This window comes from Castanea sativa, chromosome 1 (genome assembly GCF_040712315.1).
Source record: "Castanea sativa cultivar Marrone di Chiusa Pesio chromosome 1, ASM4071231v1".
Taxonomy (NCBI): Eukaryota; Viridiplantae; Streptophyta; class Magnoliopsida; order Fagales; family Fagaceae; genus Castanea; species Castanea sativa.
In genome coordinates this window covers 71,604,170-71,670,000 of record NC_134013.1, presented here as the reverse complement: position 1 = coordinate 71,670,000, position 65,831 = coordinate 71,604,170, and the positions used below count along the sequence as shown (strand labels likewise).

Genomic DNA, 65,831 nt, shown 5'->3' with positions numbered 1-65,831 from the left:
ACAAATGGATATATTTTTAGCCAATTTCTCTTTGTTTAATCACGTTCTCTTTATGTTGACACTTACAAATGCTTTCCTTAATTTTATTGAGATAATGAATTGGGTGTTTGAGATTAGGGTCTGCATATTTGGTTGTGAGAATGGAGTGGTTGAGGAAGTGTTTGGTAGGCTACTTAAATTTATATAATTTTACAATTTTTTTAAGGAAATATATAATTTTAGGATATAAAAATATTTTATACTTTAAACTCTTATTTATAGATTTCAAAATCATTTAATTAGTTTAAAAAATAAAGTCTACTTTTAATCATAAATATTATAATATATTATAGTCTTATAGTGTTAATAATTTGATTCTGTATTCTTGGCACATATTAATATTGAATCTTGCTAAATTTGGAGGCCCACTTCTAAAGACATTCATAATAAGACATCAACCTTTCTTTTTTGGTCTTCCATTTATTTAGAATCTAGGAGATTATCAAGGCTGAGTCACCATACACCTCTAACTCTTTCACTTCTAGGCCTAGGGTTGCTCGTAACCCCATGATACAAGCTTCATAAAATTGTAAAGTATCTACGTATCGCATAGGATACCAACTAGTTGTTTATAAATCATAAAACCCAAATTGACTAAGTATGTATGCCCGATGTGGGACTCGGTCACTCAGCACATGCAAGCAACTAATTTCATTCAAAGTTCCAATCACTTTAGAACATCACAATTTCACATCTAGATCTGGCTATTAAATACTATTCATTTTTTTGTAAACATCACAATATTCAACAAATTTAAATACTATTCAATTTTTGTAAAACATTACAATGGTCAACAAGTTTAGGGAGCACTATAGCTTTTGTAAACTTCTACTCTCTCTCTCTCTCTATGAAAAAATTTATGAAAGCTCGGATTTGTGCAAAAACTCAAGAACTTGTTCAAACCCCCAATTAAAAATTACAGCTACATAGCTTTTACTCTAACTTATACTAAGTGTGGAACTAGAGTAAATAAACGCAAAAAACCGTTATCACTACCCTAAGCCATATTTATCCATTATCAACAATAAAAGGAGAGCTTAAAGAGTAGGAAAGAGAGATGCAAACACAAGATAATATTGAGACATGGTATTAAAGAGGAAACTAAAAAACTAGGCGAAAAACCTCTCTGCAACCCTCCAAGTCGAAATCGATCCACTAGAGAATAAAGTTGGAGTACACGAATAACAAAAGAACCTCCAAGCCTAGTTTGCCCCATATACTTGAGCCTTCCAAGCTCCTGCTACCAATTGACTTATCAGAGCCTTGTCTTCTCTAACTTTTCGGATCTTGCAATTCAGCCCTATTCTATTGCATCTGCGAATGAATGGCTCCCTCCAATACTTCCCAGTAGCACCAAAATCTCACTTTACACTCAAAATAAATGTGGTAAGTGTTTAGGCTAGCAACCTCTCAAAGATATAGAAATGGAGAGGTAGGAGTTGAGGAAAATCATAAGGAAATGTGTAGATGATTGTGGGTATAACAATCTCTAACTCTCAAGTGTATATTCTAGGGTTTTTTCTCTAGAAAGCACTCTTTACAATTTGATGACATCCTGTGCGCTCCTTTGGATTTTCTAAGCCTTCGAATGCAAGGGAGTGCAGAGGATGTCAAACTCAAAATGAAATCATTTAGCAATCCACAGTGAAATCCAAAGGAATCACACAACAAATTTGATGAATGTTTTTATTTCCTAGAGGATATAAAACTCAATGTGCCATTAAGTACACGTTATGTTATTTATTCCTTTTTCACAAAGCAAATACATACTATTTAGTTAAGCATAGAGGGTTTCAACTTGCTATCTTTGATCGATCGCTAGAGGATCAAGCCCTATGGCCATTATCTCTTGCTAACATTAAGCATCTTGTGTGTAAAACTTTTGAAGCCTACTTTTTTTTGGTAATAGAATATGTGCTTTCATGGGCACATGTCTCTCCGACCAGTCTTGTATATGAAGACGACGTTTGTTGGTGTATGAAGCACCAAACTTCGATGTTAAGCACAAGCTTTTCTAAATTGTCCCCCAAAGAATAGACCTCACAACCTTAGAATCTATTTGGAGGTGCACTCAAGCAGACAATGTGTATCTCTGTTATGAAAAATTATCTTATGAAACAACTTCACGTGGTCCTTTTCTCGCAACATGTTGGGATCAAATCAATTAAGACTTAGTTGTTGGTGGAGTTGCTGTTTAACGGAATAAGAAATTCGATAATAGAAAGAAACAAGCAGACCAAGTTGCCAGCAGCCACAAGATTGGCACTTTGATCAATTACAAAAATTCTAAGCCCATCTAAAACAATTTATAAACCAAAAAAAAAAAATTCGAGGTAACTGAGAATGGTCTATGTAATTGCAACTTCCTTCCTTATCATTTTATTATCAAACACTAAGAATATCAGCTTGATGCAACTCTACTATTTTTTATTCTGATCTTGCAAAAAAAAATTAGTTTAAAGGGCCGGGGGTTGAGTTATCAGACAAAAGTTTGTCCATTGTTTGCAATTTGTAACAATATAACACCTTAATTCTACTTTCTTCAAAATGACCTTTCCCTCTCAAAATCGTTAAAAGCCTCACAAACTTTGTGTTAATTAAAATATCCGATCTGAAAACTTAAACTAATGAGTTGTGTTATATCAACATTATTCTAACAAATCACTCACTTTGTTACTATTAGTATTATCCAATATGTGACTTATAAGCCCCTCCATTATGGGTATATTTATTAGTTGGACCTTTTTTCTTATTAGCTTCATTTTTTTTTTTTCATTTCTTTTGGTAAAGCTAGCTTAATTTTCTTAGTAAGATGCTTTGACGCTACGAACAATCAAAAATAGAAAGCTTCGAAATCTAGTTCCCACCTGAGAGACACGTATTGGAAAAGTACATAACGCTAGCATTTTCATGGGGTGGGAAAGGAATGTTGTGTCGAGCTTATTACTACAATTAAAATAAAGATGGGAGAGGAAAGGCTTTCAGATCAAGAAGCTGAGCTAGTCAATCTCGTGCAATGTCATGTAGCAATAAAGTATATATATTAAATAGCCTTTCTATTTCATCAAAAGTGTACCAAAACATTCTTTTCTTCAATTTACAGAACTGTGGTAGAAAAGAGAGTCTAGATGTTCTTGTAGAGTTGTAGGCATGCATGATTCCATGCTTTTTTAGTAAAGGAGTTTTAGAATTCAATATATTTTAACTGATAACAACATAATTATAGGTGTTTTGACCCATAATTAAGCTCTGAAGCCCTCCCTAAAATTTGCAAATAGTTGAGTACTTGAAAGAATGGTTTAAGATTCATATGGAGCATTGGATTATGCATGGACCAGGATGACAAATTAGTTTAGACCCTCTAGGGTATAAAAAATTTTCACAACTACTAGCATGGTGTGTTGTGATTAGTGTGTAATAAAAAAAAATTTTTTATGGTGACTCCATGTGAAATTGATATTGTTCCAGTCATGACTTACCACCTTATTACATAGGCAGTAGCATCCAATTTGCTTGGACAAGCATATGCTGGCTCAAATTTGGAAAACTTGGAACAAATTCCTTTCTCATGAATACACAAGTAGCTAGGAAGATGCCCATCAAAAGTAAGAATAGGCTCAAAAATAATATTGACCTGGAAAAAAAATATTCAATGCAATGATAATACAATCAATATTTAAGATAATTTGGGTCACATTACATTTGTTGATCTTCCCTCGCAATATAAGCTCTTGTTGTGATCAGAATCAATCAATCTTAACAAAATCATACCCCATGGTAATTTCCAGTAGCACAAGTCTTCCATATATATGCCTCAGAATGGTTATTGGATGCCAAAGAAGTGAGGTTAAAACCTTTTAAAGTTACATTAAAGCTGGCTTTGGTTGCAGCCCTGCAAGAATTCTGTTAAAGCCACATGGCTTAGCAAGCGGTACAGACACTTTTCAGGAACATATATACTTGAGCTTGAAATTGTGGCTTCTGAAACTTTAAGTGGTGTGAGCCTAACATGCATTTCTATACTCTATAGACTAGAAGAATGATATATCATCTATTATTGAACATTAATGCTTATATTGAGTAGCTACTATGGTCACTCCATAACTAGTCTCCCCCTCTCTCCTCGCCTTTTTTATGAGGGAGAAAAAAAGTTCATATTGAACTTCCCTGGCACCATAGCATCAGTAAACTAACATCGGAATAGTTCAGTTTCATGTGTACAGTTCTTGGCTAAGTCACTAGCAGTGATATTGAGATTTGAGACTAAAAGGATTTATGATTTTCCCTGATAAAACAGTGATGAATTTTGTTAATCTTATGATGCTGATTGATATTGAATACATTTGATGAATTTTATTTTTGGTCTTACAGAACACAAGTTAAAGAAAGGAAAACACTAGGTTTTTATTTTTGGAAAAAATTGTAAAAAGCAAATTCCATTGAACACTTATTCTCACACTTTTGACCATATGTGGAAAAAAAAAAAGACTTCCTTAGCACTGTTATAAACTTTGATTACTTCTCTAGCAATTCACTCTTTATTCCTCTTTACTACTGAAAAAAACCTCAAAAGAAGGATCCAAAAACAATCAAAATCTTAAGTTTAAATACCGGAGTACACACAAACTTTTCAATATAATCAAGAAAGGGTGTATCGGTCATTTACACTTTATTCTTCGGACAAGGAATTGCGCAGTCAGACTATATAATCAAAGCAAAAATAAAATGCAATTCTTTTATGATCTAAACAAACATACAAAATATATTCAGCTTGAATGCTTAAAAATACAAGAATTTTGCACGCTTATAAAAGAATAATAGTAAGGAACAGAGGTATGCACTATGCATGGTCAAAAATCAAAATAAGGGAAGCCAAAGATAAAGAAAAAGTTAAATATATGCTGTATTGTAGGCTTATAGCCTAAGAGGCAAAAGGTTTAGATTTACCGTGTCAGCCTATAGTCTATAGATTTCTCTTTTGCCTAAAGAAAAACCACTCAGCCAAAAGAACAAGAACACATGAACATGGAATCAATCTTTTCAACTCATGATGACAAAAATACCCCGATATTTAGATTCGAAACCGTCCATCACTGACACTTAACAATCACAACAGGCAAAGAAATATATGTTAAAAGTAGATTAGTATGCATCAAAAAAACGTATATGCAACAATTAAAGACACCTATTAAAAAGGCAATAACTATGCTTACATCCTGACACAAATAATGACAGCATAAGGGCATTCTGGGAAACAAGAAAACCTTTAAGGAGGCTTCTGCTAAAACTGGAATTCCCACCTTAACTTTTCATGGTTTATCAAAGCAACTAAGAGTGCATAAAACAGCTACATTATCAAGAACTCATTCGCAACAGATATCTTTTCAGTCCTACAACCACCAAGCATCATGATTTCCCTAGCTGAAGTCTATCATGTTGTGGCAGCCACAGTTCCATTATACGTTGTGATGATAATAGCCTATATCTCTGTGAAATGGTGGAAGCTTTTCACACCAGATCAATGTTCAGGGATAAACAAGTTCGTGGCACAATTCTCAGTTCCACTATTGTCATTCCAAATAATCTCTGGAAACAACCCCTACAAAATGAACCTTAGACTCATATTGGCCGACTTTTTGCAGAAACTACTTGCCTTTTTGTTATTGACAGCAATTAGTAAAGTCAGCCCTGGAGGAAACTTAAATTGGATCATAACTGGTCTGTCTCTGGCAACACTGCCTAACACTTTATTTCTGGGACGTCCACTATTGAAGGCCATGTATGGGGATCAAGCAATTGTTCTCCTTGACCAAATAATTGTCTTACAAAGCCTAATTTGGTACAATCTATTGTTGTTTCTGTTTGAGCTCAATGCCACAAGGGCAGCCCCCATGGCACCACCATTAGAAGACCCAGGTAGGCGTTCAGAATTTGCACTTAATTCAAAGCATCACCTATATACAAAATTTAAATGACATTAGTGGCAAGAAACCCTCTAGCCTGAATTCCAATTTAAACTCCCTGAACATGAATAGTTGAACCATTTCAATTCCTGTACATTCAACTTTGGTTACCAAAGATAGACCACACCAGTCCTCTACACAACCAAATTTATCTCTTTCTTCTCTTGACTTCAATTGCATGTGTATCAATTAGAATCTTCCCCCAAATGTTTTTTGTTAAGCATTAACAAATTTATGTCAAGGTACTAGAATAGAGTAGGTTGTAAGTGAATTATTGTTCTGATATTGTCTATGCATCAGATTAGTATATTACATACCTCCACATGAAATTTATCATGTAACATAATAATGCATATAATATACGTCTTGGTTTGTGCTTTTGTTTATATAAATTCATATTAATAAAACTTGTGCTATGATTGTTTTAAAGTAGGGGTAGAAGCCCCCCAAGAAACTCAAACAAAAGAGGAAGAGGAGGAAGTGAGAAATGAATCCAGAACAACAAGGAAAGTCAAAACCATGAGCATTCTCTTAAAGGTGGGGAAGAAGCTTATAAGAAACCCCAATACTCATGCGACTTTAATGGGTCTTATTTGGGGGAGTATACACTTCAAGTAAGCCTGCAGGACCACTAAAAATAATTTTCTTTCTCTAATTGTAGATTCTACTTGAGACAGATTGTTGAAAAGTTTCATGATCTCAGCAACAGAGATTTGGTTGAATCTCTTTCAGGTGGAAAGTAAAAATGCCAGGAATTGTTAATCAATCAATAACAATAATTTCAAATGGAGGAGTTGGTATGGCAATGTTCAGCTTAGGTATGAGTAAACTTTTTATAATTAAGAACCGAGAAATTTTAAAATGAACCTTTTTTTAACTTCTTCAATTGAATTACTTAACAGGTCTTTTTATGGCATCACGGCCAAACATAATAGCATGTGGAACCCGAATGGCAATCGTAGCCATGGGAATGAAGTTCCTACTGGGACCTGCTTTAATGGCTGCATCCTCCACAGCCACTGGACTAAGGGGCATGGTCTTTAGAACAGCTATTGTGCAGGTGCATGTACTTTCTTTACTTTAGTGTATAATCAGATATAAGGTTAACCAATCTTTTCTACACTGCAGGCAGCCCTTCCTCAAGGAATTGTTCCATTTGTTTTTGCCAGAGAGTACAATGTACATCCAGACATATTGAGCACCGGGTAAAAAGAAATGCTTCAACGTATCTTGAATTTAACTGTGCATATGGTTCAACTATAATCTGAAAACTGTTCTTGTTTTGGATACAGGGTAATTTTTGGCATGCTCATTGCCCTGCCGATAGCATTAGCCTACTACTTCCTGCTAGCAATGTAATCTAACTCCATGACCAGGAATCTGTGAGACAAAATTCATACTAGCAAAGTGTAAATTGTCAAATATAGTCCACAGAAATATCATCCAATTTATTTAAGTTTCTTTGACATGTGACATGACTGATTTTCTACCAAGCATACAAATGTGTTTATCAAGAAAATTAGCAGGCCAATTGATGAATGGTGAAATAACAGTTACATGTAATTTTACATCATCTTTTATTTTTTACAGCCTCAGTTGGGATTAATATATTATGAGATTTTCTGGAACAGAAGGTAGTGGATGGATAAGTTACCTTTTAAGCGCTCAGCTCAGAAAATGCTATTAGCCTCGAAGTATTCATGCAATCCATTTGATGGTGTCACTTGGCTCAACATAGCGCGTGCGGCGTGCCATTCCCTAAAAAAATGAATAATCCAAATATTCCATGGAACCTACACTGAAACTCAAACAAAGCATACCAAATAGAAAAGTTCAACACATAATCAATTTGAAATGTTGACAGTCACAACCATTTGCATAGACCAATCATTCTAACGTGAAAAATGAGCTGTCACCAAATATCATACACTTCTTTATATATATCAAGGGTATCCAGATGAGCAGTAATTGGACTTTCTTACATGACTTTGGTGCTAGCCATCACCTGTAGAACCCCTTGGATAAACCATTAGAATTGTCAAGTAATCCAACATGACTAAAATTTCATCCTTTTTTTTTTTAGACCAGCCCCTCAGTAGGAAAGAATTGAGAAAAGGGAACTGTAATCTTTTACTCTCTCCCACTGGCGATCCCCACTGACCATGCTATTACTCGTAAAGATGTTCAATAGGCTGGCACTCAGCAAAATTTTATGCACTTCTGCACTCTCAGGAGATCAAGACTAGCACATTTTGCGCCATACGGCATTGCTGTAGGAAGTAGATCTTTAACTGTGGAGCTTTTGTGATAAAAAGCTTTTGACTAAAAATCTCTTTAACATTTGCCAGTGTTTGGCAAATTATAGTGAATAGCGTTTTAATGTTTTGGATTTATAAGAATGAATTGTAAATTGTACAGGTTTTTTTTTTTTTTTTCCTAATAGCTTTTAATTTTAGCTGTAGCCTTAAATTTGAAACAGCTTTAAGGACCCTCTTAAAGTTCTTTACATTTGGCAATTTCTGCTAAAACAAATTCAAGCTCTTAAAGAACTTTTTTTCTGGTAGTGCTTTAGACACTACCTAATACTGAATCTGATCTCCACACACACACATATATAGCAAACCCATTTCCAATGGTGCAAGACAATCCTAAATTATGAACTGCAAACATTAGCTCTGCCCAAATAACCATGATTGAGCCTAAATTCTTTACGTCACTCAAGCTACTTCAATTATAATAACCCACCCAAATTTCAAAAACTCTAGATCAAACAATCATATAATAAAAGCAATTCAAAAATTCAATATAATTTGTACACATTTTGAAACTCAAGGGTTACTTCCTTAAAGGCTTGCCAATCAAATAATTAATAGTTCAATTTCTAAGTAACTAGTTCCATTGGTTATTTATTATCAAGCCACTAACTCATTAGCACAAAAGAAAATCATTCAACTTGAACTGGAAAAATAAAACAAGAAAGAGATAGGGTCAATCCAAATTCTTGTCAACCTTAATCCCCATAAAATTGGCTGTCCCAAGGACATGTACTAGCAATAAGGGTCAGACTGCTTGTCCTTGGTGATCTTGTAGACGTGCCTTATGTCCTCTACGGTGGACAGTGCCAAAATTATTGTAGATGCCCCAAAAAACAAACTTGACATCAACAATCCAATTGGCCCAAAGAGGTAAAATCCTCATGTTAGCGGCATTGTCAATTCCAATCCACTCTGGTGGCAATTTGTGTCGGTTTAAGCTGCTGATAAACGCAATCTAGGGATTTTAATCCCAATTTGTGTCGATTTTGGGACTTTAATCGAGTGCCCTTAGGATTATATTTAGAACAATGATTAATAAATTATTTTAATAAATTGAAAAAAAATATAATAAAAAAAAAAACTTTCGAAATAGTTAATTATTTTCTTATAAAAAGTTTTTAAAAAAATATTTTTAAAACTAATGTGCTTAAGACAATCTTTTACATTTTCATTATTATTATTAGTAGTATTATATTATTTTAAAGTTTAAACAATAGTTTTTCAACCTTTTCTTTAGGCCAAAGAAATTTTTGTGGTTTTTTTTTTTTTTTTAACTCACGTATTGATCATATTCAAACGAATTTGCCTTGGCTCTCAAGTCATCAAACACCCTGTTTCCCAAGTCATGAAAGAAAAAACCCCCCAAATCACAGAAAATCGTAAATGGACGGTCCAAAACATCCCCAAATACCTTTATACCCGGATCCAACGGCCCCTGTAAATCTTGCCGGAAATAATAAAATCTGAATAAATTAGGGCTCCCCATTTTTATTCCCCATATATAAATAGTCCCCCACCTCCATTGCCTCCCCCTCACAGCTTACACACAGTGTAGAAAGAAAGAAAGAGAGAGCGATTCCCTTTTCCACTTCATCGTTGTTTTTGTGCTTTTCGGATCTCCATTTTCGCTTAGCCATGGCCAAGGGTCCTGGTCTCTACACTGAAATCGGCAAGAAAACCCGAGGTCTCTCTCTCTCTCTCTAAATTTCATGTATGAGTTAGGGTTTTTGTGGTTTTGATTGAGATTGTTCTGATTTTGATTTTGAATTTGGAACATTTTGGTTTGATTTAGATCTTCTCTACAAGGATTACCAGACCGACCACAAGTTCACCATCACTACCTACTCTCCCACTGGAGTTGTAAGTTCCTCTCGTTCTCTCTCTCTAGGAAGATAGATAACTCTGCAATTAGGGCTATGTGTGTTGATAAGTTAGGGTTTTATATACATAGATAAAATATGTAAGTGGTGTTGGTTTTGAATCCATTTTGTGAAGATTTTTAACTGAATGTAAGGTTAGGTTCGGTTTTAGATTCAAATTCTATTTGTAGTTTGAGTTAGTAGAATGCCCAGGCCAAAGATCCATACTTTATACTTTGTTTGTGTGTGAGGAATGGTTTTGTTCATGTTTGTTGAGCTATATAGTTGTTCTGATGAGTCCAAGTGCATTGTAGGAATACAATGAGCTTTGTTTTTATTTTAGCTATACAGTTAGGGCTATGTTTTTGTGTGTGTGTGTATTGATTGGTTAGGGTTAGATGATTTATAAATATATACTTGCAAGAATATAGGTGTTGTTATTTTGGAATCTAATTTTTGAAGATTTATTGGCGAATGTAAATTTGAACTTGTGATTTTCTAAAAAAATTCAAATTATATGTGTATTTTGAATTTATAGAATGCTCAGTGCAAAGATCTATTCTTTACACTGTTAGTGAGTGGGAAAAGTTTGTTCATGTTTTTGGAGTTATACAGCTGTTCTGATGAATCCAACTGCATTGTAGGGATATAGTGAACTTTATTTTATTTTTTTTAACTATATAATTGGGGCTGTATTTGTGTGTGGTTTCTGTGTATTGATAGGTAATAGTCAAATTAATATACATGCAGAGATATATGTTTTGTTACTTTTGAATCCAGTCTTTGAAGATTTTATTGATGAATGTATGGTTTGGCTTGCAATTTTAGATTTAATGTGTAGTTTGGATTAGTAGAATGCTCAGTCCAAAGATCTATGCTTTATAATGTGTTAGTTAGTGAGAAATGATTTTTTTTTCATGTTTTTGGAGTTATGTAGTTGTTCTGTTGAATCCAAGTGCATTATAGGGGGTCAGTGAACTTTGTTTTTATTTTAAATCTGAATTTTTTTTTAAGTGGGTTTTTAAGCACGTAGCTGTATGATTTTCTTTGCCTTTACTCACATATATTTAAGATGATTTTTGGGGCATTTGATAAATTAATAAACTTTATTGAAAAAGAAAATCACTAACCAGTTCGCAGGATGTTAACTTAAATGGCATCAATGTCAAGAAAAAGTACAACAACCAATAAACTTGTCACAATTTAGAGCTAGAAAGGTCTGTTAAATCAGACATCCATTCAAACAAGGACCTTAAAATCATTTTCCTAAGATCTGTTGTGCCCTCTCCAAATAGTCCACATAATGCACAGTGGTATTGCATGCCAAATATCACCGTTAAGAGGTTTAGCAAACCTCTACTTCCAACATTCCAGCAAATCAAACGATAATGTATTATTGAGGGAATGGTCCTCTTAATCTGGGTTATCATGATATTTGCATGTCTGTTTAGTTTGAGCATTCTGGCTTCAATACTATGAAGTTATTATGTTTCTAATGTTTCATGGAATTTATTATTGTAGGCTATCACTTCATCAGGAACAAAGAAAGGTGAGCTCTTTCTGGCTGATGTTAACACCCAACTGAAGAACAAAAACATCACAACTGATGTCAAAGTGGACACAAACTCCAATGTAAGCTCTGCCTAATCTGGTTCAGTTGTATTTTCTCGGACCAATGGGGTGGTTATGATCGGTAACTTTAAGGTGTTTATAATCTTGTGGATTATAACTCCCCCCTCTTCTATTTTACTGCATAATTGTTTCTAACATTCTGTATGGTTATCAGCTTTTCACAACTATTACAATTGATGAACCTGCTCCTGGGCTGAAGACAATCTTTAGCTTCAGAGTTCCTGATCAAAGGTCTGGCAAGGTAAGCTATATAATGTCCATTTTTGTATGATGAAATAGTATAAACAAAAGTGGAGTTTGTATTAATTGATACTGAAATTCTTGAGTCTTGGTATTACTTAATAGTTGAAGAATATACTCAAACATGGATATTGGCAGTAATAATTGTTTGGTTCATTTATGGTTTGTTGAACAGGTGGAACTCCAGTACTTACATGACTATGCAGCGATAAGCACCAGTGTTGGTTTGACTGCAAACCCTGTTGTTAACTTCTCTGGTGTTATAGGAACTAATCTTGTTGGACTTGGCACTGATCTCTCTTTTGATACAAAGACTGGGAATTTCACTAAAGTCAATACTGGATTGAGCTTCTCCAATGCAGACCTAATTGCTGCCTTGACCGTGTAAGTAATTTTTGGAATGGTGTGAAGTGTATGCATTTCTTTTTCTTTTTGTTTTTAGACATTTGATACATAATTTTGCATCTATGTCTCATTCCAAACATCATCAACTGTTGTGATCATTACCATCATCATTATTGTTAGTTTCAAGGGCTCAATTGTCACATGTTAATGTGGAAGAACTTACATGCTTGTAAGTTTTTACCCTTTTTTCGTGGGCTTTTGGAGAGGGTGGGTTCTTTTCAAATTTTTAGAGTACTTATTTTAAAAATGATCCTTGGTTGTCATGGTTGTGGACACGACCTAAGGTAACATTTTTTAGGAATATTCAACTCCTTAGATGATCCACTTTATTGATGACATTTGTTGTTTGTAAACTGACTGTTGTTGCTGCTTGTTCCGTCTAATATGATGAACCCCTTTAAAATGGTGCATTATTTGACATCTATTGATGATACAGGAATGACAAAGGTGATACCTTGAATGCGTCCTATTACCACACAGTGAACCCTTTGACGAAGACAGCTGTTGGTGCTGAGGTATCCCATAGTTTTTCAACCAATGAGAATACCATCACTGTTGGCACCCAGCATGCGTTAGATCCATTGACCACAGTGAAGGCACGAGTCAACAACTTTGGCAAGGCTAGTGCTCTCATCCAGCATGAGTGGCGTCCTAAGTCATTGTTCACCATTTCTGGAGAGGTAGACACCAGAGCCATTGAGAAGAGTGCTAAGATTGGACTGGCTTTGGCTCTCAAGCCATGAGTATCCTTCCCTTTATGTTGCGGAGCATTAAGGTAGGTATTAGGAGCTTAGTTTAGTTGTCTTTTTGGAAAAAGAGTGCTTATGATGGTGACATCGACTTTATATTTTGGTGGTTTGTAAAATAAATTTTAGATGATTCATAAACCCATGTTACGACTTTATTGAGTTCCCACATTCTCGCCACGCTCTTGTTAAAACAGGGGATGAATAGCCCATGAAGAGGTGGACTTCTGAGATTTTGTTCTAATTCCTTGATGGCTTTTTCTTGGTTATTTCCTTTTTTCCTTTACGGTATTTCTGGCTCTTATGGATGTCTTGGTAATTGAAGTTTGTTTCAATTTTCATGGGCTTCGTCTCATCTTGTCTATTTTGTTATTTCTCTGTATTAAAACGTGCAGTGGCTAGTCAATAGTTTCTTATTGACATACTATATGTCGTTAGGAGAAGTATAATGTGGGATTTAGGGCTTGTTTGGATTGTTCATTACTCATAACTCAAACTCATAACTCAAACCTCACTTTTTCTCAAAAACATCTGTTTGGTTTAAATACCCAATTACATATCTCACCTTTTAAACTCAGTTTTTTGCCAAAACTGTAGACCTCACCCACTTGACACTACATAGTAGTTCACTAAGAGCACTTGCAGCAGTGGAGCTAAATAGCTATTTTAGCTCCACTAAAATACCAAAAAGAAGCATGCAGCAGTGGAGCTAAATCTATATTTTTTTAGCTCATTGCTACAGTGCACATCTATAGATAGATGTGCACTGTTCATGAGAGCTAAAAAAAAATTAATTTTTTATTTTGTGTTCACATTACCTTTTTATTGTGGTATTTTTATTGTGGTATTTTTATTGTAGTGAGATGTATTATTTTATTGTGGTAGATATATTATTTTATTGTGATATTTATATTATTTTATTGTGTTAAAAGCTAAAATAGATCTACTGCTGCAGCATGTGTATAGGTAAAATAAATAAAGTAACTTTTGGTGGAGCTAAATTGTTAAATTTTTAACTCCACTGCTGTGGATGCTCTAACAGCTACCCGTGTCCCTTTCTTCTATACTACAGTGGTTCATTTTATCCCATCAATGAACCCATTTAACACATCTAACAATACCCATTCATCTTTTACTCAAAAACAAAAACAAAAACAAAAGCAAACAAACAAACAATACCCATTCATCCAAGGTTCTTCCCTCACCTCCCACATCATAGCATGCGCAGATCATCCAAGGTTCTCTTCTTCGTTTTAATCTTCTTTCCTTTTTCAATTTCACTTTCCTTTTTCAATTTCACAATACATATCTGCTGAAAACAGAGAGACCCATCTCCTCATCTAGATCGCAGACCTGTCTTTCAGCAAAGTTCGAAGCTTCTATTCTTCAATAGCCCTCAACACAATCACAACCTCCACCAAAAAACCCATAAACATAGAAAATCCAAACCCAAGAATCCTTAGATCAAAAACCAAAATCACAAAAATGAGGTGTGGGTTTTTGTTTCTGGGTATGAATTTATGCATGTATGAAAATGGTGGAGTGGGCCTAAAGAAGAAAGAAAAAGAAGAACAACAACAACAACAACAACAAAAAAGAACGTTGGAGTGGGTCTGAAGAAAAAAAGAAAAAAAACAAAACGTTGGAGTGGGTCTGAAGAAGAAAGAAAAATAAAGAAGAAGATGAGGGAAAAAAAAGCCTTGGAGTGGGTTTGAAGAAGAAGAAAGAAGGAGAAAATGCCGTTGGTGATGAGTGGGTCTGACTTGACAACACATAAGTCATGGACTCCACAATCTCATCTTATTTACGGACTTGCCACTGAATTTCAGTTTTCAAGTTTTGAAAACAGCTTAAACTTGTTTTCATTTTTCATCACTCACATTCATTTTTTTGAGTCATTAAATCATGAAAACAGTCACTCAAAACTCCTCCAAACAGATGCTCATTTGTGGGTCCCATTGGTCCCACTCAGTTTGGATGATAGATCATGAAAATTGAGTGATATCATTCCGTTTTCATCCCATCCAAACAAGCTCTTAGATTCCTAGTCAATAGTCATCCATTCCTGCTGGAATTCTGAAAATCCTATTGTGCTCTCTCTATGCTAGCTAGATTTCAAATTTCAAGACGTGAAATCCTAATTTGGGTGGGGCTGTTGAGGTAGGGGCAATAGACAATTAGAGAGGTTGTCATGAAATCTTGATACACCTTTTCCCACTGCTGCTCTAATGTTCTAGGTGCTATGGCCTGCCTCTTGTCTTGTAATTGGTTTTTCTGGTTCAGTTTGGTTGAATATTTGGCATTATCCTAATTGTTTGGTTGATGCCATTATAGTGAGTTATCGGTTTGCTACAGATCCCTTTGATTCAGGGCTGGGGTTGAATCCCTTTAGGCTGTGTTATATATGTTGCGACTTTGTGAACAATTTATGCATACGTTTTATTGATATCGTGGTTAGGATCGAAAAATCAAGTACAATGAGGACTAGTACCAATATTTTCAATAAGGTCTGATGGGGATTCTTTTTTCGATACAGTCTGATGGGGATTCTAAAGTATATTTTTAGTTGGTTTTCTGACATTTAGCTGTGGCTAATGCAGTTCAGTGAGAGAAGCCCCAATTAAGAGTACACCCTATGAATTCCTTTGTTTATTTTATATAAATTACCTTGTCCTCTGTCAATTCTTGTATGAGCACATCCTTTACCAAGTCATTAATTCAGCTACTTAACGTCTAAAGTGACCTCAAGCCCGGGGTTTTGATTTGGTTTATGAAATTGCTAGTAGCCCCCAGAGGATGTCATAAATGAGATATAAGGGTGACGATGGTTTCAATTCAAATTATAGCCTTTTACTCTCCAATGATGCAGCATATAACGGTTTAATACGAGTTCATTTAAGGGCAAACAACCAAACTCTAGATTGGAACTCCGAGGATCTGGAATATGCATCCCAACCTGGGTCCTGGGCCAAGCAGAATAAAAACTGCTGAGCCCATTCATTGGTTGCCGTTCAATATTTCTCTGTAAGGTAGGACCATTTAGGTGCGATTTTGGTTGTTTTTCCTCAGAAAATTGGGAATTTGGGATGGGTTGGGATTAACTACCCCAACCTGCTGAAAGGTTCTCTGCCTCTATAACTATTGGTGCATTTCCTGGTTGCAGAGAAACGAAGCAGTTGCATCATTTCACCCTATCCTTCACCCTGCAACTTCTTGTTTTAGAAGTAAAAAATCAAATCTTCAGAATTAAGAATGCTGCTGGCTACTTCTAAAATCGCTCCACCATGTATATTTCTTAGCATAATCAGTTAATATACATCAGATAACGGAATAACATAGAACTTCTATTTACAAGCTTAGATTTGTGAAATTTCAAATTTGCATTACCAACAAAGCAAACTCCTGAATAATGCTTTAAAGTTTAAACACACAACCAACTACAGACTAGAAAGCGCTGAAGAGAGCACACTTACACACAATATCTGCTTCAGATCCCTGAGGAAAACCTCCATGAGACTTTTATGATTGTTGGTGAGAGGCCTGAAGCAGCCCATCTCGAATCTGTGTGGCAACGTCATGCACGGTACCTGGTCCATGTGGGATGAACACTGCTGAGGATTTAGAGGAAGCACCAATTTCCTTCATGGTGTCAAAGTACTGTGTGATAAGGACCATGTCCAATACATCCTTAGCCGTAGTCCCTGGCACATTGACTGAGAAGCCGATGACACTCTCTCTAAGACCATCCACAATTGCCTGGCGTTGCCGGGCAATTCCCACTCCTGAGAGATACTTGGATTCGGCCTCACCCTCTGCTCGCTTAATCTGTATAATTTTCTCTGCTTCTGCTTTCTCGTTAGTTGCTAACCTCATCCTTGCAGCTGCAAATAGGTGGTGATTCATAAGGACCTTGGCGTTGTACAATGAGGCCTTAAAAACAAACTATTGAAGCATAGAAACATAAAGGTTATATAGAATCATGGATAGGTTAACGAATAGTGAATGATGAGATATGTGGTGAGGATCTTGTTTGCAGTTAGATGTTTTTTTAAATAAAAAAATTGCAGCCACAACCACTAGTCCAGGGATGCATATTTTGAGTACATAATGCTTCTGAGCAATCACTCACCAGTCACAATGACACTCTCATCATGCACATTTGTGTATGGATAGAAAAATCTTAAACTCATGAGCTTTTTTACAATTAGATTATTCAATGAAATCATCTAAAGCAATAGCACAAGGAATTTTTAGAGTGGAAGGCTTTAGCCTTCCTATAGTATTGAAAATGGAAAATGCTATGGATATATCACCAGCATTAATTTCATTCATGGATCGCTTCACGTGCTCATCTGGTTCTATATCAACAATGAGCGTCTGAACAATCTCATATCCGTAAGCAGACATAGCCTGTGGATCATTTCAAAGTAATTTGTTAGTCAAGTGTACATGGACTACAAGAGATTGTGCAACTGCTTCTTGACTTAGCTTCTGACCTTTTCAAGCTCATCCTCAACAGCTTTCGCAATGCCATTTTTTTGCTCAAAGACATCATCTAACTCTAGCTTTGGAACTGCACCTCTGATCACTGATAATTGGGAAAAAAAAGGTCAAGTCCCTGAAGTACTTGATGCACTGGTGGACAGCAAAATATGATAGGATTATATGATTAGTTTAGGACATTTTGGGATCATACCATCAAATACATAGGCTTGGATTTGGGTTCTAGGATTACTGAGTTTGTAGAAAGCATCATAAGCCTTATTAGCCAGAACACGGTATTGAACAGATGCAACAACATTAACAAATACATTGTCCTGCAAAAGAAAGATAAAAAAAAATAAAAAATAAATAAATAAAGGTTTATTGATCATATATATTATCCAGTTAGATTTGATGTAAATATTATCCTTTCTATTATTTAAGACACCATTTATGAAGACATTATCCATTGAAGCTATTCCTAACTTGATACTGATATGGCCATTCATTCTTTTACTTCAATACAACTTTCTTTAAAGAGTGTGATTTCCTCTTTTTTTAAACAAGAAATGTCTTCTCTTGACTATTGACTTGGTTGGAAAGTGATATATGTTTGTTGAAAATATTAATGTCTACATCATTCAATGAGCTTAGCCATAAACTTAAGGTTTATGGTCAAGTGAAACATTAACCATGATTTTTTAAGGTCACTGACATTAGTTTTCAGAAGATTGTATTCGATTTGTTCATAGATTGATGTTTCTTGCAGGACCTTCTTAGTTGGGCCAAGAAATAGCTTTGAAACTCCTTGAACCACCAACTAATTAGACAAATAGAAAATTGCTTCAACCTTAGGCAGAAAAATTGATCAGGTTGGCCTCATATCTCAACAGTGTTGCATTCAAGAGTCTCAAATTACAAATAAGTTAAATGGTTCAAGTCAGAACCCCAGAGACAAGGCAAATTATTTAGATGGGACCTCAAAGCTTTGAAATGAAAAACTACCTATGTTACCATGCAAATCACAAAGTGAGAACTATTCAGATGATAATTGTAGGACTTTAAAGTTGTTCCCCTCCTTTCATTAATGGTATATCCCATTACCATGTACTGGCAAAACAGGGCATAAGCAATATATTATTTTGGAGTTTGGACTGAGAGGTAAAGAAATTTCTTTAGAAAAAAATTGTGTACAATTATGAAACAAACCTTTGTCTTTGTCTCACAGCGAACATCCAACTGCTGCAACCGAAGTGAGACAAGGCCAGCAAGCTTACTTCCAGTAACCCAAGGTACACAACGGCATCCTGGCTCAAGTATATCATCATACTTTCCAAATCTCTCCCTTACAGCAACTGTGGATTGGTTGATTTTCACACAACAAAATAGGTTACCCATATCTAACTTTTAATGCTCCTCACTGAAATAGGAAAAAAGAAGCAAAAAGGGAAACAATATCCCATGTGACCTACAGTAAAAGGGATTAGGAAATTGAAAGGAATTCATCTATCTTAATATCTGAACTATATTGAAATATTGTATGGTTTACATCCTTAGTTGTTTCAAGTAGATTGATCTTTGGAGTCATTTATGACATTGCTTTTTCTGCCATCTAAATGACACTAAGAAATAGCTTGATATTGGTTTGGTTATCACCAACTTATGAGAAATTGGCACACATGTAATTTAAAGAACTACTCTAATAAGCTATATTATAGCTCAGCATAGTCAATCCCTAAGTTAGTGTGGAAGTACCCCATATTCCCATTTATTAGACAGTAGCCACAAACAAAGAAGGTTGATCTCAATGTGAAGATTGTAATTTCAAAAGACTAATTTAAGCATAATCAACAACTTGTAGAAACTTATAAAAGAGATGGAACTTGAAAAGTATACAACCTCATTAATCCCTGGGTGAGAGTAGGCCTCCCATCCCACAAACACCAAGTAATTATATTGAAGAATCCCTTGATGGTGGCCCCAAGATGTTGGCTAGACTTGAACTCAGAACCTCAGATTACATGAGGCCTAAAAAGTAAAAACTACTAAACCAACCCTTTGGTGTTATACTCTGTCCAGCTTTTAGAAGAACTCAATACTCCCTCATTCTTCGGGCGAAGTTGATATAAATTAGACTGGTTAAGCATGCAATAGTTTCTTCCAATAATATTCAGCACCAAAGCATATTTCAAGAACATAGGTACGTTATAATACTGATAAGGCCATTGAATCAATAAAGTCAACTGCCTGAAACAATAATACTGAAGCATCTTTTCATAAAATATATATGTAGGATTTTATACCATTAAAAATCCTATAAAATTTAGGTGATGTTTCTAAATCCAACACATTTTGATTTTATGAAACTCAGGATACCAATAATAAAAAATATAGATTATAGAAGATAATAAAGAACCCAGATGCAAAACAGAAAGATGGTTACAAGTTAGTTATGTATGGCTTCAAATTCAATTTATTTTCTTTCTGGCACTATATTCCTTCTCAGAATTATATATCAGACAATTGAAAAATCAATAACCATGTAGGATATTTAAGTTTAAAAAACCAAGGTGTATGAACTAATTTTTCCACAGTTTAGTGTTTAGAACAAGAATCTTATTCAAGTGACACAGGCACACCCACAAACACAGAGAGAGAGAGAGAGAGAGAGAGATAGACATACCAAAAAGTTGCAAAGGTAGGTAGAGAGAGAGTGAGTTATAGGGATTACTACTACTGAGTATTAGGATATTTATAGAGAGAGAGAGAGAGAGAGAGAACCAAAAAGATTACTCCGTGATACAACAAACAAAGCTGTCAACTTCCCAGGATAGTTTACACTTTAGAAGGAATTTTGGTTAGTTTGGTGTTTTACACTTTGGTTCTAAGTTCCAATTCCAACCAATGAGAGAGTCAGCGACAAGTCGACAACATCAATCACCACACCGACCCGTTTCTACTTTCTATAATGGGTTCGGATCAACCCACCAGGTCAAAGAGATTTTAAGAATGGGCAAACCTTGAATACAATATTTTAGATGGGGTACCATTCTCAATTAAACTCTCAAAACATTTTTCTGCGTTGGTAATTCCAATATAAAAGATATTCTCTCTCCTAACCATAATTAAATTCAACCATGTCATATATAAATCGATGTTATACCCTTATCTCTGCTAACCACAATTCAATTCAACCATGTAATATATAAATTGATGCTATATCCTTATCGAATTATCTCTTTTTTTCTCTTATAAAGAAAATATTCAATCATTGAACTATGTCATAATTTTCAACTTTGGTAATGATTGAGTTTTTATTATTAAGTCAAGACATCAATTGGTTTTGATGTAGAATCAAACTTAGATCACTTTACCACCTTAAACTATATCTCATATTACACTTTATACCATAAATTTTTCAAATACACGTTTTGCACCCTAAACTATGATTTCTGTTACACTTTGCACCCTGTCATTTAGTTTGCTGTTAACTTAGATGAAAATTCAAAGTTTAGATACAAAGTGTTATAAGGAGTATCGTTTAGGGTAGTAAAATGTAATTTATCTTTTATTTTTAACAAACTTAACATCGAGATGTAAAGCGTAATATGAGATATAATTTAGGGTAGTAGAGTATAATTTCTCCTAATATAAAATTACTTTTAGTGCTAATGAGATTCTGAATATATTGATTAATTAATAGGCTGAAAGGGAAAATTAAAGAAAAAAAAATTCATAGACTTTTGAAGTGTTGGAATGTAGGTGTAAGAAATGAGAAGTTATCTCTTGCGGAACCCAAATTTTAGTGAGACAAATATTGCTTCATACATCAGATGCTTTTGAAAATATCTCTCCTAAGAAAGATAATCTAAACCCATCCTATCTTGTTTGACTTTGACCTCATTGTAGCCAGCACATCTCACGCCTCATATTTCTATCATATTCATTTTGGTGGAAATTATCAAGTGGTATGATTACTCTCTAAGATATGGTAAATTCCAATTAATAAAATATCTTTGAATAGGAATTTGGTTCAACCTCCCTTATACGAAAAAATAAACTAATTAATGTCATTTTGGTTTTTTGTTTTTTTTTTTGGAAATAAAACCTATTAATATTTTCTCTTAATCATTAAGAGATTATTACTAGTATATACTATACATTTATATTATAAATGCATTATAATTTGATTTTATAACGTATGTTTCCTATTAATTATTTTTATCATTGGATTAAAACATTAATTAATTTCGGCATGTATTATATTCCAAATTTTATTGTTTAAGGATAAAAATTTCATCAGTTGAGATTGGGAGTGGGAACCCACTCATCCATTCTAGTTGTATTAAAAATAAATATATGCTTGTGGGGTGTGGGGGGCAGGGGCCAGGGCCAGGATTCAAGTCTCCAAAAGGAAATTTCACACACATATATACTTAAATTAGGCTAGAGTAAAAATTCTATCTTGTATCAATAAATAAATAAAATAAAATAAATATATGCTAAAAAAAAATTTAAACTTCAAACATGAGTGCTTGACTTCCTACTTCCCACATGTTTTTTGTCCAAAGTCAATAGGATCATTTTAGGATTAGGATAAGCATATGCTGATTGTATCTATAGTTGTCAATAGGGCTATAGGACCAAAATAATCAGCATATGCTGATTATCAAACCCAAAAAAGGGTCATATGGGGCAGGGCTTCTTTATGCTACATTGAGTAACAAGCAAGTTACGACCAAAATAAATAATGAAGTTAATGAATAAACAATAGAAATAAGATAAAGATAGAGCACCTTGTTTTTAGGTTCCCAATTAATCTCAAACAAATAATGACATTAAATTTACTCATTCTTAAAAAATAAAAATAAAAAATAAAAAAATTGGTACGTTAGAAAAGATAAAATTGGTAGGTTCTAGTTAGCTCAACTGGTAACCGTAGTTTCGTTCTTATTATGATGTTGTTTTCTTTTTTATTTATTTATTTTGTTTCTTCTCTTTGAATCATTTACTAGTTATATGCATTATTAATGATTGAAATTATGGGAATATTACATTTTACCACCCTAAACTATACCCTAAATTACACTTTGCACCCTAAATATTTGAATGCACATTCGGCACCCTAAACTTTGAGATTTGTTACACTTTGCACCCTAAAAGTTAGTTTTACTATTATGTTAGATAGAAATTGAAAGCACATGACTTGCACATGATTTTTGTTTAGGTGGCACATAGTTTAAAGACAAAAATACCCTCTTCTCAATCAATTAAAAACAAAAACTCTCTCACGTGTTGCATCTCCTCCTCCCTCAAATCAAAAATCTGTTGCAGCACCGAATACAACAATGGCGGATTCAGCAATTGCCTAAGGACAAGTCTTGTGATGGTACAAGCAGTTCACATTGTGATCAACCTTTTAACGTATTGAAATTTTTGAGTACGAGACATTCTTTTTGACTTTGAAGAGGAAAGCTGATACCTTATTGGTTCAAAGCTTCATCAATACTTCAATGTATATTTTAAAAAGAAAGAAGATAACATTTTTTTTAATAATATAGGTTTGTACGTCCTCTAATTCCATAGTTGTGTTAGACTACAAGAGTAGATACCTTTTCTCACTCATAAAATGTTGCGCCATGGTGGTTTAGTACCTAGAACCTGTGAGAGGAGAAGAGGAGCTGCTGGACACGCATACATGAGAGCTGTTTGGGGATTTAGGGTTAGACAAATTTTTTATTTGGGGAAGATGATATGCTATGCATGTGAGAGAGATTTTGTTTTTAATTTATTGGGAAGAAGGTGTTTTTGTCTTTAAACCATGCGTCATTTAAGTAAAAATCACGTGCAAATCACATGCTATTTATTTCTGTCTAACATAGCAGTAAAACTAACTTTTGGATGCAAAGTGTAACAAATGTCAAAGTTTATGATACAAAATGTGCATTCGAATAGTTTATGGTGCAAAGTATAATATGTGGTATAGTTTAGGATGGTAAAATATAAATTTCCCTAAAATTATACAATTTTACTATATGTATCAAATTTTCAATGGAGAAATTCGTATCCTTACTCAAATGACACCTCACTTGGGCCTACCGCAAGTGAATTTTTCAGTAAAAAATAATGTGCCTTGTTAAATGGTAATGGCTGTGAATGTTCTTTTAGGTTAAATGGTATTGGATTTTACACATAGGTATAACTAATGCTGTGTTTGAATAGGAAATTTTAAGATGAAATTTAAATTAAAGTTGTAATTTAAAAATTCATAATGTTACTTATTCTTGTTTGGAACTTTGGATTAATAAGGGTAGATGCTAGGAAATTTCAAGCATCACTACACATTCATTTTTATGTCCAAAAAAGTCAATAGTATCTTTTTTCCAGATGTTGTACCTCTAGTTATCAACGGTCTTTGTCTTTATTTATTTTATTTTATTTAGAATAAGTTAGGACCAAAAATAAAAATTAAAAAAAGAATAGACAATAACATGGTAAAGACCGAGCACAGTCTATGTTTATCGTAATATGATGTGCCTTGTTTTTAACTCAATATTAGCGGATATGTTTGATATTAAATAGGAAAAAATGAATTACAAAATTATAATTTGCTAATAATGACAAAATAAACAAATAGTCAAACAATGAACAACTTCTCGGTTTAAACGATACGATACTGAAAATTACAAACAGCTATAACTAAAGAATTTTTTTTTTTTTAATTGCAATTACATCAGTCGGAGAAGTCTAAGGTCATCAATTAAAGAATCAAAAATCAAATCCATTCAGATATATAGGGAAAAAAACTATGGAATGAACTATATCCATCATAATAATTCAGATTTCTTCTCTTTTAATGTCAAGTAATATGACTAATTCTCAAATATAATCCTACCTAATGAGAACAATACATGAACTGTAAAGATAAAATTTCTTATAAAAAAATCTTCATTGTGTGAGACTAGTCAATATTTATCATATTATTATATATAATAAAAATTGAGCTTAGACGTGCGCCACGTGACTTCATCAAATTGCAAAAATTTTACTAAATTTTTAGATTTTTAAAGAACTAAAAATGAATAGTATACTACCAAGACTCTAATTCATGTCTAAACAAAATTACAAATTAATATTAGATTAATCAGGACTCTAATTCATTCTTATCTCTAATTCAAAAAATCAAGACTCTAATTCATTTTCATCTCTAAAAAAAAAATACTGCTTCACGTAAGAATTTTTTTTTTTGGTATAAATTTTAACGTAAACAAAAAAAAAAAAAAAATTTATTGTAGAGTCCCATGTTGTTGAGAAATCCAAAGAATTGAAATCAAAGGAAGAGATTATAGCGGCGAAGGAAAAAGTCATTCAAGAAAAGTTAGATAGCGCTAGCATCGCGTCGTTGCAGAGTGAGGATGCTTCCCTCCAGGTGAGGCATTAGCATTGGACTTCCCAAAACCAATAACTTAAATCTGTGTCAACAAGATTTCTATGTTATTACTTATTGTATATATTTTTTTTTTTTTTCAGAAAAAAGGAACGATAGATGTTGAGTAGCGGATCGGAGAGGCTCATGCACGTGCAGGTGAATTAGAGAAGCAGGTAAGATATTGGCAAGCAAACAATTTACACTGTTGAAAACCATGGCTGCTATATGATCTGTCATATTTTATACAGGCTGACAAACTGAAAAGGGAACTAGAAACGCGAAATGAGGAGAAGAAGGCCTTCGAATCTCGGGTAAATGAAGCTGCTGAGAAGAAAGTTCAAGAATTGAGTTTGAAACTAGAGTCTAGAGAATGTGAGTATTTATTACACCTTTTTATCTAAAAAATTTCAGATTAGGTGCCTGAAATTTTTTTTTAAAATTGTAAATAAATCATCTTTAGATAACTTTAAAAAATAAGTTACATTGATCTTTACTTCTTCTTCTTCTTCTTCTTCTTTAGATAACTTTAAAATTCTAAATGGATTATATTTTTTTTGGTGGATAAATTTGCATCTTATGTCATCTTTTTCCTAATAATAAAATTAATAAAAAAAAAAAAAGTATTTGAGTCTCACCTAAACTACTTCTTTTTGTTCATATCTTCTTCTTCACAACCTAAAATTCTCACTATATACACACACAAAATTTTTTGGTATTTCATTATTTCTACTATGTACTTTACAATTATTTGCTATATTCTTGGTTTCTCCTCTCTGCCCTACCTACAACCTTGCAGGTAATTTCTTTTTTCATTAAATTGAATAGATTTTGCATATTTGTTGCCTTTTTATTATATATAATATGATTTTTATTAACAAGTTTTATACATAGGCTGAAATTCTATGTTTGATCACATATTTTAATGTTTTTTTAGAAGTCAATAGAGCAAGCAATATATTTGTATTTTTTTAATTTCTTATTACATGATTATTTGTTGCTTACATTAATATTTTATAATCGATTTAATTTGTTATGGCTTTTTTTTTTGTGCTTTGTTCCATGTAATCTATATTCTTTAATTAAAAGCAAAATTTGCTGTCAAGCATGAAATTGGATATAAGAGAATCCATCCGTCCAAATTTTTATGTAAGTCTATCTTTACTTAACTCAGTTTTTTTTTTTTTTTTTTAAGCTCAAAATTTTGGATATTTTTTCATTAATGAATTGAGGTTTTGGCTTAATTTTGTTTTCAACCGTTTCAATTATTGAATTCATTATTTTTTCATGTGTAATATTAATATTTGTGTTTTTTTATGATAAAAAAAAAAGAATATATGTGTTCTTAAAGGCTAAAACACAATATAATTACAAAAATTACTTTAAGTTAGGGTGCTATATTTATATATTAGTAAGTTAGAATGTTACATTAAGTTAGAGTATTATGTTTTTATTTATTATTAATTTAGAATGTTACATATGGATACATATGCAGGTATAGAGTTGATATAACTTATAACCATTTGAATAAAATCAATACTAAAACAAATTATTTAAATATCAAAATAAGAAATAAAAATTAAATTTCTTTTAAGTTTACAAGTACAGTTTATTTTTTAATCTTAACTTTTGAATTAATTCTTTTTTCATTTTATTTGTTATTAAATTTAATTATATTATCAAAATAGTTTTTATTTTTTATTATTATTTACTTCTTTTTATTTTTTCTTTTATTATTACTTATGTTCATGTCATTGTTGTCAATATTTTTTTTTTCATTCAATCTATATGACATTTTTATTTTGTGGATAAAACATATATCCTAAATTAACTCTTCTTCTCTTATAATTCCTAGAGTGATTAGAAATCTAACTTTCTTACGATTGAAAATTTTCTATATATATTATGTTTTTCTAGTGTATTCTTTTATATTCTTAGGCATAACAATTTCTTCTTCTTTTTTCCCCCCACTATTATTAATAATTCTCATTCTTTTATAATTTCTGTGTTGTTTAGAAATCTAACTCTTCTTTGTTTCTTCTTATTACTTAGGCAATTTGATGTCTATGAAATCCGTAGTAAAAGTTTATATCAAACCTACTATCCAAAGTATTACAGGTATGTATTTCTCTTCTTTGTTTTTGTGTTTTTTTTTTTTAGCAATGGTGGACAAGTACGTATCTCATGCAAGCATACATGAATTTAAATTTCCTTTCAATATTTTGAATGCTTTATTATTTGCTAGATATGATTAGGCACAAAAGTATATGCTTTATTATTATTTTTTTTTTGGGATCATTTAAATACACCACTATTAAGTTAATAGTATTTTTATATAATTTTTTTTAAAAAAATGAAATTTATTTTTTCAAATTGGATTTATTCATGTTGATCCCTTTTTCTTTTCTTTTTTTATATTTATATTTTGAACATTATCACTTAATACTTATTTATGTAAAGTATGCATAGTATTATGTATTGGTTTGCAACATTAATTAATATTTTTTGCTAATTATTAGTATAATTTTTTATTCCCAACAAATTTTCATTAATCTTTTTTTTTGGCTTTTAATTGCAAAATTTTGGAACTTTAATTCCTGAATTTTCATAATCTTTAAAAAGTCATCATTCGTCCAATATCAATTTTTTTGTGCATTGATTATTTTTACTCTTGAGCCATCACTATAAAATAGGGTTTTTCTCTTTTGCAATTATCGAATTTATTTGATTAAACTTATTTGACTAAAATAGTAAAATCAAAGTTGAAATGATAGCTATTTTTTAAAATTTTATTTTAAAGCCATCATAGACTCATATGCAACTTTACAATCTATTTGGTTCTATTTTTTTTTTTAATTCAATCTAATTTTCTTCTTGACTTTTTTCAAGTATTTTATAAAAGATTTCAACCATATCCTAAGAAAGGTTTGTAATCATATGTAGATTCATTTAATGCAAAATTCATATGCAAATAGTTTGATACATGTAACTAAAAATAATATTATAACACAACTAATAAGAATTATTTATTTTGTTATAATAATTATTAAAATATAATAATTATTTTTACATATATTCTATAAATTTTATCATAAAACCGTGAAACGCACGGGCCTTTAACTAGTATATATATAAAAGCAGAGACCTCATGTGGGAAAACATGAGGTTTTGTCAAGTGGCACATTGTATGACATTCTTCTCATTTAGCTTCCACCTCATCTAAATTTAGCATTTATGCCAACCTATTAAGTAATGACAAATGCATTTATTTCAATGTATTAATAAAATTCAAAGAATTTGTATACATCTATAACTTTACATGCTTTGAATTGATACAGATAGATTTAAAAAGTCATGAGAAATGTAGGAATAAAATTCAAATAATTTATATAAATTTAAAACTTTACATGCTTTGAATTGATACAGATGGATCTAAAAAGTCATGGGAAATGTAAGTATCAAAAAAACTTTTCAATTTTCTGCATAAGACTAATTTCAATGCAGAATTGCAAGAGTCGAATTCAATTAATTGAGCAAATATTATTTGTCTCCACATTTGTCCAGTATAAATCTCCATTTCCATTGGACTTAAAAATTAAACTTACATAATTTTCTCACAATATCTTTGTTTTTCTTTCTAAGAGATATGTTAATTTTCAAAATATTATGTTCGTCTTAAATATTTTGTTTAGATTTTATGTATACGGTTTTACTTATGTGGCATTGTAATTTATTTAGGCTTATTTTTTCATATTATGTGCCAATTTATATTTTTGGTTTTCTGTATGATGCGTATAACTGGTAAGGATCTATTTTGGCTACTTTTAGTTCAATTAAAATTTGGAAGTTAAATTGTGATATTATTACATCACTATGACATTATTTTTTCTATTGTTGTATCATGAAATTCTAGAAGTTTTTATAGCTAATTGATATATAAAACATAAATAATACAAGAAAGACACCTAGGAACCAACATGTTTGTAGGTGACAATTACACTATGATCTGGTGATATTTTTTGGTTGCATGAATTAGAGAAATTTTACCCCCAATGTATTTAGTTGAATTTAGTTTTAGTAGAAAACCTCATAAATTAAGTGTGACTAACAATAATAGTATTCATGAAATCAATGGGTGTGCGGTGGTAATTATTTCTAATTTTACACAGTTACATAGACTTATAATATGTTAGAATCTTGACATACGTGAGAAGAATTCAACATTCATATAATTGAATTGGAGACATCAATATCTAATATTGTATACACATGGTCTTCATTGCTCATGGGGTGAAAATTTTGCGAAGTACCAAATGTCCAAAAGAAAAAGATCCATTAAAATGTGTTAGAATCAAATTATTTTATGTATGGAGCAATATAAGCATCTTTGATTTTTATTTTTTATTTTGTTTTAGTTGTTTTGGTTTAAATTGATTTATTTACCATTATTTAGTTCTCCTAGTTTTTCAAATTTTTTTATAAATTGCGGATGGGTTTGGTTGAGCTCTTCTTGTTTTAAGAAATTTTAAGTAATTTGTGAGGATCTGGTCATACTTTTCTTATTTTTGAGACACTTAAAGAAAAATAGCAGTTAATTTAAAAAATGGGTGTTGTTTCTCTAATGGGTTGAAAATGAAATGCTTAGTTAATTTTTTTAAAGTTAATTTAAAAAAAAAAAAAGAGGATGATTTAGTATAGCTATTCCTCTTATAATGGTAGGAGAAAGAGAGATTGTTTGGAATCATTTGGGCAGTGTTCTAAGAATGGTTGAACAGATTGTTTGTGTCAAAGAAGGATTTCTTTTTAGTTTCAATTGCATTTAGTTTATTTTTTGCTACTATTAATTGTGATCAATGTCATAGAAACGTGGAAAAAAAATTTAATATACTTCTGAGTTTTGAATCCACGTGTTGTTCGGAATGTGACAGCTAAATTCGTAGGGTGTTCTTTTAAGACATTCAAAATTTTCCATAAACTTAATACTAATCCAAGTAATTTGTTAAGTGCGTATCCAAATTACAATTAAACTGTGCAATGATTGTCAAAAGCCATGACTGATGGTATGGAATACCATCATTTTCAATTTTTTAAGAAATAAAAAAGCGGAATTTCACTCACAGTTATTTCACGGTCTGGGTCTTGTTGACTTGCATGTACTATGCAAGAGAAAACATCGAAAAAATATTGATTTACTTTTGAAATCCATGCCGAAGCCTAGAGCAATTAACTCTTGATAAAATCTAACCTAACATAATTCAATTTGATTTGCATAAGCCACCTATTTCATATTTATCTAACTAACAATCTCTAATTTACTGGGTTGAAAATGAAATGCTTAATTAATTTTTTTTTTAAAAATAGATGATTGAGTATAGGCTGTATAGCCATTCCTCTTTTATTGGTAGGAGAGATTGTTTGAAATTATTTGAGTAGTGTTTTAAGAATGGTTGAATAGATTGTTTGTGTTAAAGAATGATTTCTTTTTAGTTTCAATTAGCTTGTAACCCTATGCGTATGCGTGGATATATTTAAAGATATACAATAAAATGCATAATATAATTCTTATATATAATTTAAATACTTTTGATAGTCATTTTTTATATTTTCTTAACTCTTTTAAAATTTTTGTTAGGATATAATTAGGTATAAAATGTAAATTGTCCATATTTTAAAAAAAAATTATTGTGAAACACTTTTTTTTTACGATTCATTTATTCTAGACTCTCTAGTTTTTATACTTAATAATTCACTTTGATAAATATTTATGATATAATCCCACATTTGATTCTAAAATTAAGAAATAAAACTCTTTAAGAATAAATAAGTTAGGACACATGACACAAAATTGGAACTCTAATTTGGAATTCTAATTTGAGTTTCTCTTAACTTCACCTATTATTATATATATAGATTAAGCAGAAACAAATATCCAATACATTCCGTAGATACTAAAATCAATTTTCTTTATGTATGGAAGTACAAACAAGAATTCTCTTTCTCCTCACCAATTCGCTTCTATTTACTTAATTTCGTGATGAGAAAATATACATCGTTGTGCTTGGTTGGAAATTCCTCTTCTTTCTCTTTTGAAGGTTTGCTAACTTAAGTGTAATTCTCTGATGGTTGTATAACTCACTTATTCTAGACTCTCTGGTGTTTATACTTAATAACTCACTTTGATAAATATTTATAATATGATCCCACATTTGATTCTAAAATTAAGAAATAAAACTCTTTAAGAATAAATAATTTAGGACACATGACACAAAATTGGAACTCTAATTTGAAATTCTAATTTGAGTTTCTCTTAACTTCACCTATTATTATATATATAGATTAAACAAAAACAAAGTTTATATCCAATACATTCCGTAGATACTAAAATCAATTTTCTTTATGTATGGAAGTACAAACAAGAATTCTCTTTCTCCTCACCAATTCACTTCTATTTACTTAATTTCGTGATGAGAAAATATACATCGTTGTGCTTGGTTGGAAATTCCTCCTTTCTCTTTTGAAGGTTTGCTAACTTAAATGTAATTCTTTGATGGTTGTATAAGAGATTTGGAATTTAATTACTGCCTACACCAAAACTGATTAGTGTCTTGGTCTAATGATAAAGAGTTATAATCTGATGATAAAGAACTATCATCAGGAGCGGACATCATAAGTTGAAACTCTCTAAAAAAAAAAAAAAAACTTAGGTGTAATTCCACTGCGCACCATTAGCCTTTTTCACTCTCCATGTTAATATGAGTAGTGTGCTTGACTTCCCCAACTTGAACCTAAGTCTAAAAGCCAAGCCAATCAAAGCTTAACGTGTAGCAATGCCACAAAAACAACCTTGACAGACAATATAATATTTCATAATTTTTTTTTTTTTTGTTATTTACAAAGGTGATAAGTTGTGATTGGTTGGAACACAGGCCTATTTATATTGTCATTTTTACTTCACTTATTCTAATTTGTCGGCTTGGTAGGGTGTGAAAATGTATATAAAATAAGTTGTGTGCTAATATTTATTTTTAAAAAAGTGTTATTCTATAAAAGAGCCCAAATCTAGAAAGGCGATTAGTGTTATTGAAAGATGATTCTTTGGATGGTTCAAGGTGACAGAACTTAATGTGAGTACTGAGTAAGTGAGTAGTGTGTAATAAAAATTGTATTAGTAATAATTTCATGTAAAAATGATACTACTTCAATCACAAATTACTTCCTTAACAAATTTATATTATCAAAAAAATCTTAATAAGTTGTATAAAAATTATGAAATTTTTTTTCTCTTATATCACTTTATTTTATTTTATTTTTATGTGACTGTTTGGACGGATCATGCATATGTCACTTGCAAATGTAGAGGGAAGTGAACCTCCAAAAACTTCTTTTTCACTATTATTTGTCTTTCAAAATATCTTCTTGCCTCTAATTTCCAATGGCGTGAGGTTCACTCACAGATAGTCCTTATAAACAAACAAAAGAGGTCAGTCTCATAAGAAAATATACTCATACTCAAACACAACAAAAACCATGCTAAAAGATTGGTTCCAAATTCCAATGTCAAGAAAGAACGTCTCCAACCACACATCCACCACTTTGAGATGTGTAGTTAATATGCCTCCAAACAAGTCTATAAGGGAAGCATAAGGTGTGGAAATGTATATAAAATAAGTTGTGTACTAAGAGGTTGCATTCTTTTGTCATGAAAAATAATTTTAAGGAAAAAGGGAAAAGGGACTTGGTAGCGGATTCTTTGGATGGGTCCAAGGTGACAGAGCTTACTGTGAGTAGTGTGTAATTAAAATTGTATTGGTAATAATTCCATGTAAAAATGATACTAGTCCAATACAAATTACTACCTAAACAAGTTTATATTAATAAAAAACCTTAATAAGTTATATAAAACATTATGAAAATTTTTGTATCTCTTATATCACATTTTATTTTATTTTATTTTATCTAAAACCAAGTCCAATATAAAACTAAAAGTGACTGTTTAGATGGATTATGCGTATGTCACTTGCAAATGTGGTTGGAAATGAACCTCTAAAAACGTCTCTTTCACTGTTATTTGTCTTTCAAAATATCTTCTTGCCTCTAATATCCAGTGGCGTGGGGTTCGCTCGCAGATAGTCCTTACAAACTAATAAAAGAGGTCAGTCTCATAAGAAAATGTTTTTCTCTTCTAATCTTTAGCTACTATTCCATTCTTATCTGATAAATTCAATAGAATTTCAAACTATGGCAACTACTCTATAATGATTACTCTTTACTACTAAATCCAGACATTAATTATTTTTTTGTGTAGACTGGGTTCGAACCCTAAATCTTTTATTTGAAGAGCCTTTTTTTTTTTTTTTCCTTTTAGGAGGTCAAGGCAACCTTAAGGTTTTATTTATTTATTTATTTATAATTCTACTAGTATAATATTGATGGCGAGGTTCGTTGATTTATCTAAAAGGATTTTTTTTTTTGGTAAACATATCTAAAAGGATTGTGACAATGCTAAAGTCCATAATTTATCTATACCATGAAATAATGGCAAGAAATAGAGAATTTACAATTTACAATTAGAAGGTTAGGTCACTTAGTAACAGATTTTTCCAATCTACTTAAAAGAATATTTTGTGTGACTGAAACAAGTAAATAAACAATAGGAATTTTCCATTAAAGCAAAAGACAATTTAACCAGATAATTCTTGCCAATAACAAAAGAGAAAGATGACTCACACTATATGGATTGAAACTTATCTATTGTATTCGTTATTCTTTATAAAGAGAATTACATTTTTATACAGCAAAAGAAAAATGAATGAAAACAAGCTAGTAAATAAAAACTAAAGAAAAAAATAATCAATTTATACATGGGTGTTATGATCGAAGATATAAATAAGGGAAGAGAGAAACAATAGCCGTCCTCACATTTTATATAAAGTAACTTCTATTTTTTGTCATGTGACATAGACTAGCACATTGCTTCTAGCAAAAGTCCACAATACTTCTCACATGCCTTTCTTATCCCTTCGTTAAGATTGAAAGGATGAAAATATGTCAGCACCAAATCAGATTCTCATTTAAAGAACCATGCCTTTCCTATCCCTTCGTTAAGTGGTAATAATTATTAATACCAATTGGAGAACGATAATATACGTATACACAAACAACAAAATCCATGCCAAAAGATTGGTTCCAATGTCAAGAAAGAATATCTCCAACCACACATCCACCACTTTGAGATGTGTAGTCGATAAGCCTCCAAACAAGTCTATAAGGGAAATACAAGGTAAACATATGGGGTAGTATGCCAACTGCAAATGGCACTTCACCTATGAACATTTGTCACCCTTGTATGTAAATGATAAGACTAAACCATTTTGCAATGAGACTTAAAGTAAGAAAGCTACAATTTAAATGGTAGAAACCAACAATATCCTTCAACCATTAACATAATTACACACCACCTCCTCAATGATGTGTTATCAAAGAGGACAAATTTAAAACATAAGCATTATAAAAGGTTTTGCTATAAGCAGGAGTAAAATACAAATCTAGCAAAACACGCATCAAGTTAACCCATCAAAGTTATATTAGTGTACACTTCGTAGGTATAAAATCACAAGCCAAGCTCATATTTGTTGATATGGAGTTCGTAGGCAAAATCCCAAGCCAAGCTTATATTTGTCTTCAACTCTTGAGAGACTGAGCTTGAAGAAGACCCTCTCGGATCTGTGAAGCAACGTCTCTGACTGCTCCTGGCCCATGTGGGATGAACACAGATGAGGACTTTGAGGATGCCCCGATCTCCTTCATTGTGTCAAAGTATTGGGTAACCAGCACCATGTCCATGACATCCTTGGCAGTTGTTCCAGGCACATTCTCAGAGAAGGCAAGTACACTGTCCCTCAGCCCATCAACAATGGCCTGGCGCTGGCGAGCTATACCAAGCCCTGACAAGTACTTTGATTCTGCTTCTCCCTCAGCTTTCTTGATCTGCAAGATTTTGTCTGCCTCTGCCTTGTCATTTGCTGCCACCCTCATTCTAGCAGCTGTTGTAACAATAGCAAAATGCATTACACAAGGATTAAGCTACTACCATAATTAAACACAAGGATCTATAACCAAAAAAGAAAAGAAAAAAAGAGAGAGAATTCCAAATTATTTGGAATCCAAGAGTATTTTATCATGGGTAACACTTAAGTATAATTCCTTGAGTATTGTACTTCAGGTTTTGCAATTTAACACTTTTCCTTGGAGAAAGATGACAACTTTGTGATGCATTAGTCAATACATTCACATGGTTGTATTTAATTGGGAAATTTAAGGTACAATACCTAAGGAACTCTAAGTTTTCTCCTTCTATCATTAGAAAGCAACTTAACAATTTTCCAAAATACTATACATGATCAAATTATAAAGCAAACTACCTTAGTCAAGGGTGTTTTCAGTGATAAAAATGAACTTCAAGGGTGATATTATAAAGTAATAATGGAAAAAAAAAATTTGCAAGCAAACATGCCAGTGTGAGAATGCACCTGTCATACATATCCATGCTTGTAATCGTGGAAAAACAAAAAAGTCCAAGAAAGGAGATGTATAGAAATACAATAACTTTTATCCTTTATAGTGGTGCAAGTAATTGAAACATATGTTACCTGCATTTATCTCATTCATTGCTCTTTTCACATGGGGATCAGGCTCAATATCCACAATTAGTGTTTGGACGATTTCATACCCATAAGTGGACATGGCCTGTAAAGTATAAAAGAAAGCTGTTGTGAGTTCTGAAAACATCTTAGCCACAACAATCCAATCCCTCTATTTTAAGAATAGAAGATTAACTTACCTTTTCCAGCTCGTCTTCCACAGCTTTTGCTATGTCATTCTTCTGCTCAAAGACAGCATCCAAGTTCAATTTTGGCACACTTGCCCTGATAACTGAAGAAATAAAACATATTAGCTGTGCAAGTGAAAATGAAAGTACTGAAGCACTAGAGAGTCTTACGGACCATCAAACACATAGGATTGGATCTGCTCCCTGGTATTGGTGAGCCTATAGAAAGCATCAGATGCTTTGTCAGCCACAGCACGATATTGAATAGATGCAACCACAGTGACAAAGACATTGTCCTGAAAAGTAAACATAATTGCCCAACTGATCACAATGAACTAGATTAAATTACTCAAAATTAAAATAATGTACATATTATATGTCCCCTTTTCTAGAAGTTACAAACTTTTATTGAAAATGAAGAATAAGATGAGAGAGAGACATCAACTAAATTCCCATTTGGACAAAATAGTTCCGAATTTGGACAAAAACTATTACTTCCCATTTCGTATTTTTCAATTTCACAGTCCCGTATAGAAGATGAAACTTAGATTTGATCAAAGGCTATAAAGAACAAAATATACAACTGACAACATGTATGGGATTCAAATCACATCATTTAGGAAATTGAAAGTAAAGAAGATGAACACCTTCGTTTTTGTTTCACATCGAACATCAAGTTGTTGCACACGCAATGAGAGTCCACCAGCCACCTGGTATCCAAGACACCAAGGCAGGCAGTGACATCCTGGCTCCAGCACTTCATCGAACTTTCCAAAATGTTCCCTGATAATCACATTTGATTGGTCCACCTGAAGACAACCGAATGCTTGACCCATACTTAAATTCTGCAAGTAAGATTAATGGAAAAAGTTAAAATTCATAAACCAAAAGAACACTAATCCAATCTCACACTCTTTGACCATAGAAGTAATCAACAAAACTTTTCTAACTTTCTGGGATGTCGAAAACCTAATCTTATCTCATATTTACTTAAGTCTTAGCTTCAGATGAAATTTTTAGTTATACTCTTCCTTCAAATTAGATAAGGAATGCATAGTCTGTTGGCTATCATAACAATGGGTACAAAGAAACTAATCAGATTCCACCAACTAGATGACAACTTTAACAATGGGTACAAAGAAATATTTATTTATACTTTTCCTTTTCACCTTTTTCTTTTTGGGTAAAAAAAAGCACTCTTCAGGCTTTAAGCATCTGATTGATTAAAGGAAAGAGAAAAGGAAGTAACCAAAACTTGAAACGTAAGCAACCAATATCTAATTGGCTTTAAAAAGTTTACTATTCTCAATAATTGAATACAAAACAACAACACATACTATAAAACTCAAAATTTTATTTTCTTATCTTTTCTATACCACTGTTTTCTCAGCAACCAAACAGTTAGTGTACTAACATCTACAAAATCAAATCAAAACTTTATTTCTTAAATAGCAAAGAAAAACGCCACTCACTTTCAGTACCTTAACACAACTATAACTCTAAAGAGACTTTTAAAATTTTCATTCTCTGAAAACAAATAGCAAAAGTTCACATAAGACCTCGGTTCAGCTTTCATTTCTTTTCCTCTCCTTTCTCAGCCACCAAACAATAAATACACACAAAAAATGAACTACTTCAGTTTAGTTTCAGGTTAAATACACCTATTTCCTCTGATTTCAAACTAAAAAACTCCATTATTCAAACCCTAAAACTTTGTTTGGCACCGAAGAAAGTGTAGGAAAACAATAAATAACCAAATCCAAGCCTATCACAACCTCAAGCATACATAATAATAACAACTTCCTATCCAAAAAACACAAAACACACACAAAAACAAAACAGGAAACTCCTACTCAGTTTCGTTTATTTTTCTCTCCCTCTTCTTTTCTCACTAACCAAACAGAAACCAATTACACATGCTCATAATAGTAATAATAATAATAATAGAAGCAAAAAATGAAGTGACTATTCTGAGTTTTCTCTAAGATTATCCTAAAATTTTCTCAGCCACCAAACACGAAAAAGAAACAAAATTGAAGAGAAGCCAAGTGTCAACGTACGAACATACCTTGCAGCGAAAACGACAAAAGGAAAATCACAGAGAGAGATAACCAAAATAAATTTAAAAAGTAACAGAGCAATGAAATTTGACGACATTTTTTCCTTTTCAAATATTTTCTCAGCAACCAAACACGAAAATGAAATAGAATTGAAGAGAGAGACATATATATACCTTAAAGAGAAAACAGGAAAGGAACAATGAAGATGACACAGAGAGATATATATATATATATTCACAAGAGCTGTGAATTTTGATGTGTCACTCTCAATTTTTACGATTCTCAATTCTGGATATATATATATATATAGGAGCTGAGCTCACACAGAGATAGACACAGAGAGAGAGAGAATTGAAAAACCGTTCTCTGTTTTCTTCTCTCGCTTTCGTTCGTTTTCACTCGGGGGGTTCATCCTATTTTGGGTTAATATTTGTTTCGGTAGGGACCACCACTTTGAGAAGTGGTAATTTCTTTTGTTTATTTGTTTTGTTTTTGGTTTTTCACTATTGGTGATAGTTAAACACCGTGTGTACTGGACACATGAACCACGGAACACGTTTTCATTACACTATTATTTTAACTACAATTGTGTTTTTACTTATAATTTGAAGTAAACTTAAGTGATTATGTAACAAGAATTAGCTTGTTTTCTTTTTAATTTTGGGTTCTTACCGCTATGTTTACGCGTAAATTAATTTTAGTAATTCTTAGTTAAAGTTCTTACATTCTTAAAAATAGTTTGGAATTTGGGGTGGGGGGGGGGGGGGTTGTGTATAGCTTGGTAAAGAAAATTAAATGAATTTTTTGTTTTTCTAGGTGAAAATAAAAATAACAATGTTTTTAATGTGACATATTAGCCTTCTAAATTATGGTTCCTTTACAATACTTTTTAAGTTATGGTATGTCACACGGTTATGATGATGTTGGACTTCATAAAAATTTTATGTTATAAAGTACTATTACTTTCTTTCTTTTTTTCAATCGTATATATATTGAGTTTTCTCTAAATTAATTTGAATATTTTTTAGGTGATCTGATTTAGAGGAATATTCTTCAAACTTTTTTATCAAATCATTTTTTAGGTGTATTTTAAGTTTTTAACCATTTTATTTTTTAATTTAAAGAAATGTTATGTCCACAACATTTTCACAACATCTTCATAACAAATTCTAGATGATAAATTATTATGGGCTGTTACTTGTGGGTAAGAAAGTAATTAAAGTGGTGGATTCAAATTAAAAACTTGTAACAATCTACCATCTAAGATTTGTTTTGAATCTATTGTAAAAATGCTATGGACATATCACTTTTCTTTAATTTTTGTAAATTACCGTATATAAGGTCATTATAAGCACATATATGAACAATAATTTGAATTACTATATAATGGATTAATTTTTTTTTTTTAAATCAGTTTTCTAAAAATTATGTGATTAAGATATTTGGGTTTTTTCCTCTTTAATAAAAATATTTGGATAAGCGGAGGATGCATATATTTGATACATTATATAATCATTGCTTTTAAAGAGGCTTATTTGTATTTGTGTTTGTGTTTGTGCGTGTCCATGTTAACAAGTGTGTTCGAACTTCATTAAGCATTTGATTATTATCTTGGTTGTGTATAGTCTCTGTAAGTGCACAATTGCACCTGGCCCCAAGAACAGTTATGGGCTCAGGCCCAATGAGCCTTAAACAATATGAATTTGTAGAGTGTGGGCTTGAAACCCAGGTTAAAAGTGTGTGAGGATTAAATGACAAACTAAAGATTGCAAATACTCGGAAACAACAAGGAATATAGTAAATCAGCTTTCTCGGACGTAAGCCGAGAGTTGTTCTTATATTATCTCTCTCTTTGTTTCTTTTCCTTTTAGGTTACAAAAAGTCCGTCCCCCCTTTTGTGTTCTAGGCCGCCCCTTAAATTTGATACTTCGTACACGTGTTGTCCCATCTCCCCTTAACCTAGATATTTCTTTTCTCGGTGCCTTTGAATAGTAACCGAAGTTTCCTTCCATCGTTCGTGTGTCACTTCCCATTAATGCGGCCAGGGTGGTAGGTGCAGGGTCTTTAATGCGGATGTGGCAGCCTTTATCCTTGGTATTTCTCTAGCATCGATGCTTCCAGGACATTCAAGGGTTCACCCCCTTTTATCATTGGTCCTCATCGTGTCATTCCCTAACCTTTACAATGAAGTCCCGGAATCTCAGATGTCCGTCCGAGGGGAAAAATCATCCTCGGCTATACCCTCAGATCCTCGGAGAATGGGCCGACCCGTAGTACTACCAAGTTCTAAACCCAGGAGCAGGTCCGCCTTCCTTAGCATGGCCCAGAGGCCCATATACCCATCAGGATCTTTTTACTCCCCACAATAGTCCCTCAAAACTCTAATTTTCAACGTCCGAGGAGAAAAATAGGGTTTTGATCTGACAATAACTTATTCCACACACCTTGTGAGTTACGGCACGTGTGGAAATCGTTTCGCGTCCCAGAAGATGCCACTTGGCTGTTTTATTTTCAAAAACGCGCGCATTTATTACTGTAAGTTACATTTTGTCTCCCACGTTCAACGGTGAGATGGGCATCGAACGGTCCTCGTTACTCCACGAAACTTTAGGCAGGACAAATATAATTTCGAGGCCGCCTCTTCGCACGTCGTGACGCTTCAGGAACCTGCGCCTTCACTTAATTCCTCAGGGGCTAATCCCATCAAAACATCAACCATCATACCTTACCTGCAGAAAACCGTGGAAATTTGCACACCTTCAACCTTGTAAGTTCTTGCTCTTTCTATTCTTAACCTTTTCTCCTCGGCCTTCGTCCTCGGCTGTCACTACAAACATTCTCCCCCTTAGAGTTTAATCTCTCGTTCCTCTGTAATGGGAAGATTCAAGTGTCTAGTTGATACCGCTGCTGGGATGGAAGGCTTTAGGGCCAAGTATCGCATTCCCAGCGACGTAGGGTTAAAATATTGCCCGGCAGAAGCCGTGGCCGGTTCTAGGAAAGAGGGAGAGGTTATCATCCCAATGATAGCCTTTATAGAAGGTGGGATGACCCTCCCAATGAGACCCATAACTAGGGAGTACCTTCGCAACCACCGGTTGTGTCCCGATCAGTACCTCCCAAACGTTTTTAGAGTTTTGGGTAGTGTAGATGCTCTAAACGAGCAGATGGGTTTAAACCTCACCTGGCACGACGTCGTCTTTCTGTACGAGTCCCATAAACTTTCTAAGGTAGGTTATTACATTAAGTCTCGGTCCAGTACCGTTAGGCTGATCTCACTCTCCGCCCAAATCCAACAAAGGCATGAAGGACGACTACTTGATCGTGTCCGGAACCGGCACGACGGCCTCCATCGCCCGATTGTGCAGGGGGAGATCCAGGTGCGACACCTTAGGATTAACCTCCCCACCTCGCAACTTCCTTGACACTCACAAACATGCACACTAATATGTGTTTATATTTGTTTAACTTTGTCACTTGTTATGTGAATCTGACCATGTTGTTCACTTCTTTCTTCACAGATAAGCAGCACGTGCGTCCACGCTTGAGCCACTGCAGCGTTTTCGATCTAAACCGAGTGCTTCGCTCCGAGGTGTTTGTCAGCGAGGACCTACAACTTAGAGCCGCCCATCTGATTTTAGGATACGATCCCATCTCCTCGGACTTCCAAGAAATAGAAAACGCCATAATCGCGGGTGACCGGAGGCGAAGAAAGATAAACGTAGCCCGGCCCAACTTTTTGGACGACCACGATCTCCCTGACGCCCCTGACACCGTTTTATACAACCAAGCCATAGCGGCAAATCCCCTCGCCGTGCATTCCCAGGCAACTATCGTTCCGGAGGAACAGGTGTCTTCTTCTCATACAATAGACGAAGAGATAGATCAATTCCAATTCGAAGACACCGAACGACCTCGAGGGAATCAGTTCGTTGTGCTTTCAGACGAGGAGGAAGAAGCTACCGAGGCCTCCGGAATTGTAGGGTTTGTAGTTGCCCAACCGGAAGACGAAGCCGAGGAAGACATGGATAGGATGCAAGATCTCTTAGTCAAGAGAGGTGCGAGGGTCGCCGAGAAAAAGACGGGTAGGTCCAAAGTTCTTCAAACTTTGCCACCTCCTCCTCCTCCAGCTGAGCCAAAACTTCCCGCCGAGGATCCCAAAAAGAAGAGAAAGGGGGATACCGAAGGGACGATCAATAAGGACCCCAAGAAACTACGACAACAACTCCCACCGGTTCAGCCAGAAAGCCGGACAAAGGCAAGGGTGGGCCCGCCGCCAGTTGAAAGCGGGGAAATCAGGGATGAGGCGAAGTGCGGCCGAGCACCGACCACCCGGTCCCCGAGGCCTAAGACCGGACGGCGCACCCATCTCCTGCCAGTCCAGTATAAGGGCGGTTCAACAAGGCCATGCCCACCACCTGGCCGAAGTGTTGGAACGCCCTCTCCTGCTGCCCAAGGACATGGAGACCTTGGAAAAAATGAGCCAGCCACAACTATTCCTCTCACTAAAAAGAGACTTAGCGCTAGTAAGTTTTTCCCTTTTTAGGAAGATTCCACTTCTAACAATATTTATAAGTTTTTTTTTTTTTTTTTTTACTATTCCTGACTCCATCATACTTTGTTACAGGCCATTCAGGAGGTCTTTGTAGCCGAGAAGTTTATAGAAGAAACTCGGAAGAAGGCCAGAACTGAGCTTGAAATCAGGCTGGAGACTGAGAATTCCTTGGGCACTGCCCTTGCTGAGAATGAGAAGTTGACCTCAGAGGTGGCTGATCTAAAGAGGGAGAGGAATGGGGCCGAGGCGAATTTGAAGACCATGAAGACCCAGATAGAAGGGCAGCGCAAACTCCTTCGCGAAAGAGATGAAGAGCTCTCCCAAGCCCAAAGGGAGTGCTCGGATCTGAAAAAGGAACTTGCATTGATGAAGGAAGAAGCCAGCTCATTCCAACGCTCTTTAGAGGCTGCCAAGCAGACGAGCTACGAGGAAGGGGTAGCAACAACCGAGGAGCAACTGACAGAGGCCTTCGCGGCTTTGTGCCGGGAGTATTGTCAAAAAGTCTGGGGGGAAGCCCTAAACATAGCTGGGGTTCCTCTATCCTCGGATTTGAGGAAATCCGAGAATGTTTGGCTTCCCTTGGAGATACAGGAGATCGAAGAGGCTCCTGCTACTACTCCTACCCCTGAGCCAACTCTCCCTGCTCTGCCTCTTATGGTCCCACAGCAAATTCCTGATCCTACAGAACCTTCAGGTTCCAACAAAGAGAAGGAAGGAGGAGGGGATGCAGAGAAGGACTTGAGCCAGACAGTGGAACCCAACGTCCTTCCAACGAAGACAGCAGATAAAGGAAAGCAAGTCTTGACTCCTTTTGAGCTTGGAGTTTTAGAAAGACCGAGGGAAGGACCTCTCAAGAAGACCCCCTCCAAAAGCTTAGGACCCATCTTTAGGACTTCTCTTTTTCCATATTTGAATTATATGTAATATATATTTGAATGATTAATGAAGAACAATTTCATTTGCTTTTCACTTGGGTTGTATCTGTCTTTACTTTATTCTTTTTGTACTTATTACAGAAGTTTCCCATTAATACATAGCAAAAGTTTCTCAGAGTAAATAAATCTAACTCCAAGGACTGCACAATCATAACTTCCACATAATCATGCGCATATTATTAAAGATTTAACAAAAGGTGGCATGGTTGATACATTTGAACAATGCCTCGATTAAAAAGAAGAGAAGACCTCATATAACGATTAAACCCTTGTAATGCATAGCACCGTTTCTAGTAGGATGTAAGGTCCGAGGATCATTCCTTACACAAACTTGCTTAACACTTAAAGATATAAAGTTTAAGATCCGAGTTAATAAACAGTAACACATTAACACCCAGACATAATATGGAGTTAACTTTGATCAAAATCGTGGTCCGAAGATAAGACTTAACCAATTTTCCGTTTGATTCTTAAAAATTATAACTTCAAATGTAAAATTTCCCAAAGCAGGAGGTCCGAGAACCCGGCATAACTAAGGTTCTGTTTAACAAATGACAACACATCAATTTCCACAAGGTTGGTGGTCCGAGGACTACACTTAACCAAGTTTCTATTTGATTCTTAAAAATGATAACTTCAAATGTTAATTTTCCCAAAGCAGGAGGTCCGAAGACCCGGCATAACTAAGGTTCTGTTTAACAAATGACCAGACATCAATTTTCACAAGGTTGGTGGTCCGAGGACTACACTTAACCAAGTTTTTGTTTGATTCTTAAAAAATGATAACTTCAAATGTTAATTTTCCCAAAGCAGGAGGTCCGAAGACCCGGCATAACTAAGGTTCTGTTTAACAAATGACCAGACATCAATTTCCACAAGGTTGGTGGTCCGAGGACTACACTTAACCAAGTTTTTGTTTGATTCTTAAAAATGATAACTTCAAATGTTAATTTTCCCAAAGCAGGAGGTCCGAAGACCTGGCATAACTAAGGTTCTGTTTAACAAATGACAAGACATCAATTTCCACAAGGTTTGTGGTCCGAGGACTGCACTTGACCAAGTTTCTGTTTGATTCTTAAAAATGATAACTTCAAATGTTAATTTTCCCAAAGCAGGAGGTCCGAAAACCCGGCATAACTAAGGTTCTGTTTAACAAATGACCATACATCAATTTCCACAAGGTTGGTGGTCCGAGGACTACACTTAACCAAGTTTCTGTTTGATTCTTAAAAATGATAACTTCAAATGTTAATTTTCCCAAAGCAGGAGGTCCGAAGACCCGGCATAACTAAGGTTCTGTTTAACAAATGACCAGACATCAATTTCCACAAGGTTGGTGGTCCGAGGACTACACTTAACCAAGTTTCTGTTTGATTCTTAAAGATGATAACTTCAAATGTTAATTTTTTCAAAGCAGGAGGTCCGAAGACCCGGTATAACTAAGGTTCTGTTTAACAAATGACAAGACATCAATTTCCACAAGGTTTGTGGTCCGAGGACTGCACTTGACCAAGTTTCTGTTTGATTCTTAAAAATGATAACTTCAAATGTTAATTTTTCCAAAGCAGGAGGTCCGAAGACCCGGCATAACTAAGGTTCTGTTTAACAAATGACCAGACATCAATTTCCACAAGGTTGGTGGTCCGAGGACTACACTTAACCAAGTTTCTGTTTGATTATTAAAAATGATAACTTCAAATGTTAATTTTCCCAAAGCAGGAGGTCCGAAGACCCGGCATAACTAAGGTTCTGTTTAACAAATGACCAGACATCAATTTCCACAAGGTTGGTGGTCCGAGGACTACACTTAACCAAGTTTCTGTTTGATTCTTAAAAATGATAATTTCAAACGACAGAGCCACTCATGACTTTGGAATGTCAACTAACAAAAGCACATTTCATTAATAGTAATACCTTCTAAGATTATTTACATTCCATGGACGTGGTACAATTCTTTCGTCTAGGTCAACTAACCTATACGACCCTATGCCGGCTACTGAAACAATGCGATAGGGGCCTTCCCAGTTGGGTCTCAACTTACCCCAAGCTGGGTTCTTAGAAGTGCCTACAACTTTCCTTAGTACAAGATCACCTAGCGCGAGTGGTCTTAGTTTCACGTGGGCATCATACCCTCGTTTTAGCTTCTGTTGATAATAAGCCATTTGGACCATAGCTGCCTCACGCCGTTCCTCAAGTAAATCAAGATCCTTTTCTAGGAGTCCTTTATTATTCTCTGGGCTAAAAGAACTCGTCTTTAGGGTAGGAAAACCAGATTCCAGTGGTATCACCGCCTCAGCTCCATAAGTCATTGAGAATGGCGTTTCTCCAGTGGACCTGCGCGGTGTGGTCCGATACGTCCACAGAACATGAGGGAGCTCTTCTACCCATCTACCTTTCGCATCGTCCAACCTCTTCTTAAGCCCGTTGACTATGACCTTGTTAACGGCCTCGGCTTGTCCATTTCCTTGAGGATAAACTAGGGTGGAATATCTATTTATGATACCCATGTCACCACAATACTTCCTAAAAGCCTTATTATCGAACTGGACACCATTGTCTGAGATGAGTGTGTGTGGTATTCCGAATCTAGTGACGATGTTTTTCCAGACGAACTTCTTGGAGTCAACATCTCTAATATTTGCCAAGGGCTCGGCCTCAACCCACTTGGTGAAATAGTCTATTCCCACGAGAAGCCATCTTTTGTTTCCAGCGGCCTTCGGAAATGGCCCTACAATGTCCAAGCCCCATTGTGCGAAAGGCCAAGGACTGGAGAGAGGGTTGAGAACCCCTCCAGGTTGGTGAATATTAGGGGCGAACCTCTGACATTGATCACATTTTCTGGCATAGTCTTGAGCCTCCCTCTGCATATTGGGCCACCAATAACCCCGAGTCGAGGGCTCATGGGCTAAGGACCTTCCCCCGAGTGTGGCTCCCACAAATTCCCTCATGCGGTTCCTCCGCAATGTGTCCGTTGATTCAGGGTGCACACACAACAAGTACGGTCCCCGAAAAGGATCGTTTGTATAGCTTCGGTCCTCGGACAACCGAAACGCGGCGCCTTTCGACGTATCTTTTCGCTTCAGCCCCCTGGGAAGGATGTCATTCTTAAGAAAGGATATGATCGAGTCCATCCAGCTAGGTCCAGGCCTTATTAGATGGATGCGGGGTGCGTCGGCAATGACAACAGAGGGTTTTAGTAAATCCTCAACGAGGATAACCCTAGGTAAACCTTGAGCCGAGGTAGTTGCCAGCGTGGCTAAGGAGTCTGCATGGGTGTTCCCACTCCGAGAGATATGGGTTAAGGCGAAGGAACCAAACTCAGTTTGCTGGCGTTTGATCTGGGCCAGATATTCCTGCATTCTGGGGTCTCTAGCCTCCATGGTCCCCATGACCTGGCCGACCACCAGTTGAGAGTCCGAGAAGACATGGACTTCCTTACCACCCATCTTACGTACCATTTGCATGCCTACCAAGACTGCTTCATACTCGGCCTCATTGTTAGTAGCTGAGAAGGCCAATCTTAAAGATTTTTCAAAGACAATTCCTTCAGGGGACATTAGAACGAGTCCAATACCAGACCCTCTCTGATTAGCAGCCCCATCCACATACACTTCCCAAATCGGAGACACCGCAACTGTGATTGCCTCAACTGATTTTTCACCCATGTGGGCCCCTTTCAGAGTTTCTTCCAGCAATGGCTCGAAGCTTCCGCCACCAGGTCGGCGAGGACCCTGCCCTTCACCGAGGTGCGAGGCTTGTATTTAACATCAAAATCCCCCAGATGGTCCCCCACTTTGCCACCCTTCCCGAGTAGTCCCGCGCTACGCAACACCGCCTTGAGGGGCAACCGAGTCGGAGAACACCACCGTGTGAGACGAAAATAATGGGGAAGCTTTCGCGTGGCATGAACCACGGCCGGGAGCGCTTTCTCTATAGGTTGATTCCGCACTTCGGCATCACCTAAAGACTTACTAACATAATATACCGGTCTTTGCACCCCGTCATCATCTCTTATCGGGACCAGTGCCGACCGCGTGGACGGCCAACGCGAGGGTAAGCAAACAAAATCTCATGTGCCTCCGTGACGAGACAGAATAGGTGGCCGAGAAAGATATTGCTTGAGCCGTTGAAAAGCTAACTCGCAGTCCTCCGTCCATTGAAACCCTTTCCACTTATTCAACAGTTGGAAGAAAGGGGCGACAGGCCAGCGACCGAGATATGAATCTATTCAAGGCAGCAATCATTCCCGTTAACTTCGGATTTCTTTGGGTTCCGAGGAGTACCGCAAGTCCCGAATAGCCTTGACCTGCACCGGATTTACCTCTATGCCTCTACGAGTAATCATATATCCCAAGAACTTTCCCGACCCCACGCCGAAAGAGCACTTCGAGGCATCGAGGCGCAACTTGTACTTTCTCGCATCCGAAAAGTGTCGGCCAAATCTTTCACGTGTGAGGATATTGCTTTGCTTTTCACCACCATATCGTCAACATATACCTCAATGGTTTTCCCCATTCGTCGTTCGAACATTACGGTCATCATTCTTTGATAGGTAGCCCCCAGCATTCTTTAAGCCGAATGGCATGACCTTATAATGATAATTCGTCGGTGTTATGAGCGGTTTCTCTGGTCCTCTAATGCTAAGGGAATCTGGTGGTAACCCTGGAAGGCGTCCAAAAACTCATCCGAGGATGTCCGACAGTGGCATCCACCGGTTGATCAATACGTGGCATCGGGAACGAATCTTTAGGACAGCCTTGTTCAAGATCGCTGAAGTCCACACATACCCTCCACGGACCATTCTACTATTTCACAACAACCGTATAGGCCAACCACTCGGGGGAGAAACCCACGTTGATAGCACCAGCCCTTTTAAGCTTAAGAACCTCTTCCTTCATTGGGCCTAATGTTCCATGGAGGATCGCCAAGGTGGCTGCCTTCTCGGAACGATAGCTGGATTGACATTTAAGCGATGACAAATGAAGCTCGGATCAACGCCTGGAGCTTCATAAGGATCCCACGCAAAAACATCAACATTGTCCTTCAAGAATTCTAACAATTCCATCTTCTCTTGGTGTGGCAAAAGTACACCGACTTGGAAGAACCTCTCTAGGTCATCGGCTATTGGAAACTTCTCCAACCCCTCACAATATGTCTCCTCCCCTGTCACCATCCCAGATGAACCGGGAGCAGTTAATTGCTATAATTCCTTAGTGATCAGGGCCGACGATTCGGCCTCCGTCTGATGCGGGACGAGGCCAGATATGCACCGCCCGGCCACCGATCGGCCGCCGAGGACCTCTTCAACACATTCCCCCGAGGGAAATTTAACTTTAACATGCAAGGTAGAGGACGGCTCCAAGAGCGTGCAGCCATGGCCTGGCAAGGATGGCGTATACGAAAGTACGTGTCAACCACAATAAAGTCCACCTCAACCGTTTTTGAGCCGCATTGAACGGGCAAACGAATTTGTCCCTTCGCACAACTAGCTCCCTTCAAAACTTATGAGCGGCGAATTATAAGGAGTAAGATCTTCCAACCTCAACCTTAACCCCTTGAATAGATCGGGGTACATGATATCCGCACCGCATTCGGTCTATCATCACCCTTCTCACATCATAGTTCCCTATTCCCGAGGGTGACCATAAAGCATCATCACGGGCCGAATTGTCCCTACCTTATCCTCCTCCTGAGAAACCTGGACGGGCAAGGTGCCCTTCAACCTCTTCGGCCTGCTACCCACATCCTCGCCCGAGGATGGGAAACCACCATCACTCTAGTGGGACCTGAGCCGTCCTACTGTGCGCAGCGAAGATAACATTAATTGTTCCTAATGCGAGTGCCGAGATGAATTGTTCCTCCGGTTGTTCGAAACAGTGTCGACCGCCCCGCCCATTAGGGTAGCACAAAGCGTTTCAGCCCCTCACCGACAAGCCGTTCCAGTGGTTCCCAGGGTCCGACAATTCTTAGTAGTGTGGCCCACATCCCGATGGTACCGACAAAGAGGTTTTGGTTTCTTTTCGCAGGGTCCCTGCCATCTTTCCCCTGGCCATCCGAAGAAGGGCTCTTTACGAACTTTCTCCGAATCGATGCACCGGTTCTCGGAACACGCATATTCTTGGAGGTGTCGCCGAGCATTGGGCCGAAGTAATCCCTCATCGGCTTGTTGTTGTGGTATCCGTCCGACCCGAAATCCCTTCTCTCCCCGCGGGATAACCTTCTCCTTTCCCTTCCCCCGCCGCTCGGTCTTCCTCTACCCTCTTGTACTCATCAATACGATCCATAAGGCGGCGTACGCCGGCGGATGGCTTTTTCGTCAAAGACTTTCGTAGGTCGTGGTCAGTAGGAAGACCCACCTTAAAGGTATTAAGCGCCACCTCATCAAAGTCACCATCTATCTCGTTAAACATCTCCCAGTATTGGTCGGAGTATGCTTTCAGTGTCTCCCCTTCCTTCATGGCCATGGATAGCAGAGAGTCCAATGGCCGAGGGACTCCGCTACACGTAATGAACCGCGAAGCGAATGCCTAGTTAGCTCCCCAAACGAGCCTACAGACCCCGATTTCCAGACCGTTAAACCATCTCATAGCCACAGTCCCAAGGAGGGAAAACCTTACACATCGAGTCTCATTGTGAGGTGCACCGCCATCCTCTGGTTGAAGTGACTCACGTGCTCCACCGGATCAGTCCGGCCATTATAGATGGTAAAGGTGGGCTAGGTGAACCTTCTGGGAAGCCTCCCCCTCTCAATCCTCCGTGAAAACGGAGATTTAGAGAGTTGGTGCAACGCCTTACTCATAGTATCGTTGCCTAAGCCCCTAGAACGAAGCTTCTTATGTCTGCGGGTTGGCTGGTCGCCCTCCTCACCGGAGGATGTTGCATTGGTGGGGGAGCGCGACCTTGAGCCGTAGCCAACTCCCCTATCCTTCTTCGAAGAAGAACTAGACGAGGACGGTGAAAACTTACGTTTAGTACGACGTAACTTTCTCTTCAAACGATTGATTTCCCTCTGCATGGATGTAGATCCCTCCTCATGGGTGGTGCTACCCCCGCTATGAGTATGGCTAGCGCCTGGGTATTCTGTATGGACACTCCCTTCACGATCCCTTCGACGTTCAAGACGTTCGAAATGATCCTCCGGTTGTGATCCCTGTGACTCTGCATGGTGAGAGTCTAGGCCTGCCATAATATCCCTACCTCTTCTAGACTAGATTTCCTACAGACGGCGCCAATTGTAAGTGCACAATTGCACCTGGCCCCAAGAACAGTTATGGGCTCAGGCCCAATGAGCCTTAAACAATATGAATTTGTAGAGTGTGGGCTTGAAACCCAGGTTAGAAGTGCGTGAGGCTTAAATGACAAACTAAAGATTGCAAATACTCGGAAACAACAAGGAATATAGTAAATCAGCTTTCTCGGACGTAAGCCGAGAGTTGTTCTTATATTATCTCTCTCTTTGTTTCTTTTCCTTTTAGGTTACAAAAAGTCCGTCCCCCCTTTTGTGTTCTAGGTTGCCCCTTAAATACTCCTCTTTTTGATACTTTGTACACGTGTTGTCCCATCTCCCCCTTAACCTAGATATTTCTTTTCTCAGTGCCTTTGAATAGTAACCAGAAGTTTCCCTTCCACTGTTCAGGTGTCACTTCCCCATTAATGCGGCCAGGGTGGTAGGTGCAGGGTCTTTAATGCGGATGTGGCAGCCTTTATCCTTGGTATTTCTCTAGCATCGATGCTTCCAGGACATTCAAGGGTTCACCCCCTTTTATCATTGGTCCTCATCGTGTCATTCCTTAACCTTTACAATGAAGTCCCGGAATCTCAGATGTCCGTCCGAGGGGAAAAATCATCCTCGGCTATACCCTCGGATCCTCGGAGAATGGGCCGACCCGTAGTACTACCAAGTTCTAAACCCAGGAGCAGGTCCGCCTTCCTTAGCATGGCCCAGAGGCCCATATACCCATCAGGATCTTTTTACTCCCCACAGTCTCCTATCCTAATTCCCAAGGCTTAGCTATATTTGGTACTACTTGGATGGGGTAAAAACTAAAAACAATAATGGTAATAAATAAAGTTTTTTTTTTTTTTTGGATAATCGAAAAATGGGTAGAGGGGGCGACCAACGTGACAATCCTACCTGAGCGTGACCATAGTAGCACCCTACCCGCTGAGTCTAGGCCCTGCTGGGGTGCAGGGGGACACGGTGAGCCATAACTTCCCAACCCCACGAGGGACACTAGTGATCCTAGGCTGCCAAGGTAGGTAACCCCATGCAAGTCCATATTCGGACTCGAACATGGGACCTCATCCTTGGCACATCTTTCTGCTTCACCTAACACCATCAGACCACACCCCTCGGTGGTGGTAATAAATAAGGGTTGCTTGTGGAGTGTGGACCAAGAAACATGAATGCTTTTTATAAAGAATGAGATGTGCACAGTTTCAACTTTCAATAATGACAAAAATTTTGATTGAATATATGAAATTTATACCATAATCTCTGTAACTTTTCTTTGTAATTTGTATCCTTATGGCTTATACTGTTATACACATCAATCAAACTTAACAGAAGATGCAATACCGTGGCTCATGATAGATGTTATTGTTGGGAAGTTTTCATCGCTGCTTATGGGTTGTGATAGTATGTTGAAAGATATATTTATGTATGGGTATATTTGGGGATCCAACCTTCACAAATTCATTTCAAATAGTTCCCGATCCATCATCCATCCAATCCAGTTATTCATGGTCACTTTCAAGTTTCAAGGCATCGTTGAGGAAGCTTATATTCTAAACTCAATGCATCATCAAATCTTTACCACTTTTTTAGAAAATTTCAACCTATATTGTCTATTCTTGATGATAATTATTTATCATCAAACTAAGACACCAATCAGTTTTTGGTGTAGACGGAGATTAAACCCCAAATCTCTTATACAACCATCAAAGACTTTATCAGTTGAGCTAACTGGAACCTACCATCAAATCTTTACCTTGAGTTTGAGGGGAACATCGAAGATATATTTATGGATGGTTTATTATATATATAGGCTCCAGTTAATAGGTGTCCTTAAGGCATTTATTAATAGACTATTATAGGAAGATTTTAATATTATTTTCATGAGAAATATAAAAAGTTATAAAAAAAAGTCAAATTTAATTTTCTTTTCTCATAATTTTTTTTAAAAAAAAAAAAATTCTTTAAACTAATACTCTTGTGGCATCCGTGAACTTTTTTCCATATAATATACTCTATTGGGGTTCTTTGTATCATGCTTGATCATTAGTAAAGATATACAGCCTCCAAGGGCTCCACGTATGAATGTAGGGTATTAAGTCGAATCATGTAATTCTCATGTACTTTTTTCCTTCTTGCTTCTGTCTTTTTCTCAGTCTGTACAATTCTTTCTTTATTTTCTTCTTTAATTATTTCAACCGTATGAATGGCGTTTGGTTAGAGGAATCACGTTCTTACTACTGCTTTTGCAGCTGATCTACACTAACTTTGACTATCTGAATAGATTTTCTAAATTTTTTTTCTTTAAATCTATATATATATATATATATATATATATATAGAAAAATTTTAGAAAAGCTTGTTTAACTTTTATGTTATCAAAATGAGTAATGCTAGAGATATAAACTTTTTTACAAAATATTTTACAAATTATTGATGTAGTGAGTGATTATTGGTAAATGAAAAAGAGATGTTAATAGTAGACCTAGATAAAAACCAATAAGAAATTAGTCATATCAACAATTTGTAAAAATGTTGTAAAATAGTTTGTGGCTGAAGCATTACTCTACAAATATATAACACATACCCGGACCATGGATGGCAATTTTGCTCCGCGCAACTTGACCCGCCCCTCCCCGCTTCACCTTGCATGGGTTTTCCCCACCCCGCAAAGGTGGTGGGATGAGGATGGAAATGAGTTTATACTTTTTAGCCCCACCCTATTCCGCGTTGATAAAAATTATAATTGTAAATTTTTCATACTCTAAAATCCTACTATTTAAACAAACATATCAATATTAGCTTATTTTATTCTGCTTAACATGACTCTCTACCTCTATTTTTTTATGTGTAATATTATGAGATTTTTGTTTTTTTTTTTTTTTGTAATATTGTCTTGTTAAACACTTAAATAATATTATTTAATTTTACTAAAAATTAGTTTGATTTGATGAAATATATTTAGCTGTAATTTCAACTATATTTTTAATTAATGATTCAGGTTTTAGTTGATCAAAGTCTAAAATGATATGACATAGTATACATTTTTATATCAATGAAAGTTACATCTTAACCATAGAATGGTCCATGTGTAAAATGAAACAAAAACATCTTAGAAGTGGAGGGTGATGATGAGAATTCATAGCAGAGTCCTTCCACCATTTTCACTTTGAGTAGAAAGATGGGCAATCACCATTAATTGGAACCCACATGTAATGTGTCCAATGAACAAGTATGTACTACATGTTGTGACATTGGCTGGAGAGTGATTGAAAATTCCATCAGAAATATTTGTGTTCTCAATATCATGTGACTAAAGAAAACTATATTTGTTATGAAAAAGGAGATCTGGCACTCTTATCTTTTGTAAAGACCAAGGGTCAAGACACCCAAATTAAATAGCTGTGATGGATACGCATCAACGCCCATCTCCTGTTCATCCAAAAAAAAAAAAAAACCCATCTCCTGCTGAAGTGTCAATAAATATGAGCTATACATGCCATAGTTTTAGCTTTTAAGATTGGCCTGATGCAGGAGAAAGAAAGTATTCAGTATCCGTCTTCCGTAATCTTCTTTTTTTTTTTTTTTTTTTTTGAGCAAACCGTCTTCCATAATCTATATATATATATATATATATATATATATATAGAGAGAGAATCTAATAATTATATTCTATAATTGAAGTCTAATTTTGCGTTAAATTATTTATTTTTGAGAGATTTTTATGTTTTAATTTTGGAGTCAAATGTGGAACCATATCATAATTATCAATCCAAGTGAGTTATTAAGTACAAAAATCAAAGAATCTAGAATTAATGAACATAAAAAAAATTTTAAAAATAAATAAAATGGATAATTTACATTTTCTACTTAATAATATTTTTACAAAACTTTTTAAAGAGTTAATAATAATATTTAAATTATATATGTAAGAATTATACTACGTATCCTAATATATATCTTTTAAGTATATCAATGTATATGTATGAGGTTACAAGTAGGCGTAGCAATTCGTGTTCGCAGGTCTGGTTCGTGTCATGTCGAGTTATGAGCATTTGGTTATATGGATTGACCCCAACCCGACCTGTTTAGTAAACGTGTCAAGAATTATCAACCCAAACACGGCTTGTTTATTAAACAGGTCAACCCGACCCGACATGTTTAACAAGTTTAATTAACAAGTCATGTAAAGATAAAAACAAATGACCTATTTAATAATCTATTTGTTTAATAGGTCATACCAAACCTATATAATTTTTATCAATTCTCATATATCTAAAATTAAAATACAATTACAACTATAAATATAATAATAAACATATAAAAACAACCATTAATTAAGCAATAATATCAAAATAACTAATAATTTTATAAGCTAAACGAGTCGAATAGGTCAGACAAGTTCGCATGTTGAACACGAACACGACCCATTTATTAAACTGGTTAATCGTGTCAACCCAAATATGACCCTAACTCATTTAGCCTCAACCCATCGCCTGTTTATAAACAGGTTAGTCGTGTCGAATTCGCAAGTTGTGTCAGATTTTGTCACCCCTAGTTACAAGCTAGTTGTTACAGAATTGTGGGTGACGCCTTGGTGTATTTGAGAGTCTAAGGCGAAAGTTGAATTGAGAATTGAGACATTTTATATATTTAAATATGACTTTTTTATTAAAAAAATAATATTACTTAAACTATATTATCTTGTTTTAGACAAAAAATTAGTAATTAACATGAACAATGGCAGAATTTTTTTTAGAAAGTCTATAGACATAAAAATATTTGACAAAACTTTTCACATCTATTGATGTGACAAATTAATAGTGGTAAATAAAAAAGTAATGTTAGCAGTGGACTTAGATGAGAACTAGTAAAAGTTTGCCAACTTAACTATTGTGAAATTTTTTGTGTTGTATTTTTTTTTTTAGAAGTGCTACATTCACAACATTTGCAAAAAAAATCTTCTTCTTTTTTTAAGAAACACACACACACATACATATATATAGGGGAAGGGGAATGAGATAAGGGAATACACTCACACACAAAAAAAAATCTTAGGAGCTAAATTGTTACTAGTTCTAATTTGAACCCAACATTGAAATTACTTTTTTGACAAAAAAAAAATCTTCGGGGTTACGTTATTACTAGTTCTAATTTGAACCCAACACAGAAATTACTTTTTTGACAACCAATAACGGCCCGTAAAAAAATTGTGAAAGATATTGTGGACATAACATTTTTTTTATAAAAAAAATATATATTTATTAGCTAATATTTGAGCTTAATTGTAAAAGTTAATACTTTTACAATGAAAGAAATAACTCTATTAATTAAAATTAGAAAGCTTTTTTTTAACCTTATTTGGAGTCTTAAGCGACGGCCTCATTTACTTTTATATATATATATATATATATATATATATATATATATTGATGAACATTTACTTATATTTTAGAGCCAGGCTGTGTGGGTTTTAATAATGAAGTTCATGATAAGACAAAGACCTATCATTCATGCCAGACAAGGTGTTCTAGTAATAGTGAATAAATTTCTTAGCGTGAGTGACGGACTGACGGTGACTTATAGTGACTAAACTCAAGTTAACACACTACAGAGAAGTCCCTTATCTCCTATGCAAACTAAGCTAGTCTTCTGGGTCTTTCATGCTTCAAAGCCCCAATGCTGCCTAAATATTACCTCAAACTAAGTTTGTAGACCATTTGACACCATATAAATTCCCCTTCAAAGATCATCATTAGAAGTGAGATTAGAAAGACATCGAAAATAACTAGTGCAGGCCATGGCATGACATATCCCCCACTATGTCACTGTTAAATGTTGATTTCCAAAAGAGCTATTATGACGGGATAAATCCCATCAGAAAGAAAAAAGTCTTTTGTTGGTCAGTGCTTAAATCATGGTGATTGTGATACAAAACAAACTACTCAAAATAGATAGAGTGGGTAGCCTGCTGGTGCTCCATTATTGTTGTGATGCTACTAAAATATTCACAAATGATTTTGGCATTGATATTTAGATATAATTGAAAGGCACGCACCAAGAAATTTCCTAGAAGGTGACCTCCCAACATCAAAATACAACACAAAAATGGAAATTTTGCTTTTCCTATTTGTTGCATTGCACTCTGAAGGTATCATAACCAAAGAGCATTCTTCAAAACTAGTTTTCCCTTCAAAACATACATACAAAGCCTGTTTTGACAAAGGATTCGTTTATCATCTTGGGCTTCATTTGGTATTGCAAGTTGAAGTCCACATTGAAGCAGCCCAATTGAGAGTCTTTAGATTTTTACAGACAATCAGGATCATCATGGAATGTTTTACAACCAGGAAAAAAAATATTGGGAAAATTACATTTTTAAAAATATAGGGGTGTAAACCTTATAGTTGTAAAGGTAACATATTAAACCGGAGGTTGTGAATGAAAAGGTAACAAATTGAACTCTACCAATATTAAACTCATGACACCATGCCGCCCGCTTAAATGGAATGAAATTTAATTTGTCACTTTAAACCACATTGTTTAATTTGTTTCACCCCTAAACTATTGGATCAAAATGTAATTTCCCAAAATTATTTGGCAACTAATTATGCATTGTCAATCCCAATTTGAAACCATTTTTCTAACATCTCTCTTGCTCATTTTGATTGCAGTAGGCTTATAGAAAGAATACAGTTCCATGCTTGACTAAATTACAAATCCAACATATACAAGATACAACAGACGTACCCCAAAAAAGAAAAAGAAAAAAAAAACTTGTTGAATGATATATAACATACAAAAGACACACAGACTAATTCTATGATTCTCTTCCATTTGGTTTTGGAGACTGACGAGAATGAGGGTTTGGAGAAGCTTGAGGACCATTTATAATTGATAAGTTCCTCATTGGTTGTCCATTCCTTGGTCTAGATGCTGCCTGCATTCCATTTCCATGGAGAGCATTTGAGTTTGACCGGGCACGATCAGCTTGCATGGTCTGGAAGAAAGATGAAGAGCTGGCCATATCCTTGAGGTTTGGCAGAGGCTTTAGAGCTTCAACGACCTCACTCATCTTAGGTCTGGCTTTAGGGTCTCGGCCAAGGCAGCGGACAGCAAGCTGGGCAGCTTTCTCTGCACCTTTGATTGAGAAGTGACCTTCAAGGCGAGGATCTATTAGCTGGTACAACCTCTTCTTGTCTCCAAGAAGGGGTCTTGCCCATCCAACAAGGCTTTGTTCCCCATTTGGTCTTTTTTTGTCCATGGATCTTCTGCCAGTCAATAATTCAAGTAGGACAACTCCAAAACTGTACACATCGCTCTTTGATGACAGATGTCCTAAACCAATAATCATGTTAGATTTAAGCATCATCAGGTCATATTTTTTAGCAGAATCTACTACTCATACAAGGTTTTAGATAGGTATTAAAGTTGAAAGGCATTAACAGTTAGATTTACTTAAGTAAATTAACCCTTGCTTAGCAAAAGATAAAAAGTAAAGCAACCCTAAGAAATTGAACTGCTTCTATAGGCAATTCCTTCAAAACTGCACCCCTCGCCATATAAATCAACAGACCTTTTATGAAAGACAACAATTCTTTCAAGTGTTGTACCAGTGTAATTAACTCTTGTCACAAGAGAAAAATATGTTAGTTTAATGTAGAAGAATACATAGACAGAAATTCTGCTTACTTCAAAAGATTTATGCCATCCCAGCCACCATGCCACCTCCTCCACTAGTATTTGATTGTGGTTATTACTGTAAATACCAAAGTTGACAGAAGTTTCACCCACCTCTTTTATCCTCATTAACAAAACCCCTTTTCCCTTTTTTTGTTCCTAAGCTAATCCTGCTTTCTACCTTTATATATAACATAATCTTACATGCTCCAAACTATCATTTGGAGCCAAAGATCCCCCTGAAATGAAACACTCACTGGTACAGAAGTCTGAGAACCCACAGCTACTTGTACTACAATATTTCCATATACAATACTTTTAAGTGTTTGCAGCCCTATACCTATGACAACCAGACCTTAGTCCTAAAACTTCAGGGTTGGCTATGACTCCTCAACAGGCTTATTGAGATCGGCCACATGTATTGTTTCCATCATTTCATCCTATCCAAAATCATTTCATTTTATCCTATCCAAAATCATTCTCTTTGTCACCTCCTTAATCGATGCATCATTTTTTTACTACTACTCAAGTTATTTTAGGTCTTCCTCTACATTGTTTAGTTCCCTTGACTTCAAAACAACTCGCTCTCTTCACTAGTGCATTAATCGATCTTCTCTACGCATGACCAAACTATTTCAAGTGACACTCCTTCATCTTTCCATCAACAAGGATCACCCCCATCATGAAGAGAATCTCCTTATTTTGAATCCTATATTTTATTGTATTTCCATTTATGCATCTCAACATTCTCATTTTGACACTAATTTTATGAACATGTTACTTCTTAATAGTCCAACGTTCAGTACCATAGAACATTGCTGGTTTTATAATAGTCTTATAGAAATTTTCCCTTAAATTGAATAGGTATTCCACGATCATACAATATTCATAACGTTCTTCTTCACTTCATTCACCCTACTCTTATCCTATGATTCACATCCTCTTCAATCCTTCATCCTTATGAATTATTTATCCAAGATAGCAAGACTTACAACCCCTTCATCTTTCTTTTTTACTTTTACTAAACGTACATTCCGTGTACACTGTCTCTGTTTAGTCCTACATAGCCAAAAGGTTTTTGATTCTAAAGCATCCCTTCAAATTATTAACTTGACATTATCTTCACATCTAGTTTCATCCACTAAAACTATATCATCAAACAACGTATACCAAGGACCTTCATCTTGAATTGATTTAGTGACACTCCCCCTCCCCTCCTCTCTCTTCCTTTTTCTTGCAATTGAATCAATTCCTTGTATTATAAAAAAAATTTCAAATAGAATAGCTTGACTAAATGACATTTACTTATTATGATTTTTCTGAAAGACTGGAAAAACGAAATGTAAAAGAAAAAAAATTTCATATATATCTATTGACCTTTAGAGACATGCATTGTACTCACTGAACAACATCAACTGGCAGTTGCAGTAAAGGAAACAATAGCACCAACAATTATCATGCCACTAACTTTAATCACACTCACCAGTCAAGACATATTCTGGAGCTGCATAGCCATATGTTCCCATAACTCGTGTTGATACATGAGTTTTGTCTCCCTCTGGACCATCTTTGGCAAGCCCAAAATCTGAGAGCTTGGCATTGTAATCCTAAATATAAATTTTTTATATTTTAGAATAAAATAGCAATAGGGAGTAAAGTGCTATTGCATTAATTTTAGCCACATACCGTATCTAATAAAATATTAGATGTTTTGAAATCACGGTATATGATTGGTCTTTGAGCCTCTTCATGAAGAAAGGAAAGGCCTTTTGCAGCACCAAGTGCAATTTTCATCCTGATAGACCAAGGAAGAGGCAGGGACCCTGCAGAATTTAACATGGTTGTTGCAGGATTACATTAAACATCAGGAATACAAATAAAAATGCCCAAGAGCAGTGGCGGAGCCGCACACAAGAGTGGGGGGGCCAAGGCCCCCCCAAAATTTTAAAAAATTAATTTATAGTATATATATTATTTACATTTTAAAAATTGTAGCATGTAAAAATTGAAGTTGGCCCCCCCCCCCCCAATTTTAAGTCATTTCAATGGTGCTCTTAAAAGAAAGAGAAATTATATTAAAATCATATAAATTAAGATGTTTAACAAATTAAACTATGTAGAAAATGATAAATTTTTGTACATGTTTAATAGAAGAAATACATGACTTTTATATACTCATAAAAATTTAGAAGATGATAAATTCTCTTAGTAAATTAATTTATGTGTGTGTATATGTAGAGGTTTGTCTTAACTATTATATTAGCATCACAACTTGGCCCCCCCAAACCAAAATTTCTAGCTCCGCCCCTGCCCAAGAGCAAATATATATTACAATATGAATGCAATGTATCAGCATGTACAAGATCTCAATGGCAGCACAAACAAATTCAATAACAATTGCCAGTGTCACTCTAGCCATAACCGTAAGTGTCCATGTTCACAAAGTGAGAAAATTCTAAATAGCCAATTCATTGCCCCCCTTTAGTAATTGTTAATGCAAATAACAAAGATTTCAGGCTAATACAAGATCAAAACAAAAGAAAACCTATAATAAATCTCAGTACAGGATCTTTTTAACAGGGCCAGAGCAGTAAGTGGACATGTTGGACCTTCAACTGGATTTTCTTTTTAATCTAAGGATGACTGTTCCATACATATAATTGTTGTAAAAGGTATATATTTCTACCAATGTTACTTCTTTTTTACTAGGATAGTCACAAAACCTTCAAACTAAGCATTTCTTTCATTTGATCACACATTATACATGTATTTAATTTGCAATTGGAGGTTCTTAACTTGGTTTGTCTCAGACAAGAATTATACTTTAATGTATAATCACCCAAAAGTCAATCACACACTTGTGTTTGTAATTAAAACTAAATTACATCACAAAGTGCTGCCACTGAAGACTAAATTTAACTACAACACAAGGTCTATCTCCAAGCAAACTTCCAATTGAATTCGTATGTCCGATTCATTGTCCATGTCAACTACTTCCAGATTTTTTCTATTTTCACAATGGATTAGTTTAAGATCAACCAAAGATATCCAAGATGCAGAAAGACTTCTTAAAGAAAATAAAGTATTTGTCCCATACTTCTGAAAAGATGGTTCTCCAAACTTCCCCGAGGCAGAAACTCATAAACTAGCAACCTTTGATCATCTTCAATGGAGAAACCAATCAATTTAACCAAATGAGGATGGATGAGGTCACCAAGCAAATCAATTTCAGCCTGCAACACAAAAAAAAATTAAAGTTATAACGGAGATGAAATAAATAATATTCTTGTATGTGGTCTACCATCTACCATTTAGCAAAACAAATATCTAAATAGTGAGAGAAACAAATAAAGGCTGTGAGAGGGTTTATACAAGCCATTCTTTATGACCCTGATGTCCATCATGGTTGAGAGTCTTGACTGCAACCGTAAGTCCAGTACCAGGTTTTGCAGGACCAGTGCCATTCTCCTCAATCCAACCTTTGAAGACGCAACCAAACCCACCTTCACCAAGAATACTATCAGGTCTGAAGTTCCTTGTGGCCAACTTTAGCTCATTGAATGTGAACTTCCGAAGTTGAGAAGAAACCTTAAGCTCCTCACTGAATTTTAATGTTGAAGAAATACTTAATTTCGACGTTGATGTAGAACTGAATTTGGAAATAGAAAAAGTGCCATCTGTATTGCTAGTTGTTGTAGAGGACCCTACTGAAGCAACTGGATGGTCTCTGCTTTTCTCATTCACAAAATTGCTCCCCACTGATTTAGAAAAGGACAAATGCACTTCAATGAATGATCAGGTGGGAAACTCATAATGTATGCTATGTGATATAATACCAGCATAGGACTGACATCATGCAAGTTAATTGCTTCATCAATTTGGAACTGGTAGATCAACCAATTGCAATCAAGCAACCAAATCAAAGAAAGTTCAATATGCGCCTAACTAGTTGTTGATCACAATATAATGCAGTTGCTTGACCAAACAAATATAAATGTCAAAAGGACAAACAAAAAGAAAAACATAAAAATGAATAATTTTTACATGATATGGCCTAATTGTTTCAAATACCATTGCCGATGAAACAATATACTTTTAGTAAAATTGCATAGTTTTCAATCACATAGAAATAAGCAAATCTTGCCAAGACCTGTAGCTCAACTGGCACCTCCCGGTGTTTCCTTTGGAAACATCCAGGTTCGAATCCCCACACACCCAAATATTGATGAATAAAAAAACAGAAATATGCAAATCATGGACAGGTTGAAAAATACATGTTTTTAGGAGCTTTAGTTTTTTATTAATAAATCTTTAGATCCAAAGAGCTCTGAAGATCCAATATTTCCACAACATCCAGAAGAACTTATCATGCATCTTAACTTGATCTATCAAAATAAGCAAAGCAAATAAATAAATAAAATTATTTTCAACCCTGAAGCAATACTCATCAAAGAGAAACTTTTGTGTATATATATACCAACTAAAACAAATTAAGGAAACATGGGATTACCAGAATTAGCAGTAGGGCCACTCAAGGAGCTATCAACTTTTGATTTTGAAGATAATAAGCTGCCAAAGAACTTGAAAGTGCTATCCCAACACCCAGACTCTACCTCTCCCCCATCTTTCTTATTCTTTCCCTTTGACTTGCCCACATCCAAAGCCACCTCCTCTTTAATTTCACTAGGCTGCAAAGCCATCTTCAAAAAAATACTTATATAATCAAACTCTCATACCCCAACACCAAAAAAAGATTTCAAATATCAAATCCACATGCAAAACCCATTTCAAACAAACTCATTTCAAATCACTCAACCCCACCAAAAATGCCTACATAAACCAATGGAACACACAAAACAATGTGACAAATATCAGATACAGGTTATAACTGAAATAACCAACCAAGACCCAGTTGTAAAATTTAGTCAAAACTCAGAAAAGGGTCTTCATAGAAGAGAGAGAAAAGAAGGCATGGAAACTGGTAAAGGAGGGTGCTTGAGATAGAGGGAAAGAGTTCCAACACCGGTCAGTTTGGGCAGTTTGGAACATGGAAAACGGGCAGTTTGGGCAAGAGAAAGAGAGATGTCACTGTCTTTGACAACAGTAACCTTTGGCATATTCCCAAGTCATCAAATCCAAAGTAGTACTTCAATAAATTGTTTCTTTTAATATAGGCTATGATATTTTACACCTTGTACAGATTTTTTTTTTTTTTTTTTTTTAAGGTCACCTTGTACAGATTTGGATTCCTATAAAACCAGTCCTTATATGCCACTTCATCACTTAACGTACTTAAACTTCATTGTTTTATAATAAAAAAATAAAAGATAATTATTAAATAGAGATAGAGTTGTATTTTATATATATATATATATATATATATATATATATATATATATATATATATTTAGGAAGCTCCAATGGTAAGAGGACAAAAGCCAAGTTTTAAGTTTTAACTTTGCTGCATGAACCGTGCTTTGTGTTTGTTCTTATATATTCAATTAACAAATTAACAAGAGGGGTAGATGATCCTAAATATAGTGTTAAGTAAAAGAACTGAAAGTGAAATGTTTTTGTTTTATGCAGGCACTTTTCTTTTCTTTTTAATTTCTAAAACCTTTGGTCCTTACATCTAAATAATTTCAATTGATACTCCCATTAAGTATTGTGAAGTTATATGAAGTAATTAGTTTTTAGAGGAGTTGAAAAGGTTTTCTTTTTCTGTTTAATGTTTTGATTGATTAGAGGTAACTTGGAATTAATGGGATTTTTTTTTTTTTTTTACAAAGAGATATTATGAGAATTTGTCATGACAATCTTATTTGAAGATGATCATAACAAAACTATACTAAAACTAAAATAAATAAATAAAACTAACTAATCCTTTCAAGAAATAATGTTTTTAGTGGTTTTTGAAACTTATTTCAAACGTCACTTTCAAAGGGTTTTTTTTAGAAAAAATAATAGCATTTCTTTTTCAAATATATTTAAAATAAAATTAAAGAATTGCTTTTATTTTTTTTATTTTCTTTTTTTTAATGTAGATGAAAACCCACTTTTGAAGTTAAGAGTATTTGCCTGTTTCACTTAGTTTATTATTTGGTTTATTTGACTAATATATAAAAATCTCAAAAACACAACTAGTTTTAACATTTAAATTTATGCTCTTATGGTGTTTTTTTTTAAGCCCTAACTTTTTATGTGCTAATTCTAATAATTAATGTGAATTGAGAAGAAACCATGACAACTGCAATAATATGAGAAACCGTTTAGAAATAGCACTGGTTTAGGATTGGGATGCATTTGACAAATACATTAGTCATCTTTGAAAATTCTTTAATAGGTTGGAATATGTAATTTTGTTAAGAATCTAATAGCAACTCCTCCTTTTCTACTGTTGTAATTATCAACTAATAAAAACAAAAAAACAAACAAAAAAAGTTTTAAGTATTTTCTTTGGGAAATTTCCTAAGACTGTGGAAAGTACTATATTGTTATTTGTTAGACATGGTCTTTGCACTAAAGTCATTCTCGAGAAAAGATTGATTAGATTTAGACATAGATTTTGATTATGTCGTTCCTATTCTGGAATATTAAACCTCCAAAAAATTTCAAATTTCTTCCTCGTGGTCCGTGGAAGAGGAAAAGCGTGTAACTTCTCAGTACAAAAATGAGGGATAAGGGGACATGTTCACGTATCACAAGAGAGAAAAATAAAACTAATTTTATTAAAGTTAATAAATGCTCTAAAAAAATTTGTTTAAAAAATAATTTTCAAAACTTTTTATGAGGAAAAAAAAGTATATAATTTTTTTTTTATAATTTTATATATTTCTCACAAAAATAGTAATAAAAATTTCATAAAATAATCCATTTATAATAAATGCACTAAGGGCAATGGACCCTTGTTTAATTTTTATATATATTTACATTAACGATAGCAATCAAGTTTGTATTCACTTTTTTATCTTTAAAAAAAAATGTATGTATTCTCTTTTGGACGTGACTTTTGTCCAGTACTTCCAATGCACTAAATCCGCTGCGATCATAACACATGTCTAAAAATGGATGCGAGTCATGATCGCAATAGATCCAGTGTCATAGGACACTAGACAGAAGCTATACCCTTCTCTTTTGAGGCTAACAAATTAATATGGTCAATCATGTGAATTCTTTTACACCATTCTTTTATATCTAGAATCATACTTTCTTTCAAATTCAAATCTTTTGTCTCATCCTCTATAGTCTATATACCACCTTATTCTCTATAAATCACAACTTCCCATATGTACACCTACTTTCTTTTTTCTTTTCTTTTTTTTCTTTTTTTAGAAGATATGTACACCTACTTGAGGTGCACTATTATTTTTTGCTATTTTTATTAATGTTATATTATATCTTCTTATATCTATTTTTGTTCCATTGATTTGAATAA

General features: G+C 34.9%; 5 protein-coding genes across 8 annotated transcripts; 2 read left to right on the top strand and 3 right to left on the bottom strand.

The window, feature by feature from the left end:
- The first annotated feature begins 5,360 nt into the window (after window positions 1-5,360).
- On the top strand, window positions 5,361-7,630 carry LOC142622257 (auxin efflux carrier component 8). Of its 2 annotated transcripts, none has more exons than XM_075795705.1 (6): window positions 5,361-5,955; window positions 6,436-6,616; window positions 6,735-6,820; window positions 6,905-7,062; window positions 7,131-7,207; window positions 7,295-7,630. In XM_075795705.1, exons 1-6 carry the CDS (start codon window positions 5,448-5,450, stop codon window positions 7,359-7,361), a joined length of 1,077 nt encoding a protein of 358 aa, XP_075651820.1. In that variant the 5' UTR covers window positions 5,361-5,447; the 3' UTR covers window positions 7,362-7,630. The 2 variants fall into 2 exon arrangements, with proteins under 2 accessions (XP_075651820.1, XP_075651819.1); XM_075795704.1 differs by having other exon boundaries at window positions 5,363-5,955; window positions 6,433-6,616.
- Window positions 7,631-9,616: 1,986 nt separating this feature from the next.
- On the top strand, window positions 9,617-13,443 carry LOC142616417 (mitochondrial outer membrane protein porin of 34 kDa). The gene is made up of 6 exons (XM_075789278.1): window positions 9,617-10,001; window positions 10,110-10,177; window positions 11,698-11,808; window positions 11,963-12,049; window positions 12,224-12,432; window positions 12,890-13,443. The coding sequence occupies exons 1-6, from the start codon at window positions 9,953-9,955 to the stop codon at window positions 13,194-13,196; spliced, it is 831 nt and encodes a 276-aa protein (XP_075645393.1). The 5' UTR covers window positions 9,617-9,952; the 3' UTR covers window positions 13,197-13,443.
- Window positions 13,444-16,462: 3,019 nt separating this feature from the next.
- LOC142621985 (hypersensitive-induced response protein 1-like) lies at window positions 16,463-20,504 on the bottom strand. Of its 2 annotated transcripts, XM_075795386.1 has the most exons (6): window positions 20,365-20,504; window positions 18,891-19,101; window positions 17,896-18,016; window positions 17,696-17,787; window positions 17,513-17,609; window positions 16,463-17,080 (listed from the first exon to the last, which is right to left on the bottom strand). In XM_075795386.1, the coding sequence occupies exons 2-6, from the start codon at window positions 19,077-19,079 to the stop codon at window positions 16,719-16,721; spliced, it is 861 nt and encodes a 286-aa protein (XP_075651501.1). In that variant the 5' UTR covers window positions 19,080-19,101; window positions 20,365-20,504; the 3' UTR covers window positions 16,463-16,718. The 2 variants fall into 2 exon arrangements, with proteins under 2 accessions (XP_075651501.1, XP_075651502.1); XM_075795387.1 differs by lacking the exon at window positions 20,365-20,504 and having other exon boundaries at window positions 18,891-19,198.
- A 13,986-nt stretch (window positions 20,505-34,490) lies between these two features.
- LOC142619363 (hypersensitive-induced response protein 1-like) lies at window positions 34,491-38,396 on the bottom strand. Of its 2 annotated transcripts, none has more exons than XM_075792450.1 (6): window positions 38,169-38,396; window positions 36,583-36,780; window positions 36,111-36,231; window positions 35,948-36,039; window positions 35,757-35,853; window positions 34,491-35,150 (listed from the first exon to the last, which is right to left on the bottom strand). In XM_075792450.1, the coding sequence occupies exons 2-6, from the start codon at window positions 36,769-36,771 to the stop codon at window positions 34,789-34,791; spliced, it is 861 nt and encodes a 286-aa protein (XP_075648565.1). In that variant the 5' UTR covers window positions 36,772-36,780; window positions 38,169-38,396; the 3' UTR covers window positions 34,491-34,788. The 2 variants fall into 2 exon arrangements, with proteins under 2 accessions (XP_075648565.1, XP_075648571.1); XM_075792456.1 differs by lacking the exon at window positions 38,169-38,396 and adding an exon at window positions 38,004-38,027.
- Window positions 38,397-57,354: 18,958 nt separating this feature from the next.
- On the bottom strand, window positions 57,355-63,433 carry LOC142613356 (serine/threonine-protein kinase PBL36-like). The gene is made up of 6 exons (XM_075785676.1): window positions 62,907-63,433; window positions 61,769-62,154; window positions 61,494-61,629; window positions 60,083-60,219; window positions 59,880-60,003; window positions 57,355-58,054 (listed from the first exon to the last, which is right to left on the bottom strand). Exons 1-6 carry the CDS (start codon window positions 63,094-63,096, stop codon window positions 57,537-57,539), a joined length of 1,491 nt encoding a protein of 496 aa, XP_075641791.1. The 5' UTR covers window positions 63,097-63,433; the 3' UTR covers window positions 57,355-57,536.
- Between the last annotated feature and the right edge of the window lie 2,398 nt (window positions 63,434-65,831).

Bases quoted from the DNA above. Each gene is read 5' to 3' on its own strand.
- LOC142613356 (XM_075785676.1), bottom strand. From the start codon at position 63,096: ATGGCTTTGCAGCCTAGTGAAATTAAAGAGGAGGTGGCTTTGGATGTG. The intron at 60,220-61,493 runs GTATGGGACAAA...TAAATTCTGCAG, and splicing joins GGAGAACCATCTTTTCAGAA to GGTCCCTGCCTCTTCCTTGG. The intron at 60,004-60,082 runs GTATGTGGCTAA...ATTTATATTTAG, and splicing joins CTAATATTTTATTAGATACG to GATTACAATGCCAAGCTCTC.
- LOC142621985 (XM_075795386.1), bottom strand. From the start codon at position 19,079: ATGGGTAACCTATTTTGTTGTGTGAAAATCAACCAATCCACAGTTGCT. The intron at 18,017-18,890 runs GTTTGTTTCATA...TTTCTTTTGCAG, and splicing joins GCTGTGAGACAAAGACAAAG to GACAATGTATTTGTTAATGT. The intron at 17,081-17,512 runs GTGATATATCCA...ACCTATTTGCAG, and splicing joins CATGAATGAAATTAATGCTG to CTGCAAGGATGAGGTTAGCA.
- LOC142619363 (XM_075792450.1), bottom strand. From the start codon at position 36,771: ATGGGTCAAGCATTCGGTTGTCTTCAGGTGGACCAATCAAATGTGATT. The intron at 36,232-36,582 runs GTGTTCATCTTC...TTTACTTTTCAG, and splicing joins GATGTGAAACAAAAACGAAG to GACAATGTCTTTGTCACTGT. The intron at 35,854-35,947 runs GTAAGTTAATCT...TATACTTTACAG, and splicing joins TGGAAGACGAGCTGGAAAAG to GCCATGTCCACTTATGGGTA.
- LOC142616417 (XM_075789278.1), top strand. From the start codon at position 9,953: ATGGCCAAGGGTCCTGGTCTCTACACTGAAATCGGCAAGAAAACCCGA. The intron at 10,002-10,109 runs GTCTCTCTCTCT...GGTTTGATTTAG, and splicing joins AATCGGCAAGAAAACCCGAG to ATCTTCTCTACAAGGATTAC. The intron at 10,178-11,697 runs GTAAGTTCCTCT...TTATTATTGTAG, and splicing joins CCTACTCTCCCACTGGAGTT to GCTATCACTTCATCAGGAAC.
- LOC142622257 (XM_075795704.1), top strand. From the start codon at position 5,448: ATGATTTCCCTAGCTGAAGTCTATCATGTTGTGGCAGCCACAGTTCCA. The intron at 5,956-6,432 runs GTAGGCGTTCAG...ATTGTTTTAAAG, and splicing joins ACCACCATTAGAAGACCCAG to TAGGGGTAGAAGCCCCCCAA. The intron at 6,617-6,734 runs GTAAGCCTGCAG...AATCTCTTTCAG, and splicing joins TGGGGGAGTATACACTTCAA to GTGGAAAGTAAAAATGCCAG.